The sequence below is a fragment of the Bacillus rossius genome, chromosome 1 (assembly GCF_032445375.1).
Source record: "Bacillus rossius redtenbacheri isolate Brsri chromosome 1, Brsri_v3, whole genome shotgun sequence".
NCBI lineage: Eukaryota > Metazoa > Arthropoda > Insecta > Phasmatodea > Bacillidae > Bacillus > Bacillus rossius.
Window position 1 is genome coordinate 182,547,175 of NC_086330.1, and position 72,089 is coordinate 182,619,263.

The following is a 72,089-nucleotide window of genomic DNA, read 5'->3' on the forward strand; positions in this document are numbered from 1 at the left end:
CAGGAGCGAGGTTTCCAGCACGGCGTTTGTAAAGCTTAACACATTGGCCGAGAGCCAGTTACTACACAATGTTTGTAAAAATATTCTTATTATTATTAATTTTAAATATGATTACACAATATTTTGAATTTTATAATTGCTTAACACATTGTTTATACATTATTATAATAACTTAACTTTGCTTAATATTATGATTTTTAAAAATGCTTAACACATTTCTATGCTTATTACTTGGCGTGTTGCAAACACACAATGCTGTTTTTAAAGATATTATTATTATGCTTATAATATGATGTGGGCATATAATTGCGCAGTTTACGAGTGACGCTCCAGCGGACAACATCTCGCTCTCTCTGCGCGGGATTTTTGAGGTTATGTTTCTTTAGTCATAGCTAATATGGCGGTTTTTTTAAGCATACTGAAACATGGCTGTTGGAAATTTAAATATAGCGGTTTGCTTTTCGTACGTTAACTGTTTAGGCATAGCTAGTATGGCAGCATTATTTAAGCATAGTGATATTTTATTTCTTTTCGAAAGTTAACTGTTTAGGCATAGCTAGTATGACGGGGCCTTTACGCATATATATTTTTTTTAAATTTAAATATAGCAATATTTTATTTCTTTTCGAAATTTAAATATGGCGATTAAGCATACTCGGAGTGGGGGGTTGTAGACGTTTCTTTTCGACTATAATATGGTGGGTTAAGCATATTTAAATATGGCGGTTGTGGAGTGGTGGGGGGTCTATAGGCATATTTATCTAAATTTAAACATGGCGGCGATTGTGGATGGTGGGGTCTATAGGCATAGCGAGTATGGTTGCATTTTTTTAAGACATGGCGGTTAGGCATACTTGGGGTGGGGGGTTTGCTTTTCGAAATTTTAAAGACATAGCTTCTTTTAGGCATAGCTTCTTTAAAGCATATGTTTATTATTCAATTCCCCATACTTCATCTGGTCCCCGTGGTCTAGTGGTCAAGGCGCCTGCCTCCTAACCACGACGTTGGTGTGTCCCCGGGATCGAATCCACCCAGTGCCCAGGTTTTTTTGTATACAATTCCCGCCTTAGGAGCGACGGTGGCGCGCTCCGGTATCTAAAGGCTGAACTAAGATGGCGGCCTCCAGCAGACGGTGGCGCGCCCTGGTAACCAATGTCAACAACAATGGCGGCGCCCACGTGACAAGATGGCGGTGCCCATGGGGGGTACTGGCGCTGTGTTTACATTTCTATGTTTACATTGAGCCAGTACTCCTTCGTTGCCCCTACTGACAATAATAATCAGTAGCACACGGAGAGAACCACCATAACATTGGAGTAATCGGAAGCACACGGAGAAAACCGCCTCAAGTTTTCTTTAATGACATGAAATTACAGAAAAAATAATTTAAAAAAACGAAAAATTACAAAGGATTCTGCTAGCTTGTGAACTTCTCATTGTTGTGCAAAGTTAGAGTTCTAGTACAAGCCAGAATCCTTTGTATTTTTTCGTTTTTATTTTTATTTATTTTTTTAATTTTTTTCTGTAATTTCATGTCATTAAAGAAAACTTGAGGCGGTTTTCTCTGTGTGCTTCCGATTACTCCAATGTTATGGTGGTTTTCTCCATGTGCTACTGATTATTATTGACAATATTATGGTGGTTTTCTCGGTGTGCTACTGATTATTCTTGTCAATATTATGGTGGTTTTCTCCGTGTGCTCCTGATTATTCTTGACAATATTTTGATGGTTCTCCTTTAAGTGATTCTCATTATTCCTGACTAGACCTCTGATGGTTTTCTCAGAGTGCTTCTGGTTACAGATGAGAAATTGATCCCCGCATGAAGGACTTTTTACCTAATGAGTTATGTCATTTTATCCTGTGATTCAAATAAATTGTTAATTTCTGGTACTAAAACAGAACTGACAACATTTTTCAAAAGGTGAATTTCAAAAAATAAAATACATTACTCAGTCCAAAAATATCTGTTAAGACGGAAGAGAAACACTATCACGAAGGAAGAACTTCCTTCTCCTTGATGTCTAGCGAAGCCTTCCTTCTTTTGCGATCATTAGTGAGCATCCCGCATACCACATAAAATAAATAATATTGTCGCGGTTTGAAATTTTGCAGGGTTGTTGAAATCAAATTTAGGGACTTTACTGACGGGACTCTGGGCTGGCTGCTCTGTTCACTCGTCAGCGCAAGTGGCGTGACCATGTAATTGGGGCACGGGGCCGGCGCGGCGCGCTGCGGGCTTGCAGATTTTTGTTTGTTTGTTAGGCCACGCGCTGGCGCAGCCATGGGCCGCAGTTACTGGGGCGCGCTGTCGTAACAAGCCGCGCGGTGTGGCCTGCACGTCGGGGTAGAGGGGGGTAGCCTTTCCAGATGTTCTAGTTAGTTTAGTAAATTTGGCTTCAATAACGAGCGTTTGTTATTGCTAGTCGCGGCAGGGCGCGTGAATTTAAGCGCAAGTGAATGGTAGCTCGGGGCTCACTCTGGCGGAAGCTATGGCCGTCGCCAGTGGTAACGAGTTGCTAGGTCGTAAGGTTGTTACCTAGTCGTTGGAAATTAGAATGGCAACAAGAGCTTAAGGAAACACAGAGCAATGTATAACACATATTTAGTACGGCATGTACAGAGATTTATTCACACATTATACAAACACATATAATCCTCATACATTAATATAAATTTTCTTATTATGTTGGCTGTTACACATTACTGCTACAATTCATGTTCCAGCGATTACCAACAAAACACCTGAAATAAATTCATACAAAATTACGTATCATTCACTACTTTTTAAACATTTTCTCATAACGACACGAATTATTCCTCAATAAATAATTCTAACTGGACCCTTTTCTTTTAGTTATAATTACAAATTCTTTTTAATACAAAATACTTAAACCTTCACATACAGATCAAAATTAGACATTGTTTTAACAGTACCAGAGACTTAGGAACGAGATATTTCTAACACAATTTAAATTTCAACACTTCTCCCCAAATAAAATTGGCTAAAATCTTCAGTGTCGTTTAAGTGATAGCGGCGAGTGTTTTTTTTTTATTTCCGTTGAACCTTGACCTGATCACCCCAGTCGGACCGGAAACATCGACGGAGCGAATGTCTTTATTCTACCTCTGCCGCCGTGCTGATTCCCTGATACTTGCACATTTTCGCCGGCTCTTAATTCACACTATTTGGTAATAAAACGAACACTATACTAGTGCAGAAATTGGAGACAAATCACCTAACATGCTGTTGCTTGAAATTATTTTAAAACAGTTTTTCATTAAAAATTTACCTCCTTGTTTATGTTCTTTAGTAGTCTTAAACGCCACGACTGGTAGTCCCGCTAATGCCACTGCACTACGCCCTTAATGTTTTAATCAAGTAGTAGCACCTTTTATTTTCACCGTATTAATAGAACGAGAAAATATATTATTTTTTTTAAAGTATTGCTGAGCAGAACTCTGTTATGCTCCTAGTCGCAAACCACTTCATGACCCTCGGCGGAATTTTCTATGTTCCCCTTGGTCATTTTACTGCAAAGTCCGACACCTACTTTTTACTTCCGAAGTCCCGTGCCAACTTGCAAATTGTTACTGGGCTACCACTGAATTATTACCAAGTCCGTAACTGACTTGTATAATTTGCGGCCTCTCTTACCGCCTTTTTCGGCATCCATGCGCAGCTTGAAGACCTCAGCGGGCAGCCTTTCGGCGTCGATGATCGAAGGTGCGGGTCGTGTTCACCGCATTATTCACGCAGCCGGTTGAGAGAAGACTCTTGTGGAACTCGTGCTAGCAGCCTGCTTATATACTCGCTGCGCTCCATACTAAAACAGCGAGGAATATTCTGGACATCCTGAATCGGAAACGCGGCTCGGAAAATTCCGACCACGTCCACGTGCTCCGATCAATGGCGATTCGGCACGAGTGGACCCGAGGATCTGCTATCCAACGCGCATCAATTGAAATTCGCGCGCCGAGTCCGTGCAGTGTATGGCGGGTGGTATCCCACTAGCCCGCAGGGGCGAGTTTCCTCGTTACGCAGTACCAACCTGCGTAACAAAGTAATTTAAGTTAGTTCATAATATAGTCGACTTCAAGCACTCGGGTGGAGGCTATGGCCCTCGTCAGTAGTCGTTATAGTCAGAGTTTTTAAAAATGTAATGTTCGTTCGGGTTTTCAAGGGCAGGAGAGGCCCCTACGTTAGTTTTTAAAGTAATCAATCAAGAGGTGCTTATTGGAACATGTGAGTATTGCTTGATCTTTGTCTTGATTTTAATTATAAGTTAAGATGTACTCGTAAGGATTAGGGAAGTGTTTAGTGAAGTTCTCTCTTTCTCTCTTGTAAGGTCGTTCAGTAGTTAAGGAAGTAATGAAGAGATTGTTGTGGTAAATTTTAATCCCGCTGTGTAAATGTTCGTCAAGACTGATTTTACTTTATTTGACTTTAAGAATAAAATAATTTTAATTTAGTATTATGTTATTTTGCAAAATCTCCTTAGTTAATCTCTCACCAGACATCCTGTACGGGATGGCGAACCTATGATCCTAGGTACAGTAAAGTATTTTATGAAGTTAAGAGTAGTTGAAGCCAGCAAGCGAGTTGTTTTTATGTAAAGAGCTACGATTCTTTTCCCCCCAACATTTGGATATTTACGATTAATTCTTACTTACGATCTACGATCCTCCTTTTCTTTTTTTTCCCCTTTGACAATATTTACCAGCAAGCAAAAATGTGTCGCCATCTGTTGTGGACAAGTAGAACTACTTGCATCAATTTTCTTTGCATTAGATAACTTAACTCTCGCTGATAAAATATTTAAAAAATACTATTTAAAAAATTGTTCCAATTGGAAAACAGTCAGTTTGTATCTATCATTAGTCACAGAAGCTACCAGGGATCATGGTTTGTTATCTGCAGCTGAATCGGAAGGAATCCGCTGTAGATACTGTGGCAAGGAGTTTGTCATGAGAAGGAATGCTAGACGTCATGAGAGGAATGATTGTGGTAAAAACCCACTACGCAAAATTTTAAGCTGTAATCGGTGTAGCAGGTTGTTAAAACGAATTGACAGCTTAAACAGACATGATAGAAAATGTAAAGCCAAGCCTACTTAAGGCATAGAGGACATCGATGGATCCACTAGACTAAAGAAGAGTGATCTGCATTACGACAATAATTTTCCTTGTCCTGAGCGTGATGGTATTAGCTCACCCGATCGTGACGAAGAACATAAATTGCAGGATGCTGATGGCTTCGGGAAGACTGAAAATAATGAAAGTATCAACATCGTGAAAAGTGAGAATACATTCAAGCCTATATTCAGTAAATCCTCCATTCTTTGTAAAAATGATGTACTCCTAAAAAGGAAGCAAGAAGACGATGAAGACACTTTAACATCATCGATATCGAATTCATACGGTAATCTGGGTGAAGAGGATGTCTTCTACAGTGATTGTTACAGTGACTCTGAGGCTGTTGACAAAGGCATAGACTGTGATGAAGCACCTAAAGCTGACAATATCGATGAATGTGGCGGTGTCCTGAGACCGAAACGATGGAAACGACGTGTTATAATAAATAAATCTGATAATGCTTGTTATGATCACGGGGACGATTGTGATATTAAAATTATGTATAATAAACGAGCAAGTAAGATGGTGGTAGAAGAGATCATGGAAAGACATCATGGACATCATGGAAAGGTCCAAACATATTGGTTGATCGGCTAAGACTTCTACATGGCTCGCTTTGTGCAGGAAACTATTCGTGCACCAAAGAAATATCCTTCATACTCAAAGAACTGAGGAAAACTGGCTACATAGAATCATAGCTTCTTTTACTTGTATTTGTGCAATGTTGAGAAATAAATTAAAAATTGAAAGTAAAAATTTAATGTTTTTATTTCTTTTATTCTGATTCCCAACTAAGCCTGTATTTCCGCTACTGTATGTGTGATCATTCCGTTTCCTGTGTGTTCGTTTCGTTTCCTGTGTGTACTGTGTGTACGTTCCGTTTTCTGTGTGTACGTTCCGTTTTCTGTGTGTACTGTGTGTACGTTCCGTTTCCTGTGTGTACTGTGTGTACGTTCTGTTTCTTGTATGTACTGTGTGAACATTCCGTTTTTCCTGTGTGTGTACTATTTCTTCAATTCGTTTCCTGTGTGTACTGTGTCGTCATTACATTTATTGCGCTTAAATTGCATGTATTGCGCGTACATTGCGTACATTGCGTGTTGGAGCTGTTGGAGCTTTTGGAGCCGAGTAATATGTATCCTTGTAGCTTCATAGACATGTAGTTTCGTAGCCATGCGGTCTTTTAGTCATGCAGTCTCACAGCCATGTATAACTCGTAACCAGCTAGATACTTTTAGACTCGTAGCCTTGTAGCCTTTTAGTCTCTTAGACTCGTAGCATTTTAGCCCAATATAATTGGAGCTGTTGAAAGAAAAGGCAGTTGGAACATTTGGAGCTGTTGGAGCTGTTGGAGCTTTTGGAGCTGTGGAGCATTTGGAGCTAAATGTTTATAAGATTGCTGGCTTTCGCAAGTGATCCTGTAGTAGGTTAGAAACTGTGTAATAAATATAATATTTGTAGAAGAACTTGTCGTATTTTATTTCAGGAACCTTACAATTTTCTGGTATTTTAATTAAATTTATTTTAGCTTCTTCCAGGATTGTGCCAAGGACCTAAGTAGACTTTATTAATCAGTATATTGTTTGCAAATTTATTTAATGAATTTTGAACTTTTTCTTGAATTTTTTATTATAATTATTACGAAATTTCCAAGATGTTGGTCTTGGTGGTTTATAGGATAATAGCAGTAGATGATTTAAAGTCTCTTTAAGAATTTTGAACATGGTTTATTCAAATAATTTTTTTCACATTATATTTAACGTTATTACATCGATCGAGTATCGAACCAAGGACAGGAGCGGATCGAATTAATCTGTAGAATAATTGCCAAATTTTTAATTAATTTTGGAATTTTCCCGCATTTATAGCTAAATAATGACATGATTTCCGGATGGCGTCCAAGTTTCAAGATGGCGGGTGTCACAGGAATAATAAATTTTTACTGCACCCTAGCGGGTTAGGATAAAACTAGCATGATGGTAAGACGAGTACACGCACAAGATGGTGTCCTCCAGCAGACGAAAACAAGATGGTGGCAATGACCACTAGCATGTGGCAGCTCCTGATAGCATGTACTGAATGCAAAATGTTGGATCCATGATGGTCGTCAAGGTCAAAGTCGTAGACAAAGTCAATGTATAATTTCAAGGTCAAGGTTAAAGATAAATGTAAAGGTCAAAGATAAGGTCAAGGTCAAAGTTCAATTTTTTTTATTGATTTTTAAAATTTTTCCTGATTTTCTAACATAAAAATTACGGATTTTAATGATTGCGGGCGTAACGGAAATTGCAACGTTGACTTTATAATCCAAGATGGTGGTTCTGTCTCGAACAGGTAGTGCTATTATTACTTACAATTAAAAAAAATTTCATGTCCGAATATGCATGTTATTTTCTATATACTTTATTTAATTCTCAGTCTGGTAATGTCTCGATAGCCGAGCGGTTAAAGGCGTATGTTTTCCAACCTAGAGATCAGAGCTGCGCTGGTTCGACTCACAGCGCTTCCTATGTATTTTGCATAAAAAAATAAATTTAATATGTCGATGAGGACCATAATAGCTCTGGTAGGTAATGGAACCTAGACCTTATGTGATGAGACAAACGACGCTGGCGCTATCTAGGAACAAACAACATAAACCAAGTCGACGGTATCCAAGATGGCGGCCTCCAGTGGAACAGAAAAAATCAAGAACGCCGGTGGTGCTATCTAGGAACAAACAACAGAAACAAAGTCCACGGTATCCAAGATGGCGGCCTCCAGTGGAACAGAAAAAAATCAAGAGCGACGCTGGCGCTACTTAGGAACAAACAGCAGAAACAAGGTCGACGGTATCCATGATGGCGGCCTCCATCGGAACAGAAAATATCAATATGTCGACAGAGACGATAAAATTTCATCAAAATGAGTGGGGCACTCGATTTAAAGATGGCGGATCCAAGATGACCGCCGTGATCTACTTGTACCGTTACGTAGTGTCCCGTTACGCGGTGTCCCGTCACGCTCATCCAAAATGGTGGACCGATACCACAACCACTACCTGCATCCTGTTTCAGTATGCCCTATTACATACTATTCACCATACACCACAAAGGAAAAAGTAATTTTAAAGATGTTTAAACTATAACGGTAATACAAACTATTAGTGGAGTTCTACAAATAGTTAATATCGTGCAGTACCTTAAGAAAACATCTCAATTTTTAGTACAGATAATAATATATGTAGTCAAATAACCTGTATAAATTTGAAAATCAAACTTCGTATTAACATCTAACAAAATTTAATCCAACATTTTAATCTTAACATGAAACTATGGAACAACAACGGAATAGCTTCAAGACTTTACATGCTTTGCTTGGCTGGCATAGAGAATGGCTATGCCCTGTTTTTATGTTTATAATTCGTAACATATGTACAACTATACATAATCTTATTTTGCACCATTTTTTACTAATGGAGATGGAATTTTTAAATGACTTATAGCCACTATATAAATCAGCTGACGAGAAAATTGTATTCCAAAATGGTTATCTAAATAAGATAGATAGAAAGTAGATATTGAGTAGCAAACATCCAAACACCCAATTTTTCACATATAGTAAGTAGGCTTTTTTAACATGAATTTTCACTTTGTAGCAGAGAATCTATCGTGCATTGTATTGATCCAGTTTAACAGAGAGCTTTGGGAGTTGCCATTAAAAAATAGATTTATCATCTGGTGTTAAAGAAACAATGAAAGTAAAGATATTTCTGAAAAGAAAACAAGTATTCATAAATTAGAGGAACTTATATGTTTTATTTTTTTATATACCCAGAACATTAAGAAATAAAATTATTGTTTTTATTGTATATAAAAAGGGAACAACTTGGTTTTAAGTATCTACTGAGGTGAAATTACATGTACCAGAGTATTTTTTGAATCACTTTTAGCCGCCAAAATTCAAATGATTATTTTTTTTTCCACAGCAATTATTGACAACAAACTGCTGTAACAATTTTTTTTAGAAAAAGAGGGTAGCTTCTGCATATGCATTGAAAAAGTAAAACATTGAATTTATAAACCTAAGCACAAACTTTAGATAAATTATATAAAGCTGATAGGAGAAAAACTATACGTTCTCTAAATAATGGGCTGCAGTACATGTAGATACCAATGTAATATATTTTTTGTAGTTAATGTATTTTGTTATAATTATTTTCGCAAATGCGCTCGTCCAAAAGAGTGTCCAAGAAAATGAGATTGGGTTACCATGTAATCACTACACAAAGCTTCGAAGCCCCACAGTTTTACGAATTCCGAAAATAGCTTCTAACAAAATCCTCGGACCCCCGTATCTCGTCCCGAGATGGTCGACTTTTACTTCGCTCGATTTAAAGATGGCGGATCCAAGATGACCGCCGTGATCTACTTGTCTCGTTACGCTGTGTCCCGTTACGCTGTGTCCCGTTACACTGTGTCCCGTTACGCTCATCCAAGATGGCCGCCGTGACGTCACAATCCAAGATGGTGGACCGATACCACAACCATTACCTTCATCCTGTTTAAGTATGCCCTATTACATACTACTATGGTGTAGTGAGTAGATATTGGATTAAATCTGAATCAACACTTCTTACCAAAATGAGAATGTTTGGATATCTGGAAGTTTCTTACTTGATTACGTCATTATTATTGAACGGATTTTGATGACTTTTAGAAACGAGGTAGCACATACTTTGTTTTAAATCCCTTCAAATATGTTTGTTATGGAACACCCATTTAATTTATTTTTCCAAGATTACGCATTTTGGCACGGGCCTCAATAGCGAATGCCATAGCGAGAATCACACATATGTATAACCCATTTTAAAAGTTTCTTTAATCATACTTTTGCATTATAAAGTTAAAAATTTATAGTAAAATAGTCAAACTAAAATATTTTATTTTCCTACCTATATAATATGTTGATGAGACTGTGATTAGAAGATATTTATAGTGCGATATAAAATAATGAGAAAATTTATTTAGAACGATTTCCAGCGAAACGGAAGTCGAACCTGACTACGACAGGTACCTACCATAGCTAGTATTAAGTACGAATATTTTTCCACTTTCTATAGAATATGGTTTGGGTAATAATTCCCTAAGTGTGATACACAAAAAATCCTTTACACAGTTACAAATCAAACTGAGTTATAAATATTATGATTTGACATGAATTTAAAAAAATGGGTGCGTGTACTTAGGTACACGCGTGAGAAGTTATACTTCTTTGGCATCATTAAAAAAATTTTTTAATTGCATGCAAAAATAGTGCGTGGAGTCCCTCCACGTGGAAGAATTGAAACTTCGTAATGTGGAAATGAAAATAGGAATGGGTAGAAATTGATTTTTAGTGAAATCATATTGTATCAAATAAAACTAACAAAATAAAGGAAATAAATTTTTAACGTTTAAATGGATTGATTTTCAGAGAGAGAGAAACCTATTAAATGTCTATAAAACTAACTTTTTTATGAGAGCTGATTTTCATGAAATAAAATCATGAAATCATTCAATGATAAAAGCTGTTTTTATTAAATTAAGCGGACGGGTTCGCCCAAGGAGAAAATTGACGCGGCGAGACCCCGTGGACATAGAGATATGACACACACTCACTATTTATGTGTCTATGAAACATGATTTTTTTCTGCAATTTAAATTGTAATATACAAAGAGGGTATTGAAAATCAAAACAAATATGGAAACACTACAAACTGTCAGGATCTTTATTTTTTTCTTACTCTCTACTTAGTTCCTTACAATAGCATAACTTAATGGCTTCTTAAGATGATTATATTGTATGTCATAAAATTGAGATTTCTTTTTTTTTCCTTGAGCCAATTTTGATTAAATAAAGCTTATATTTCTTTCTCTGCTACGCTCAAGTTAACTTGAAAACCCCATTAAAATTCGTATAGTAGTTTTGTAGAACACCGCGTACAAACAGACAGTGCTTTCATACCCCCTCCATGGTTGCGTTAAACGTTTAACGCAACCTTGTTGGAAGTCGCATTAGAAGTATAACTTCAATAATCAAATAATTATTTTAACAAAAAATTGGTTATTAATTTAAAACTCGCATAGTTTAAAGAATATAATAATTTGCGCATAGTTTGTATCCATGTTAAAATAATTTAAAATGAATTAAAAGTTATAATTAATAACCTTAATAATATTTAAATATGAAAGTGTGTTTGTCTGTTTGTCCTTTCACGCAGAAACGGATCAACATATATACATGATTTTTTTGCATAGATAGTTCATGGGCTTGGAGTGTCATAGACTACATATAATTATGAAATTACATTTATAAGGGAGTGAAAAGTATTAGATTCAGTTAAATAATAGAAAATCAAAGGAGGTATGTCATAGACATACAATAAGTTTGTGTCATTTCTTTATGTCAACCACACGGTCATATGGTAAGTTTTGGCAACTTCCTATTATTATCCTTGCCGAAACCCATCCGCTTAGTGCTTAGCTGCTATTTAGTGTTGAACTGCGTCAATATATGGCGTCACCTTGAATTTGTATCTGTCTACCATTTAATGCGTTTGCCACGTCTTACTAAGGGGTTACCTGCCTTTCCACAAAATGAAGCTGAAAATAGGCTTCCCAGTTTTTCTTATGCGTAGCCTTCATGCACCGAGATTGTACAATCGAAGGGAATTTTAAATCAAAATTTCCCGTTTTTCAAGTGTAAATCTTACATACTTGAAACACTGTAGTTGAGTTCTTTATATTACGATATGTTTAGCCCGGGCAACGCTGGGTACTTCAGCTAGTATAAATTTAAATCGTAAACTTTCGTTTAAAGACTTACTTGGCTTCTGGGTTGAGGCCACGTCAAAGTTAATCGGGTCCACCATCATTGCCTCAGCCGCAACCCAAACGCTAACAAGTAGTCAACAAATAAACAATTTCATGTTTGAACCCACTTTAGCTGTCGGAGTCTTTAATTTTTCCGCTTTCCAGCCTGATTTAACAAAAAGAGTACTTAAATACTTTGTTTTGTTCAAACCAGAGTAAGGAAAAAATAAACTTTAAAATGATTAATTTTTTCCTGCCATTTATGTATCAAGTAAACACTAGTATATTATCAAGCACATGTCCCTTTCCCAAGGTTGGTCTCATTTGTTCGCACTTGACGGAATACTTAGCAATATGTATATAAAATGCGCACGAGTGCACACAAGTAAGTGGAGCAAATACTAGACACACCACGAAAGTCATAAAGCTTTATGATACACCTCGAGACATGGAACTTCTTTTGTGCAGTACACTTTATTCCACCTTCCTGCAACTACACACTAATAATGTCTGTGTCGTGTTCCTTGTTTTATATTTTAAAGATCTAAAAAGGCGTATCAAAAGTCTACGTATCCTGTTCTTCTGTCCAAAGTGTAGGTATAAAACTTAATATCATTGTTTGAATTCGTAAACCGATATTAATTAATACTTTGCAAGTTATACTTAGGAAATGGTGCTTCTATTGAGTTATGTCTAGTTTGAGACAAGATACATAACAATGACTTTATCTTTCCTGGCAGAAAATCAGTGTCAAATCAATTCTTTTAGTAATCTTTCAGGGCACAAACGGCCATAAAATTCTGTTCACTTGTAAATAAAAAGGGGGAAAATATTTGCAAAAATTGTGGTTTTTTAATGCGAATAAATAAAAACCATCATACTACCTGCTGCATCCCTATATAAAGTAGGCAGCTGGATAACAAGGAAAAGTAGTAACTGGTTATCGCATTGTTTTCAGTGTAAATATTTTTTTTTATCTTAGTTGCCACTATAACTTGTTTTTATTGCTTGGGACGGATAAGAACCAAGTATTGTTCGAAAAGTTCATTTTTTATATGTCTATAATTTTCTATAGTTTAAATGAGATCTACGCGTAACGCTGCAAGTCACTAGGCACGTGCGTGGCAATGGTAGATTTGAAGTTTGATGAATCGCTAAACCATTACCTGGATAAATATCTTGAACAAGGCAACCTAAGATTGTTCATTTACAGGAGAATCAAACATGGCACAAGGGACAGGTATTCCAAGACACAAAAATATGGGTTTAGGTGTTAAATATTCTACACCTTTATTCGTAGTTCATTTTACCACTCCCAAACCCCAAGAAAGGTCATGGCCAGACTCTTGTTTTAGGGAACGGATTATGGTGTCCTATACGTGACCTATCTGTTGCCCAAACAATTGGGTATGCACAGAGCTCACCTTTTTCGGTGATTTCGTCCAATTGGCGGACCCGCGTCTGGTGCCATGAACTCGCAGGTATATAAGTAGTATATAATAGCCGGTACGAGATCTGGCGCCGGCGCGTGGAGCCGGAGCCGGTGTCCGCCATCTTGGATTGTGACGTCACGGCGGTCATCTTGGATGGTCGTGACCTTGACCTTTGACCTTGACCTTGTCATTTGACCTTCAAAATGTGTCAAAATTCTCCAAAATTGGGCAAAATTTACCCAAAATTCCTCAAAAATCTTCAAAATTTCCATTTATGTGGAAAAAAATTCCGCCAAAAAATCTCAAATAATTCCACAATTCAAAAATTAGGATTTCGAAAATCCTCAAAAGTCGCTTTGCCCTAGAAAAAACGAAAACTCCTGAAAGTGGCTTAAGCATCCTTAGAGCTAGCCGCTTTAAGCCGCCAAGGTCATGACCTTGAAAATTAGGATGCCATGGTAGCCATATTGGATGATGACGTCACCGTTGCAATTTTCGTTACGGTCGCCATCTTTAAAATCTTCATTTATTATCCGATTTTAATGAAAAAAATTTTAAAATTTATTAAAAAATTCATTTAATAAAATTTTAATAAAAAATATTTAAAAATCATACATTAACGACACGGAGCTCGGAGTCCGCGGTTCGAACCCGACGAGTGCAAAAAAAAAATTAAAAATGGCGACAGGTCCTTCCCCCTAGGTGGCTGCAGGCAGACTGACCCCCACCACTTTTACCAATGCACATATACCATCAGGTAGTATGACGTCATGTCCGCCATCTTGTCTTCGATGCTGGAAGCCATCATCATTGTATCGTCGGCTAGAGTGCGCTGACCCCATGCTAGTTTAATTCTTACCTGCTAGAGTGCAGTAATCATCTATTACTAAGGTGTCCGCCATCTTTAAATTTGGACGCCATCTTGAAAATCCGTATTTATCTAGATAGAAATTCGGGAAAAATTCCAAAATTTATTAAATAAATTTGCAATCAATATACTGATTGGCACGGTCAGTTCCTATCCTTGGTTCGATACTCGATCGAGGCAATATATTTTTTATTTCATGTAAAAAATAATAATTTCAATAAATCATGTTCAAAATTCTTAAAGAGACTTTAAATCCTCTGCTACCATCATCCTATCAGACATCATGTCCGCCATCTTGGAAAATTCATAATTGACTTATTAATTCGGAAAAAGTTCAAAATTCATTAAATAAATTTGCAACCAATAAAATGATTAGTTAGATCGACTAAGGTCCTTGGTACGATTCGGAATGAAGATAAAAAAAAATAATCATAATATAATAGTGGCAGGTCCGAGAAATAAAACAACACAAGTTCTTTCACAAAATAAACTTTATTACATAATTTCTACTTTACTACACGAACACTTGCGAAAGCCAGCAATCTTATAATCATTTAGGTCCGCAGCGGCGTGAAATGACTAATTCTTAGCTCCAATCGGCTTATACTAGAAAGAGTCCAGCCAGAACCTTTACAGACATAGTCCTCCTCTTCCTGACAGAGTTTCTGGATACCGTATTTAACAGTATGCTTCACATCGTTAGAACTGTAAATTACTGCAGCCGATGTCTTGAATGCACACTTCTTCACTTCGTCTTCGAATGGATACGGCTTTCCATATATACAGTCCAACCACAAGTTGTATTTTAATGGACCGTTTGTTGCTACATCATCAGTAAGCTGATTGATTATGTTCTCTTTGATATCATCAAGAAAATTACAAATGTCTTTCGACTCACCTATCATATTTAGATAATAGTAGTCTTTCAATGTTCCACGAAATGCAGACTGCGCCAAGTAGAACCCATTATCATTCACTTGTAATGCGCCGAACACAGTCTTAGGTTTATTTTCATGTTCAGACGTCATACCATTCGGTTGCTGCACATCGGTTTTCTTGCTTGTTCTCTTACGAGTCTCCAATCTAAAGCGAGGAGTCGAAGTTTCTACAGGTAGTTCTTCAGTAGACACACGGACTTTACCGTTGCATTTTTTCACATGTCGGCGCAAACTGTCAATACGTGTAAACCATTCATGACACCCATCACAGCGAAACTTTATACGAGATGGATTCTTCTTGCATTTACTCCGCTCATGTCTTCGTGCATCATGAGAAAATGCGAACGACATATCACAGTAGCTGCAAGGATACCGTGGTGATGAAGACGATCCTTTCAGACCCGAACCAGATGATGTTGTTGCAGCAAATACACCATCTCCAGGCATACTCTTATGAACATCAATACATCGTTGTTGCACCGAAACCTCTCCTTTCTGTCGCACAGCAGGACCTTTGCATGTCTTCATGTGTGTTTTCATATTATCTTGTCTTGCAAATTGCTTGTGACATTTCTCACAAACAAACATTTTACGATAAGGGTACTTAGCACATTCTCTCCTCTCGTGTCGTCGAGTATTGCTGCTGTTTGTGAAAATCTTGTCACAGTAACAGCACCGATGTTCGTTAGTCGTTGTTGAATCACCAGTCATTGAAGTTTCCATCGAGGGCGAAACGAAGTTCGACGAGTTTTCCTGCGTAGTCAGCACCACCGGCATTAAAGTCTCTCCTGCTGACGGTATCGCGACTGTTGAAATCTCCTCTTTTGATGACGTCGTCTTTGCCGACGGGATCTGCACCTTCTCCACCGTAGCTGACGTCAGGGTTCCCGTAGACGATGGTGCGTTGTCCATCAAGCTCAGCGTTTTAGATGGTAAAGATGCCATCGAAGTCTCAAGAACAGCTAATTGACACGACTTATGCACCAGAAGAAACAAACTAGGTGATCCTTACACCGCCGACGTCAGTAACAAACTGAGCGACCTGCTGTCCAGGACTCGCTTATATACACGCACCGGTTGGAATAATACTCTAGTCAAATCAAGAACCAATTACTATAATACTCGTGTCAAAACACCATTGAAAGAAGAAGCGTACCAAAATAAGGTAACGCATTTGGAAACAAATTCATCAAATGAAATGAACACGCAATGTACACACAGTTCACACAGGAAAACGAAAAGTACACACAGGAAAACGAAATGTACACACAGGAAATCGGTACGTACACACAGTACACACAGGAAACGGAACGTACACACAGTGCACACAGGAAAACGAAATGTACAAACAGGAAAACGAAATGTACACACAGGAAAACGAAATGTACACACAGGAAAACGAAATGTACAAACAGGAAAACTAAATGTACAAATAGGAAAAGGAAATGTACAAACAGGAAAACGAAATGTACAAACAGGAAAACGAAATGTACAAACAGGAAAACGAAATGTACAAACAGGAAAACGAAATGTACACACATGAAAACGAAATGTACAAACAGGAAAACGAAATGTACACACAGGAAAACGAAATGTACACACAGGAAAACGAAATGTACAAACAGGAAAACTAAATGTACAAATAGGAAAACGAAATGTACAAACAGGAAAACGAAATGAACAAACAGGAAAACGAAATGTACAAACAGGAAAACGAAATGTACAAACAGGAAAACGAAATGTACACACATGAAAACGAAATGTACACACAGGAAAACGAAATGAACAAACAGGAAAACGAAATGTACACACAGGAAATCGGAACGTACACACAGTACACACAGGAAACGGAACGATCACACATACAGTAGCGGAAACACAGACTTATTTGGAAATCAGGATACAAGAAATAAATCATACTTTTTTTAAATATATTGGAAATCAGGATACAAGAAATAAATCATACTTTTTTTTAAAATATAAATAATTCATTTCATTTTTCATTAGTACACACATGAAGGTTAATCAAATGATTATTGTAAGTAGCCAGCGTTCCCAAGCTCTTTAAGTATGGTCGATACTTCCACGATATGCGAGTAGTTTCCTCTACGAACAGATACCACCATCTGTCTTAGCCGGTCAACTAATATGTTTGGATCTTTCCATGATGTGGAATCAATCTCTTCTGCCACCATCTTCCTTGCACGTTTATTATAAATATTATGATCTCTGCTGTCCTCCGTTTTAACACCAACCTCAGGGTTACTTTCATCATCGAGCCAGTGATCATCACAAGCTTGATCAGATTTATTTATTACATCACGACGTTTCCATCGCTTCGGTCTCAGGACACCACCACATTCATCGGTCTTGTCAGCTTTAGGTTCTGCATCACAGTCTTAGATCACGTCGCCAGCTTCAGAGTCACTGTAGCAATCACCGTAGAAGGCATCGTCTTCACCCAGATTACCGTATAAGAACTCGTTATCGTCGATGTCGAAGTGTCTGCATCGCCTTCATGCTTCCTTTTTAAGAGTCCATTATTTTTACAAAGTATGGAGTATCTGCTAAATATAGGCTTGAGTGTATTTTCACTTTTCAAGGTGTTGATACTTCCATTAGTTTCAGTCTTCCCGAAACCATCAGCATCCTTCAATATTTGTTTCTCGTCACGATCGGCGTGCTACGGCTTCCATCATTTCTATATTAATAATATTATTTGTCTTAAAATCTCCGCGTCCGTGTCACTATCACAGACGTAAAGACATCATCTTCGTAGCTGTCATCAATATTACCATGAGCTGTATCAATATCACTCATTTTATGATATCGTTTCAACATTTCAGTTGTCAGTGATTTACCCGCAATCTATGATCTTGTGAGCTCCATTCTCATTTTCTGTAAAAGCTAGTGTGTACAGTTATATTATTTAATCCTTCAACCCATCATCCCAAACCCAATTAAATCATCTTAGTATATAGAAAAAAATCATCAAAGTTCCTTTCATTTAATCTTAGGAACCGCATCATCCCTTCCACCTATATTTTAGTTTCTTGAGCCCAAGAGTCTTTCATTATATATACCATGCAGTGTTCTTTAAGAGATGTGGTATACAACCATTTCTACATAAAAATCCATCCTATCGATGATTTGTTTACACATAAAAAAACCTTCACGTTAGTATTACATGTTTTATTAAATTATCTTTTCAACTAAAATAATTACCACACATAGTAATTTCTACAAAGGACACTTTGTCCAAGACATTTTAACCATCATCTCTCTGAAAACATCCATGTTCCATCTATATCACAAAGTAAACGAGGGTTAGAGGAGATGGGACAAACAAGTGCTAGTCACTCATAGGGTAAGAACCATGTGTTCGATACCTATCTCAGTCAATGTAGCATCTATGTATTTCTCTTAGCTCATGTAGAAAAATATGTTCCAATGCATACGAATTTAAACATATTCACGTACGACTAGTCAAAAGTACATAAATTCAAGCACGTTAACCTAAAAAAAAATTCTCAAGGATAGAGGCAGAGACTTCTCGATCGAGACATGCCTACCATCACCTGCAAATGAACATTGACCCCTCGCACGGGAGTTGCAAGCTTGCAGAATGCATACATCACGCCGCTAGCCTTCCAACTCAGTGCACGTAAAACTCCAGTGAAATCGTAATCAAGCTCATGTAAAGTACTTGACGGAACCACTTCAAAGTATACATCACTGAACCAGAGCAGAAAATCAGCCTACGAATGTATATCTTGCTACCTACAAAAATAAATGTGTAGCACATATACGAGAGGAGTCGATTCCTACATAGCATACTCCTTACGCTGATAATTATAAGCGGCAAAATACTTCAAATCATGACCCCGGCTAGTATACATTTTTTTTTTCGTGAACCCTAAATTCATGTTAGTAATCGGTACAAATGTGTGAGTAATTCGGACGAATAATCGCTTACCAAGTATCCAGAATCTTACTGTTACAGCCCAGCCAGTGCACCAGAGTACCCCGAAGTGTGGTCAATTGATAAACATTCTTTAATTTTTTAATATCACCTCCATAGTGTACACCGATATATGACAGGTTACGATTTAAGACCATAAATTTCCCACAAGTCTGTTAGTTTTATTTCGGGAAGTAATAAATTATTTCTCAAAAATAATAAATCAAGTTCTTAGTCAGATTTGCTCTAATGCTACGGTATTACCTGTACCAGCACTTTACCAAAACATCTCCCATAAAAATCTTAAGAATGCAGATGGCATACTCAGACAAAAATAATTTTAGCAAAAAAAAAAACAGTCTTCATCATTATTGGTAAAAAAAATAATACACACAAACAAGACATAGCGCGCATTACAAATTCGACCAAAATTAGGTGTCACATGTAGTTTATTGCATTAAGATAAACGATGTAGGTTAGGGAAAAATAAATAAAAAATTCTTTAATTCTATAATTTATTTAAAATTGTACATTTATAAACATTAAAATCTGACACTATATATATCGTATACATTTCTCAGTCCGTGCAACATTCATTTTTATTAAAATAAATTATTATAGTTCGAATTAAGAATGACAAAATACAAATAATTCATACAGATCTCGATACATCAGTTCAGGAGTGTAACACCTTAGAGGACCAGAAATTATGCTAGAGACCTTCCTTTACAAAATTTATAATGTTTTTTCAAGTAAAATTTTCGTGTAACCTGTATACCGCACTTCTCACACAGAAATTTTACACGATCAAGATTTCTTCTGCAGCCATGCTTTTCATGGATGCGTGTACTTCGTAGTCGTTCAAAACGTTTACCACAGTAGCGGCACTGATACAGATATTCATCGCAATTATCATCGCTTCCCCGCTGTACAACATGCAAATGAACTTTGCTTTTACAATGCCTAATCAAATTACTTTTGTTTGTGAAATGTACACCACACGAGTCACACGGAAATGTCACACGATTAGCGTTTCTTCTACAGACATGATTTTCATGTCTTCTTGCATGTTGACGGTATTTAAAACTTTTGTCACAGTAACAGCACCGATGTTCGTTAGTCGTTCTTGAATCACCAGTCATTGAAGTTTCCATCGAGGACGAAACGAAGTTCGTAGAGTTTTCCTGTGTAGCCAGCACCACCGGCATTAAAGTCTCTCCTGCTGACGGTATCACGACTGTTGAAGTCTCCTCTTGTGATGACGTCGTCGTCGTTGCCGACGGGATCTGCACATTCTCCGCCATAGCTGACGTCAGGGTTCCCGTAGTCGATGGTACAACATCCATCAAGTTCGTCGTTTTAGATGGTAAAGATGCCATCGAGTTCACAAGAACAGGTAATTACGCGTCTTATGCACCAGAAGAATCAAACTAGGTGATCCTTACACCGTCGTCGTCGTAACAAACTGAGCGACCTGCTGTCTAGGACTCGCTTATATACATGCACCGGTTTGAATAATACGCTAGTCAAATCAAGAACCAATTACTATAATACTCGAGTCAATACATCATCCATTGTTATTACTAAAAAAAAATAAGGAATTTCAAGGAATAAAAGTTTAAATTATATATGGAAACAACTAATCTCTCATCCTACATACACGGTTTATTTAGACTTACTAGAAGGATTAAGAGTCTCTGAACAATGGAACTTTCAGAAACCAAACATAGTTTCAACTACTCAAATTTAAATTTTATTATGTACAGCTACACATAACCTCCAACTGACTCCAAATGTCTACAACACATTTCTAAAATAATTTATACGATACCGGGCTAGGTCCAAAGTCAATTATTTTTGTACCTCTCATCTACAGTTCAGAGGACCTTCAGTGTTGATATAGCTACAGACAAGACATGTCCAGTACCATACATCTTCAAAGCCTTCAGAGTCGATCCTTGTTAAGCCTTATGACAAAAGTCTCCGAAACAAGAGACCTACTCTATAAGTTTACTATACACTTTTATGCTTTATATAGCACACATCGATAAATATCTTCGTAAATAACCCAAAATATTATCAGACCACTAGCATTCGATTTATGCACATACAGTAGGACACCAACATATCCATCAACACAAGTCCATTCTACATTAAGCTCCTCACTTATTTTCATCAGTCTACACTCAGCACACAAAAACTAAATGAAGTCAATTAACAACCTAGTATTTATATACATCCAGTCATTTAACAGCTTACCGATGGCTAGTTAAATAAGATTGACAGTGAACATGTTAGCAAAGTTTAAATTTATATAGGACCAGGGACCCATTGAACCTTCAGAACCGAGCTACACATACTCAGTGCTGGATGCAAGTTAATTCTACACTCATTTGCCATCACTCATATTACATCATCGTCACTCAATTTGACACTCATTTCCCATCAACTACACTCAATTCGACACTCATTTTCCGTCATAGACACTCAATTCGACACTCATTTTCCATAAGACACTCAATTCCTCACTCATTTTCCATCATCGACACTCAATTCGACACTCAATTTCCATCATCGACACTCAATTCGCCACTCATTTTCCATCGATGACACTCAATTCAACACTCATTTTCCGTCATCGATACTTAATTCTACATACTCTTTCCTTCTTCGACACTCATTTTCCATCATCTACATACAGTAAAATGGAAACTTTCCATCATCCACACACACACACACACACACAGATACATATATAAATATATTCATACACAACTCAATTCTTTAAAGTAGCAAACACATGAACTTTATTAGGGCATGAATAACGACACATTTTAATAACAATTTTTAAAATTATATTTATATCAAAAATACAAAAGTATAAAATTTCATCAGTCAATACACATTACTATTTTATTATATATTCCCTGAAATTCTAAGTTCATCAAGAATAGCCCACGTTTCTTTGATAACTGATAAAATTTCGTCATCTTGCGAAACAAGTAAAAGTCGCAACCTGTTCACCAACACGTTCGGGTCTTTCCACGATATATAATCAATTTCACTTGATGACACCATATTCTTCGATTGTTTGCTGAACATATTCTGAAAATCGTTGTAATAATGATTATGATAATTTTTATCATCATCGCTGCTGTCCACATCTTTATCAAACACACTGACATCTTCATCTTGCATATCCCAGTATTTTGAATTTTTTGACATTGGAGTACCGTCATTGGCATCAAGCTTTCTTGCTAATTTTCCAAAAAAATATTCCAAAGTCCGTAGAAGTCTACTATAAGACGTCTTGTCACTTTTTCTGGAGATGTTACTTTCATTATCTTCTACCTTACTTATATCTCCAACACCATTTAAGCTATATCCTTTATCAAGACCTGGAGAGATTTTAACACATTCGCTTTTAAGGCTAGGTCGATCAATTTCATTGTAAGACATACTGTCCCCGAGCATATCGTCTCCATCTATGTACTTTATCTCCTGAACGAGCTTGGCTTTACAAGTTTTATAGTATCTTTTTAAATTCTCTCTTCGTGTCATCCGCCTACCACACTTGCCACAAATTAGTATTTGACGGTATGGACTTTTAACACAATCGTTCTTTTCATGTCTACGAGCATTATAGATGTTATCAAAGTATTTGCTACAGTATGTACAATGTCCTTCAGATCGAGATCGATATTTGTGTATCGTACCTTCACTAGACTGTACGTACTCCATAATGGTTGAATAGCAACTAAAGGTATTTTTTAGGTACTTCGTATTTTCATGTATGAACATTCATCAATTATTTACGAAAAAAGATTTTTTTCTCATTTTGACTAAAAAACTCATGTTCCACGTAGTTTTACTACCCACCTTCATATTTCCTCATATGTTATGTTGTAAAAGCAACCAAAGTTGGTTGTAGGTTACGGAATGCTCACTCACGATCTGTTGAAAAAGGTGTGCTTCCCTAGATCTCAAGAGGAAGAACATTAACCTTATTTAAAAATTTGCGAATAATATCATGGCCTAGCAAGAATCACAAGATAATCTATTCTCATATTAGCAACAATCATGTATCAGTTGTCTGTATATGCAGTATCTGTTGTCTGTATAAGTAGACAATGTTTTGTGTGGGATGCGGGATGCTCCCTAACGATCGCAACAGAAGGAGGGCTTCGCTAGAACTCAAGGGGAAGGGAAATCTTCGTGTGTGATAGCGTTTCTCAGTTGTTTCATGACGTAGTAATCGTCTGATTAATGAACTTTTGTTTTTGCCTGATTTCCACCTGTTAAAATTCTTTTTTAAGTGTTGATTTGATAATATGACTTCGGAAATTTATACGAAACTCTGAATAAAATTACCTGTCTTAGACACCAAGGACAGTACAGTTTGTCTTTCATGTTAATGCTTTTTAGCTGTCTCAAAGCATATTATTTGTCTGAGTAAGGTTATTATTTTTTAAATCCACCTGATAACAATATTGTAAGTGCTGATTTATTGACAGAATTTCACTAATTAAATGTAACTCTGAATAGAAATGACACGACTCAGTAAGTAAATATCCTTCATGCAGAGATAGATCTCTCACAAATAATCAGGAGCACTCGGAGAAAACCATCAGATATCTAGCCAGAAATAATCAGAAACACTTGGAGAAAGCCATCAATATAATAACAAGAATAATCAGAAGCACTCGGAGAAATCCATCAGATGTCTAGCCAGGAATAATCAGAAACACTTGGAGAAAGCCATCAATAAATAATATCAAGAATAATCAGAAGCACTCTGAGAAAACCATAAGATGTCTAGTCAGGTATAATCAGGAGCAAACGGAGAAAACCACCACAATATTGTCAAGAATAATCGGAAGCACACGGAGAAAACCACCATAATATTGTCAAGAATAATCGGAAGCACGCGGAGAAAACCGTCACAAGTTTTCTTTGATATCATAAAAATACAGAAAAAAAAATATTTAAAAATAAAAAAAAACTTATTAAAAATTTAAAAAATACAAAAAATACATAAAATTCTGGCTTGTACTAGAACTATATCTTTGCTCAACAATGAGAAGTTCACAAGCTAGCAGAATCTGTTTATGTATTTTTGTATTTTATTTTTAATTTTTTATTAATTTATTTTTATTTTTATTATTATTTTTTCCTGAAATTTTATGATATCAAAGAAAACTTGTGACGGTTTTCTCCGCGTGCTTCCGATTATTCTTGACAATATTATGGTGGTTTTCTCCGTGTGCTTCCGATTATTCTTGACAATATTGTGGTGGTTTTCTCCGTTTGCTCCTGATTATACCTGACTAGACATCTTATGGTTTTCTCAGAGTGCTTCTGATTATTCTTGATATTATTTATTGATGGCTTTCTCCAAGTGTTTCTGATTATTCCTGGCTAGACATCTGATGGATTTCTCCGAGTGCTTCTGATTATTCTTGTTATTATATTGATGGCTTTCTCCAAGTGTTTCTGATTATTTCTGGCTAGATATCTGATGGTTTTCTCCGAGTGCTCCTGATTATTTGTGAGAGATCTATCTCTGCATGAAGGATATTTACTTACTGAGTCGTGTCATTTCTATTCAGAGTTACATTTAATTAGTGAAATTCTGTCAATAAATCAGCACTTACAATATTGTTATCAGGTGGATTTAAAAAATAATAACCTTACTCAGACAAATAATATGCTTTGAGACAGCTAAAAAGCATTAACATGAAAGACAAACTGTACTGTCCTTGGTGTCTAAGACAGGTAATTTTATTCAGAGTTTCGTATAAATTTCCGAAGTCATATTATCAAATCAACACTTAAAAAAGAATTTTAACAGGTGGAAATCAGGCAAAAACAAAAGTTCATTAATCAGACGATTACTACGTCATGAAACAACTGAGAAACGCTATCACACACGAAGATTTCCCTTCCCCTTGAGTTCTAGCGAAGCCCTCCTTCTGTTGCGATCGTTAGGGAGCATCCCGCATCCCACACAAAACATTGTCTACTTATACAGACAACAGACACTGCATATACAGACAACTGATACATGATTGTTGCTAATATGAGAATAGATTATCTTGTGATTCTTGCTAGGCCATGATATTATTCGCAAATTTTTAAATAAGGTTAATGTTCTTCCTCTTGAGATCTAGGGAAGCACACCTTTTTCAACAGATCGTGAGTGAGCATTCCGTAACCTACAACCAACTTTGGTTGCTTTTACAACATAACATATGAGGAAATATGAAGGTGGGTAGTAAAACTACGTGGAACATGAGTTTTTTAGTCAAAATGAGAAAAAAATCTTTTTTCGTAAATAATTGATGAATGTTCATACATGAAAATACGAAGTACCTAAAAAATACCTTTAGTTGCTATTCAACCATTATGGAGTACGTACAGTCTAGTGAAGGTACGATACACAAATATCGATCTCGATCTGAAGGACATTGTACATACTGTAGCAAATACTTTGATAACATCTATAATGCTCGTAGACATGAAAAGAACGATTGTGTTAAAAGTCCATACCGTCAAATACTAATTTGTGGCAAGTGTGGTAGGCGGATGACACGAAGAGAGAATTTAAAAAGATACTATAAAACTTGTAAAGCCAAGCTCGTTCAGGAGATAAAGTACATAGATGGAGACGATATGCTCGGGGACAGTATGTCTTACAATGAAATTGATCGACCTAGCCTTAAAAGCGAATGTGTTAAAATCTCTCCAGGTCTTGAGAAAGGATATAGCTTAAATGGTGTTGGAGATATAAGTAAGGTAGAAGATAATGAAAGTAACATCTCCAGAAAAAGTGACAAGACGTCTTATAGTAGACTTCTACGGACTTTGGAATATTTTTTTGGAAAATAAGCAAGAAAGCTTGATGCCAATGACGGTACTCCAATGTCAAAAAATTCAAAATACTGGGATATGCAAGATGAAGATGTCAGTGTGTTTAATAAAGATGTGAACAGCAACGATGATGATGATAAAAATTATCATAATAATTATTACAACGAATTTCAGAATATGTTCAGCAAACAATCGAAGAATATGGTGTCATCAAGTGAAATTGATTATATATCGTGGAAAGACCCGAACGTGTTGGTGAACAGGTTGCGACTTTTACTTGTTTCGCAAGATGACGAAATTTTATCAGTTATCAAAGAAACGTGGGCTATTCTTGATGAACTTAGAATTTCAGGGAATATATAATAAAATAGTAATGTGTATTGACTGATGAAATTTTATACTTTTGTATTTTTGATATAAATATAATTTTAAAAATTGTTATTAAAATGTGTCGTTATTCATGCCCTAATAAAGTTCATGTGTTTGCTACTTTAAAGAATTGAGTTGTGTATGAATATATTTATATATGTATCTGTGTGTGTGTGTGTGTGTGTGTGGATGATGTAAAGTTTCCATTTTACTGTATGTAGATGATGGAAAATGAGTGTCGAAGAAGGAAAGAGTATGTAGAATTAAGTATCGATGACGGAAAATGAGTGTTGAATTGAGTGTCATCGATGGAAAATGAGTGCCGAATTGAGTGTCGATGATGGAAATTGAGTGTCGAATTGAGTGTCGATGATGGAAAATGAGTGAGGAATTGAGTGTCTTATGGAAAATGAGTGTCGAATTGAGTGTCTATGATGGAAAATGAGTGTCGAATTGAGTGTAGTTGATGGGAAATGAGTGTCAAATTGAGTGACGATGATGTAATATGAGTGATGGCAAATGAGTGTAGAATTAACTTGCATCCAGCACTGAGTATGTGTAGCTCGGTTCTGAAGGTTCAATGGGTCCCTGGTCCTATATAAATTTAAACTTTGCTAACATGTTCACTGTCAATCTTATTTAACTAGCCATCGGTAAGCTGTTAAATGACTGGATGTATATAAATACTAGGTTGTTAATTGACTTCATTTAGTTTTTGTGTGCTGAGTGTAGACTGATGAAAATAAGTGAGGAGCTTAATGTAGAATGGACTTGTGTTGATGGATATGTTGGTGTCCTACTGTATGTGCATAAATCGAATGCTAGTGGTCTGATAATATTTTGGGTTATTTACGAAGATATTTATCGATGTGTGCTATATAAAGCATAAAAGTGTATAGTAAACTTATAGAGTAGGTCTCTTGTTTCGGAGACTTTTGTCATAAGGCTTAACAAGGATCGACTCTGAAGGCTTTGAAGATGTATGGTACTGGACATGTCTTGTCTGTAGCTATATCAACACTGAAGGTCCTCTGAACTGTAGATGAGAGGTACAAAAATAATTGACTTTGGACCTAGCCCGGTATCGTATAAATTATTTTAGAAATGTGTTGTAGACATTTGGAGTCAGTTGGAGGTTATGTGTAGCTGTACATAATAAAATTTAAATTTGAGCAGTTGAAACTATGTTTGGTTTCTGAAAGTTCCATTGTTCAGAGACTCTTAATCGTTCTAGTAAGTCTAAATAAACCGTGTATGTAGGATGAGAGATAAGTTGTTTCCATATATAATTTAAACTTTTATTCCTTGAAATTCCTAATTTTTTTTTTAGTAATAACAATGGATGATGTATTGACTCGAGTATTATAGTAATTGGTTCTTGATTTGACTAGCGTATTATTCAAACCGGTGCATGTATATAAGCGAGTCCTAGACAGCAGGTCGCTCAGTTTGTTACGACGACGACGGTGTAAGGATCACCTAGTTTGATTCTTCTGGTGCATAAGACGCGTAATTACCTGTTCTTGTGAACTCGATGGCATATTTACCATCTAAAACGACGAACTTGATGGATGTTGTACCATCGACTACGGGAACCCTGACGTCAGCTATGGCGGAGAATGTGCAGATCCCGTCGGCAACGACGACGACGTCATCACAAGAGGAGACTTCAACAGTCGTGATACCGTCAGCAGGAGAGACTTTAATGCCGGTGGTGCTGGCTACACAGGAAAACTCTACGAACTTCGTTTCGTCCTCGATGGAAACTTCAATGACTGGTGATTCAAGAACGACTAACGAACATCGGTGCTGTTACTGTGACAAAAGTTTTAAATACCGTCAACATGCAAGAAGACATGAAAATCATGTCTGTAGAAGAAACGCTAATCGTGTGACATTTCCGTGTGACTCGTGTGGTGTACATTTCACAAACAAAAGTAATTTGATTAGGCATTGTAAAAGCAAAGTTCATTTGCATGTTGTACAGCGGGGAAGCGATGATAATTGCGATGAATATCTGTATCAGTGCCGCTACTGTGGTAAACGTTTTGAACGACTACGAAGTACACGCATCCATGAAAAGCATGGCTGCAGAAGAAATCTTGATCGTGTAAAATTTCTGTGTGAGAAGTGCGGTATACAGGTTACACGAAAATTTTACTTGAAAAAACATTATAAATTTTGTAAAGGAAGGTCTCTAGCATAATTTCTGGTCCTCTAAGGTGTTACACTCCTGAACTGATGTATCGAGATCTGTATGAATTATTTGTATTTTGTCATTCTTAATTCGAACTATAATAATTTATTTTAATAAAAATGAATGTCGCACGGACTGAGAAATGTATACGATATATATAGTGTCAGATTTTAATGTTTATAAATGTACAATTTTAAATAAATTATAGAATTAAAGAATTTTTTATTTATTTTTCCCTAACCTACATCGTTTATCTTAATGCAATAAACTACATGTGACACCTAATTTTGGTCGAATTTGTAATGCGCGCTATGTCTTGTTTGTGTGTATTATTTTTTTTACCAATAATGATGAAGACTGTTTTTTTTTTTGCTAAAATTATTTTTGTCTGAGTATGCCATCTGCATTCTTAAGATTTTTATGGGAGATGTTTTGGTAAAGTGCTGGTACAGGTAATACCGTAGCATTAGAGCAAATATGACTAAGAACTTGATGTATTATTTTTGAGAAATAATTTATTACTTCCCGAAATAAAACTAACAGACTTGTGGGAAATTTATGGTCTTAAATCGTAACCTGTCATATATCGGTGTACACTATGGAGGTGATATTAAAAAATTAAAGAATGTTTATCAATTGACCACACTTCGGGGTACTCTGGTGCACTGGCTGGGCTGTAACAGTAAGATTCTGGATACTTGGTAAGCGATTATTCGTCCGAATTACTCACACATTTGTACCGATTACTAACATGAATTTAGGGTTCACGAAAAAAAAAAAATGTATACTAGCCGGGGTCATGATTTGAAGTATTTTGCCGCTTATAATTATCAGCGTAAGGAGTATGCTATGTAGGAATCGACTCCTCTCGTATATGTTCTACACATTTATTTTTGTAGGTAGCAAGATATACATTCGTAGGCTGATTTTCTGCTCTGGTTCAGTGATGTATACTTTGAAGTGGTTCCGTCAAGTACTTTACATGAGCTTGATTACGATTTCACTGGAGTTTTACGTGCACTGAGTTGGAAGGCTAGCGGCGTGATGTATGCATTCTGCAAGCTTGCAACTCCCGTGCGAGGGGTCAATGTTCATTTGCAGGTGATGGTAGGCATGTCTCGATCGAGAAGTCTCTGCCTCTATCCTTGAGAATTTTTTTTTAGGTTAACGTGCTTGAATTTATGTACTTTTGACTAGTCGTACGTGAATATGTTTAAATTCGTATGCATTGGAACATATTTTTCTACATGAGCTAAGAGAAATACATAGATGCTACATTGACTGAGATAGGTATCGAACACATGGTTCTTACCCTATGAGTGACTAGCACTTGTTTGTCCCATCTCCTCTAACCCTCGTTTACTTTGTGATATAGATGGAACATGGATGTTTTCAGAGAGATGATGGTTAAAATGTCTTGGACAAAGTGTCCTTTGTAGAAATTACTATGTGTGGTAATTATTTTAGTTGAAAAGATAATTTAATAAAACATGTAATACTAACGTGAAGGTTTTTTTATGTGTAAACAAATCATCGATAGGATGGATTTTTATGTAGAAATGGTTGTATACCACATCTCTTAAAGAACACTGCATGGTATATATAATGAAAGACTCTTGGGCTCAAGAAACTAAAATATAGGTGGAAGGGATGATGCGGTTCCTAAGATTAAATGAAAGGAACTTTGATGATTTTTTTCTATATACTAAGATGATTTAATTGGGTTTGGGATGATGGGTTGAAGGATTAAATAATATAACTGTACACACTAGCTTTTACAGAAAATGAGAATGGAGCTCACAAGATCATAGATTGCGGGTAAATCACTGACAACTGAAATGTTGAAACGATATCATAAAATGAGTGATATTGATACAGCTCATGGTAATATTGATGACAGCTACGAAGATGATGTCTTTACGTCTGTGATAGTGACACGGACGCGGAGATTTTAAGACAAATAATATTATTAATATAGAAATGATGGAAGCCGTAGCACGCCGATCGTGACGAGAAACAAATATTGAAGGATGCTGATGGTTTCGGGAAGACTGAAACTAATGGAAGTATCAACACCTTGAAAAGTGAAAATACACTCAAGCCTATATTTAGCAGATACTCCATACTTTGTAAAAATAATGGACTCCTAAAAAGGAAGCATGAAGGCGATGCAGACACTTCGACATCGACGATAACGAGTTCTTATACGGTAATCTGGGTGAAGACGATGCCTTCTACGGTGATTGCTACAGTGACTCTGAAGCTGGCGACGTGATCTAAGACTGTGATGCAGAACCTAAAGCTGACAAGACCGATGAATGTGGTGGTGTCCTGAGACCGAAGCGATGGAAACGTCGTGATGTAATAAATAAATCTGATCAAGCTTGTGATGATCACTGGCTCGATGATGAAAGTAACCCTGAGGTTGGTGTTAAAACGGAGGACAGCAGAGATCATAATATTTATAATAAACGTGCAAGGAAGATGGTGGCAGAAGAGATTGATTCCACATCATGGAAAGATCCAAACATATTAGTTGACCGGCTAAGACTGATGGTGGTATCTGTTCGTAGAGGAAACTACTCGCATATCGTGGAAGTATCGACCATACTTAAAGAGCTTGGGAACGCTGGCTACTTACAATAATCATTTGATTAACTGTCATGTGTGTACTAATGAAAAATAAAATGAATTATTTATATTTTAAAAAAGTATGATTTATTTCTTGTATCCTGATTTCCAATATATTTTTAAAAAGTATGATTTATTTCTTGTATCCTGATTTCCAAATAAGTCTGTGTTTCCGCTACTGTATGTGTGATCGTTCCGTTTCCTGTGTGTACTGTGTGTACGTTCCGATTTCCTGTGTGTACATTTCGTTTTCCTGTTTGTTCATTTCGTTTTCCTGTGTGTACATTTCGTTTTCATGTGTGTACATTTCGTTTTCCTGTTTGTACATTTCGTTTTCCTGTTTGTACATTTCGTTTTCCTGTTTGTACATTTCGTTTTCCTGTTTGTACATTTCGTTTTCCTATTTGTACATTTAGTTTTCCTGTTTGTACATTTCGTTTTCCTGTGTGTACATTTCGTTTTCCTGTGTGTACATTTCGTTTTCCTGTTTGTACATTTCGTTTTCATGTGTGTACATTTCGTTTTCCTGTTTGTACATTTCGTTTTCCTGTTTGTACATTTCGTTTTCCTGTTTGTACATTTCGTTTTCCTGTTTGTACATTTCCTTTTCCTATTTGTACATTTAGTTTTCCTGTTTGTACATTTCGTTTTCCTGTGTGTACATTTCGTTTTCCTGTGTGTACATTTCGTTTTCCTGTTTGTACATTTCGTTTTCCTGTGTGCACTGTGTGTACGTTCCGTTTCCTGTGTGTACTGTGTGTACGTACCGATTTCCTGTGTGTACATTTCGTTTTCCTGTGTGTACTTTTCGTTTTCCTGTGTGTACTGTGTGTACATTGCGTGTTCATTTCATTTGATGAATTTGTTTCCAAATGCGTTACCTTATTTTGGTACGCTTCTTCTTTCAATGGTGTTTTGACACGAGTATTATAGTAATTGGTTCTTGATTTGACTAGAGTATTATTCCAACCGGTGCGTGTATATAAGCGAGTCCTGGACAGCAGGTCGCTCAGTTTGTTACTGACGTCGGCGGTGTAAGGATCACCTAGTTTGTTTCTTCTGGTGCATAAGTCGTGTCAATTAGCTGTTCTTGAGACTTCGATGGCATCTTTACCATCTAAAACGCTGAGCTTGATGGACAACGCACCATCGTCTACGGGAACCCTGACGTCAGCTACGGTGGAGAAGGTGCAGATCCCGTCGGCAAAGACGACGTCATCAAAAGAGGAGATTTCAACAGTCGCGATACCGTCAGCAGGAGAGACTTTAATGCCGGTGGTGCTGACTACGCAGGAAAACTCGTCGAACTTCGTTTCGCCCTCGATGGAAACTTCAATGACTGGTGATTCAACAACGACTAACGAACATCGGTGCTGTAACTGTGACAAGATTTTCACAAACAGCAGCAATACTCGACGACACGAGAGGAGAGAATGTGCTAAGAACCCTTATCGTAAAATGTTTGTTTGTGAGAAATGTCACAAGCAATTTGCAAGACAAGATAATATGAAAACACACATGAAGACATGCAAAGGTCCTTCTGTGCGACAGAAAGGAGAGGTTTCGGTGCAACAACGATGTATTGATGTTCATAAGAGTATGCCTGGAGATGGTGTATTTGCTGCAACAACATCATCTGGTTCGGGTCTGAAAGAATCGTCTTCATCACCACGGTATCCTTGCAGCTATGCTGGAAGCCATCATCATTGTATCGTCGGCTAGAGTGCGCTGACGCCATGTTAGTTTAACTCTCCCGCTAGAGTGCAGTAATCATTTATTACTAAGGTGCCCGCCATCTTGAAATTTGGCCGCCATCTTGAAAATCCGTAATTATTTAGCTAGAAATTCGGGAAAAGTTCCAAAATTCATTAAATAAATCACTCATTAACTTACATATCGATTCGACCCGCTCCTGTTCTTGGTTCGATACCCGATCGATGCAATAATGTTTAATTTTATGAAAAAATAATAATTTCAATAATCCATGTTAAACTTTCGTAAAGAGACTCTAAATCCTCTACTACCATCATCCTATCAGACGTCAAGACTACCATATTGGAAATTCGTAATTTTAATGCTAGAGATTCGGGAAAAAGTTCAAAATTCATTAAATAATTTTTTAAATTTATATACTGATTGATTAGATCGAATAAGGTCCTTGGTTCGATCCCTGGCCGATACAAAACAACTTTAATTTTAAAAAATACCACAAAAGCGACAGGTTTGAGAAAATAAAAAACACCACAAGTTCTTTTAAAAAAATTTATTACATAAATTCAATACACTACTACAAGTACAAAAAGAACACTGACAAATTACCAAAGCCTTTTGGATTCCACGTTTCAAACAGTCTTCTTATTGTACGGACTAAGCCTTTTACATGACTTTAAATGTCTATCCGATCCGTTCATTACCTCAGCCAGAGACGGACTGAAGTCCATATCACCAGGGTCTCACTTATATAGACTCATCAGTCGGTACAACACATGAGTCAAAACAAGAACCATGTTCATTATACTCACACTTAACTTTCTCGGAGCATTTTACATAATGAAGATGTAAGCTATCAAGACGTGAAATTAGTTTTTTGCACTTATTGCACTGAAATTGTATTCTTTTAACATTATTAGAACAACTGCTTCTTTCATGTCTGCGAGCATTTGAGGTGATAGTAAATGATGCGTCACAGTATTTGCACTGACGCAATGTACGCTCTTCATTAGTTGAAAAATCCATTGCTGACGATGAAACTTCGGATGATGGTGGTATCACGTCTGTTGAAATCTCCTCCAATGTTGACATCGTCGGTGCACACGGGATCTGCTCCTTCTCCGTCGTAGCTGTCGTCAAGGTTCCCGTAGTCGATGGTACAACCTCCGAGTTCAACGTTAAAGACGGTAAAGATGCCATCGAGGTCTCAAGAACAGCTAATTGACACGACTTATGCACCAGAAGAAACAAACTAGGTGATCCTTACACCGCTGTCGTCAGAAACAAACTGAGCGTCCTGCTGTCTAGGACTCGCTTATATACATGCACCGTATGGAATAATACGATAGTCAAATCAATAACCAATTACTAAAATACTAGAGTCAAATCTACAAATTAAAAAAGAGGATCATTTGATCGAAAAAAAACTCTATCTCTCCAATATACGCCAGGCTCCAAGAGCTACAATTCACGTCATCAGATCCATCTACATTTTGCTCCTATGCTTCAATTGACCATTAGCTGCAAGTGCTCCAACAGCTCCATCAGCTCCAACACGTAATGTACGCAATGTACGCGCAATACATGCAATTTACAAGCAATAAATGTAATGATTACACAGTACACACAGGAAACTGAACGTACACACAATACACACACACAGGAAACTGAACGTACACACAGTACACACAGGAAACTAAACGGACACACAGTACACACAGGAAACTGAACGTACACACAGTACACACAGGAAACTGAACGTACACACAGTACACACAGGAAACGGAACGTACACACAGTACACACAGGAAACGGAACGTACACACAGTACACACAGGAAACGGAACGTACACACAGTACACACAGGAAACGGAACGTACACACAGTACACACAGGAAACGGAACGTACACACAGTACACACAGGAAACGGAACGTACACACAGTACACACAGGAAACGAAACGTACACACAGTACACACAGAGAACGGACGTACACACAGTACACACAGGAAACTGAACGTACACACAGGAAACGGAACGTACACACAGTACACACAGGAAACGGAATGTACACACAGTACACACAGGAAACGGAACGCACACACAGTACACACAGAAAACGGAACGTACACACAGTTCACACAGGAAACGTAATGATCACACATACAGTAGCGGAAACACACACAGGCTTAGTTGGAAATCAGAATACAAGAAATAAAAACATTAAATTTTTACTTTCAATATTTTATTACTTCTCAACATTACACAAATACAAGTAAAAGAAGCCATTATTGTATGTAGCCAGCTTTCCTCAGTTCTTTGAGTATGAAGGATATTTCTTTGATGCACGGATAGTTTCCTGCACAAAGCGAGCCATGTAGAAGTCTTAGCCGGTCAACCAATATGTTTGGATCTTTCCATGATGTGTAATCAATCTCTTCTACCACCATCTTACTTGCTTGTTTATTATAAATACTTTTAATATCACAATCGTCCCAGTGATCATAATAAGCATTATCAGATTTATTTAATATATCACGTCGTTTCCATCGTTTCGGTCTCAGGACACCGTCACATTCTTCGATCTTGTCAGCTTTAGGTGCTTCATCATAGTCTATGTCTTTGTCAACAGCCTCAGAGTCACTGTAACAATCACCGTAGAAGGAATCGTCTTCACCCAATTTACCGTAATAATTCGTTGTTGATGATTTCGAAGTGTCTTCATCGTCTTCATGCTTCCTTTTTAGGAGTCCATCATTTTTACAAAGTAGGAAAGATCTACTTGAATTCGGCTGGAATATATTCTCACTTTTCACGTTAAGGATTCTTCCATTGTCTTCATTCTTCCGTAAATCATCAACCTCCTTCAATTTATGTTCTTCCTCACGATCGGGTGAGCTAATACCATCACGCTCAGGACAGGGAAAATTATTGTCATAATGCAGATCACTCTTCTTTAGTCTAGTGGATCCATCGGTGTCCTCTATGCCGTAAGTAGTCTTGACTTTACATGTTCTACCATGTCTTTTTAAGCTGTCAATTCGTGTTAACAACCTGCTACAACGATTACAGCTTAACATGTTGCGTAGTGGGTTTCTAGCACAATCATTCTTCTCATGACGTCTAGCATTCCTTCTCATGACAAAATCCTTGCCACAGTATCTACAGCGGCTTCCTTCCGATTCAGCTATAGATAACAAACCACGATCCATGGTAGCTTCTGTGACTAATGTTAGATACAAACTGTCAGTTTTCTCCAATTGGAACCATTTCTTAAATATAGTTTTTGAAATATTACATCAGCGAGAGTTAAGTTATCTAATGCAAAGCAAATTGATACAAGTAGTTCCGGCTATCGTCAACAGATGGCGCCACGTGTTGCTTGCAGGTAAATAATATTTAGTTCTTTTATGCGGGATGCGGGATGCTCACTAACGATCGCAAAAGAAGGATGGCTTCGCTAGACTCCAAGGAGAAGGAAGTCCGTCCTTCCTGTTAGTGCTTCTTAGATATCTCAGAGATTATTTGACTAAAAAATGATTTTTTTTTTATTTTCCACCTGATAAAAATATTACAAGTGTTGATTAAGTAGCAGAAATTCACTAATTAAATATAACCTTAAATAAATTAACATGATTCATTACATAGAAAAAATCCTTCATGAAGAGATCAATTGCTCATCTGTAACCAGAAGCACTTGCAGAAAACCATCAAAATATTGCCAAGAATAAACGGGAGCACACGGAGAAATCCACCATAATATTGACAAGAATAATCAGGAGCACACGGAGAAATCTACCATAATATTGTCAAGAATAAACAGTAGCACACGGAGAAAACCATCAAAATATTGACAAGAATATTCAGGAGCACACGGAGAAAACCGCCGCAAGTTTTCTTTGATATCATAAAATTTCAGGAAAAAAATAATACTAAAAAATAAAAATAAATTAATAAAAAATAAAATAAAATAAAAAAAATACATAAAATTCTGGCTTGTACTAGAACTCTATCTTTGTTCAACAATGAGAAGTTCACAAGCTAGCAGAATATATTTATGTATTTTTTTATTTTATTTTATTTTTTATTAATTTATTTTTATTTTTTAGTATTATTTTTTTCCTGAAATTTTATGATATCAAAGAAATCTTGCGGCGGTTTTCTCCGTGTGCTCCTGAATATTCTTGTCAATATTTTGATGGTTTTCTCCGTGTGCTACCGTTTATTCTTGACAATATTATGGTAGATTTCTCCGTGTGCTCCTGATTATTCTTGTCAATATTATGGTGGATTTCTCCGTGTGCTCCCGTTTATTCTTGGCAATATTTTGATGGTTTTCTGCAAGTGCTTCTGGTTACAGATGAGCAATTGATCTCTTCATGAAGGATTTTTTCTATGTAATGAGTCATGTTAATTTATTTAAGGTTATATTTAATTAGTGAATTTCTGCTACTTAATCAACACTTGTAATATTTTTATCAGGTGGAAAATAAAAAAAAATCATTTTTTAGTCAAATAATCTCTGAGATATCTAAGAAGCACTAACAGGAAGGACGGACTTCCTTCTCCTTGGAGTCTAGCGAAGCCATCCTTCTTTTGCGATCGTTAGTGAGCATCCCGCATCCCGCATAAAAGAACTAAATATTATTTACCTGCAAGCAACACGTGGCGCCATCTGTTGACGATAGCCGGAACTACTTGTATCAATTTGCTTTGCATTAGATAACTTAACTCTCGCTGATGTAATATTTCAAAAACTATATTTAAGAAATGGTTCCAATTGGAGAAAACTGACAGTTTGTATCTAACATTAGTCACAGAAGCTACCATGGATCGTGGTTTGTTATCTATAGCTGAATCGGAAGGAAGCCGCTGTAGATACTGTGGCAAGGATTTTGTCATGAGAAGGAATGCTAGACGTCATTAGAAGAATGATTGTGCTAGAAACCCACTACGCAACATGATAAGCTGTAATCGTTGTAGCAGGTTGTTAACACGAATTGACAGCTTAAAAAGACATGGTAGAACATGTAAAGTCAAGACTACTTACGGCATAGAGGACACCGATGGATCCACTAGACTAAGGAAGAGTGATCTGCATTATGACAATAATTTTCCTTGTCCTGAGCGTGATGGTATTAGCTCACCCGATCGTGAGGAAGAACATAAATTGAAGGAGGTTGATGATTTACGGAAGAATGAAGACAATGGAAGAATCCTTAACGTGAAAAGTGAGAATATATTCCAGCCGAATTCAAGTAGATCTTTCCTACTTTGTAAAAATGATGGACTCCTAAAAAGGAAGCATGAAGACGATGAAGACACTTCGAAATCATCAACAACGAATTATTACGGTAAATTGGGTGAAGACGATTCCTTCTACGGTGATTGTTACAGTGACTCTGAGGCTGTTGACAAAGACATAGACTATGATGAAGCACCTAAAGCTGACAAGATCGAAGAAAGTGACGGTGTCCTGAGACCGAAACGATGGAAACGACGTGATATATTAAATAAATCTGATAATGCTTATTATGATCACTGGGACGATTGTGATATTAAAAGTATTTATAATAAACAAGCAAGTAAGATGGTGGTAGAAGAGATTGATTACACATCATGGAAAGATCCAAACATATTGGTTGACCGGCTAAGACTTCTACATGGCTCGCTTTGTGCAGGAAACTATCCGTGCATCAAAGAAATATCCTTCATACTCAAAGAACTGAGGAAAGCTGGCTACATACAATAATGGCTTCTTTTACTTGTATTTGTGTAATGTTGAGAAGTAATAAAATATTAAAAGTAAAAATTTAATGTTTTTATTTCTTGTATTCTGATTTCCAACTAAGCCTGTGTGTGTTTCCGCTACTGTATGTGTGATCATTACGTTTCCTGTGTGTACTGTGTGTACGTTCCGTTTTCTGTGTGTACTGTGTGTGCGTTCCGTTTCCTGTGTGTACTGTGTGTACGTTCCGTTTCCTGTGTGTACTGTGTGTACGTTCCGTTTCCTGTGTGTACTGTGTGTACGTTCCGTTTCCTGTGTGTACGTTCAGTTTCCTGTGTGTACTGTGTGTACGTCCGTTCTCTGTGTGTACTGTGTGTACGTTTCGTTTCCTGTGTGTACTGTGTGTACGTTCCGTTTCCTGTGTGTACTGTGTGTACGTTCCGTTTCCTGTGTGTACTGTGTGTACGTTCCGTTTCCTGTGTGTACTGTGTGTACGTTCCGTTTCCTGTGTGTACTGTGTGTACGTTCCGTTTCCTGTGTGTACTGTGTGTACGTTCCGTTTCCTGTGTGTACTGTGTGTACGTTCCGTTTCCTGTGTGTACTGTGTGTACGTTCCGTTTCCTGTGTGTACTGTGTGTACGTTCCGTTTCCTGTGTGTACTGTGTGTACGTTCAGTTTCCTGTGTGTACTGTGTGTACGTTCAGTTTCCTGTGTGTACTGTGTGTCCGTTTAGTTTCCTGTGTGTACTGTGTGTACGTTCAGTTTCCTGTGTGTGTGTACTGTGTGTACGTTCAGTTTCCTGTGTGTACTGTGTAATCATTACATTTATTGCTTGTAAATTGCATGTATTGCGCGTACATTGCGTACATTACGTGTTGGAGCTGATGGAGCTGTTGGAGCACTTGCAGCTAATGGTCAATTGAAGCATAGGAGCAAAATGTAGATGGATCTGATGACGTGAATTGTAGCTCTTGGAGCCTGGCGTATATTGGAGAGATAGAGTTTTTTTTCGATCAAATGATCCTCTTTTTTAATTTGTAGATTTGACTCTAGTATTTTAGTAATTGGTTATTGATTTGACTATCGTATTATTCCATACGGTGCATGTATATAAGCGAGTCCTAGACAGCAGGACGCTCAGTTTGTTTCTGACGACAGCGGTGTATGGATCACCTAGTTTGTTTCTTCTGGTGCATAAGTCGTGTCAATTAGCTGTTCTTGAGACCTCGATGGCATCTTTACCGTCTTTAACGTTGAACTCGGAGGTTGTACCATCGACTACGGGAACCTTGACGACAGCTACGACGGAGAAGGAGCAGATCCCGTGTGCACCGACGATGTTAACAGTGGAGGAGATTTCAACAGACGTGATACCACCATCATCCGAAGTTTCATCGTCAGCAATGGATTCTTCAACTAATGAAGAGCGTACATTGCGTCAGTGCAAATACTGTGACGCATCATTTACTATCACCTCAAATGCTCGCAGACATGAAAGAAGCAGTTGTTCTAATAATGTTAAAAGAATACAATTTCAGTGCGATAAGTGCAAAAAACTAATTTCACGTCTTGATAGCTTACATCTTCATTATGTAAAATGCTCCGAGAAAGTTAATTGTGAGTATAATGAACATGGTTCTTGTTTTGACTCATGTGTTGTACCGACTGATGAGTCTATATAAGTGAGACCCTGGTGATATGGACTTCAGTCCGTCTCTGGCTGAGGTAATGAACGGATCGGATAGACATTTAAAGTCATGTAAAAGGCTTAGTCCGTACAATAAGAAGACTGTTTGAAACGTGGAATCCAAAAGGCTTTGGTAATTTGTCAGTGTTCTTTTTGTACTTGTAGTAGTGTATTGAATTTATGTAATAAATTTTTTTAAAAGAACTTGTGGTGTTTTTTATTTTCTCAAACCTGTCGCTTTTGTGGTATTTTTTAAAATTAAAGTTGTTTTGTATCGGCCAGGGATCGAACCAAGGACCTTATTCGATCTAATCAATCAGTATATAAATTTAAAAAATTATTTAATGAATTTTGAACTTTTCCCGAATCTCTAGCATTAAAATTACGAATTTCCAATATGGTAGTCTTGACGTCTGATAGGATGATGGTAGTAGAGGATTTAGAGTCTCTTTACGAAAGTTTAACATGGATTATTGAAATTATTATTTTTTCATAAAATTAAACATTATTGCATTGATCGGGTATCGAACCAAGAACAGGAGCGGGTCGAATCGATATGTAAGTTAATGAGTGATTTATTTAATGAATTTTGGAACTTTTCCCGAATTTCTAGCTAAATAATTACGGATTTTCAAGATGGCGGCCAAATTTCAAGATGGCGGGCACCTTAGTAATAAATGATTACTGCACTCTAGCGGGTAAGAGTTAAACTAACATGGCGTCAGCGCACTCTAGCCGACGATACAATGTTGATGGCTTCCAGCATCGAAGACAAGATGGCGGACATGACGTCATACTAGGTGAATATATATATGCTTTGAAAAAAGTGGTGGGAGTCGGTATGCCAGCGCCCTCCACGAGGGAAGGATCGGATGTCATTTTTAGTTTTTTTTTTGCCCTCACCGGGTTCGAACCGAGGACTCTGAGCTCCGTGTCGTAAAGTAAATTTTTTATAAATAATTTATTAAATTTTTATTAAATGGATTTTTTATAATTTTTAAATTTTTTTTCATTAAAATCGGATAATAAATAAAAAAGTTAAAGATGGCGGCCGTAACAAAATTTGCAACGGTGACATCATCATCCAATATGACTGCCATGACATCCTTTTTTTCAAGGTCGGCGGCTTATAAGCGGCTAGCTCTTAGGAGTTTTAAGCCGCTTTTAGGAGTTTTCGTTTTTTCTAGGGCAAAGCGACTTTTGAGGATTTTCGAAATCCTAATTTTTGAACTGTGGAATTATTTGAGATTTTTTGGCGGAAATTTTTTTCAAAAAAATTGAAATTTTGGCGATTTTTGAGGAATTTTGGGCAATTTTTGCCCAATTTTGGTCATTTTTGGCGATTTTTGAGGATCAAATTCCAGGTCAAGGTCATCCAAGATGGCCGCCGTGACGTCACAATCCAAGATGGCGGAAAGGACACACAGCTCCACCGCCTGTCGCCTGTGCCAGAACATACTAACCTATACTACTCGTATCCATTCGAAGACGAAGTGAAGAAGTGTGCATTCAAGACGATGTGAAGCATACTTTTAAATACGGTATCCAGAAACTCTGTCAGGAAGAGGAGGACTATGTCTGTAAAGGTTCTGGCTGGACTCTTTCTAGTATAAGCCGATTGGAGCTAAGAATTAGTCATTTCACGCCGCTGCGGACCTAAATGATTATAAGATTGCTGGCTTTCGCAAGTGTTCGTGTAGTAAAGTAGAAATTATGTAATAAAGTTTATTTTGTGAAAGAACTTGTGTTGTTTTATTTCTCGGACCTGCCACTATTATATTATGATTATTTTTTTTTTATCTTCATTCCGAATTGTACCAAGGACCTTAGTCGATCTAACTAATCATTTTATTGGTTGCAAATTTATTTAATGAATTTTGAACTTTTTCCGAATTAATAAGTCAATTATGAATTTTCCAAGATGGCGGACATGATGTCTGATAGGATGATGGTAGCAGAGGATTTAAAGTCTCTTTAAGAATTTTGAACATGATTTATTGAAATTATTATTTTTTACATGAAATAAAAAATATATTGCCTCGATCGAGTATCGAACCAAGGATAGGAACTGACCGTGCCAATCAGTATATTGATTGCAAATTTATTTAATAAATTTTGGAATTTTTCCCGAATTTCTAGTTAAATAAATACGGATTTTCAAGATGGCGTCCAAATTTAAAGATGGCGGACACCTTAGTAATAGATGATTACTGCACTCTAGCAGGTAAGAATTAAACTAGCATGGGGTCAGCGCACTCTAGCCGACGATACAATGATGATGGCTTCCAGCATCGAAGACAAGATGGCGGACATGACGTCATACTACCTGATGGTATATGTGCATTGGTAAAAGTGGTGGGGGTCAGTCTGCCAGCAGCCACCTAGGGGGAAGGAACTGTCGCCATTTTTAATATTTTTTTTTGCACTCGTCGGGTTCGAACCGCGGACTCCGAGCTCCGTGTCGTTAATGTATGATTTTTAAATATTTTTTATTAAAATTTTATTAAATGAATTTTTTAATAAATTTTAAAATTTTTTTCATTAAAATCGGATAATAAATGAAGATTTTAAAGATGGCGACCGTAACGAAAATTGAAACGGTGACGTCATCATCCAATATGGCTACCATGGCATCCTAATTTTCAAGGTCATGACCTTGGCGGCTTAAAGCGGCTAGCTCTAAGGATGCTTAAGCCACTTTCAGGAGTTTTCGTTTTTTCTAGGGCAAAGCAACTTTTGAGGATTTTCTAAATCCTAATTTTTGAATTGTGGAATTATTTGAGATTTTTTGGCGGAATTTTTTTCCACATAAATGGAAATTTTGAAGATTTTTGAGGAATTTTGGGTAAATTTTGCCCAATTTTGGAGAATTTTGACACATTTTGAAGGTCAAATGTCAAGGTCAAGGTCAAAGGTCAAGGTCACGACCATCCAAGATGACCGCCGTGACGTCACAATCCAAGATGGCGGACACCGGCTCCGGCTCCACGCGCCGGCGCCAGATATCGGACCAGCTATTATATACTTCTTATATAGTTGTTTTTGTGAACATCGGGAGACGTACCAAGCGTATAACTGTACCAAGTTGTGGCTCCTCCCTTTTCAAAAGGGGTGGTGACACACGCCCCCACAAACCAAAACAGCGTCTTTTCATCAAAATGGTGGTACCTAAATGTTTTGCAAAAAAAAATACCATCATGAAAATTAATTTTTACTTTATACTTCAGTGCAAGAGCAACATACATTAACTATTCAGCTAATCTTAAAGCAGAAACGTCAAAGGAAAATTGCAGGCATTCAAAATAAAATAATTTCACTTTCAGCAAAAATAATTTCTTTAACCTTAATATGGTTAAGGTTCCATTGACCAAAAACTTGCAAAAGGCAGGATACAAAGAATTGACAGCGAAATAGTGAGTTAGTTATGTATTCTTTGGTTCTTTATATAAACAAAGAAAAAATATAAGCAGAACATGCCAAACAATATATAAGTATATTAAATTAAACTATTAACAACAGGGTATAGCAGGCTTCGCCCCTCTTCACTATAAGTACATAACGCAATAAAATAACAAGTACACCTATACAACCCCGGTGCAACACGGGTGTCGCACATGAACTAGATGCTGTTCCCTTACTGACTTGGTTAACATCAAAACCACCACAATAAATATAAAATACAAGAAAAACTTAAATGACAATATCACTTGAAATATATATAAATATATAGAAATATAAAATATTTATCACCTTTCACACAATAAATTAGGTGCTCGGTTCAGTTTATCTACTAATTCAATGTTTTTGGCAAATTAATTACTTGTTGCCTCAAACTCTTCCAGTCCAATTCGAAAGTTCATGATCATCAGGCAGTAAAGAGAAAATATATTTACAATAAATTATTATAATAGTTCACAGCCAATTTTCTGCCTCACAAAGTACCCTATCGAGCACCTGACTAGACATCTTTCTAAATTGACATGATAAACATAGCTACCTAAAAATTTATAATGTTATAAAAATTGCAAAAAAAAAATTACAATAAAATCTCATTAGAAAAATACCCAGTGCGCATAACTCGCACGAAGGGTATAAAATATTAACAATTTCCCTCCCAAAAAGGTAACGACTCATTTCCAGACTTGACGACGTAGTTACTTGCTGCTGTGTAATCCAAAACAAAAAAAAAACCTTCCTTCAAAAATATTTCAGTTAAATCCAAACGTTATCACGAAGGTGAAAATACCGGCGTAGCGTAGCCCACAAGGTCTACCCAGCGAAGGTCCACAGTAGGTCCATCTGACGTAATCTAGACGAAAACTAAATTTCAACACTTACAGTTTGTCTGTTGCCATCTGCTTCCGGAGATATCAAATAAAGCGGCCTCAAAACCAAGCATTTACACTCCCTCGCAGACAAGCCTTAACCGGGGCTGAAGGAGGATCAGCAGCACGCACGGCACCATTTGACATCCACGACATTAGTGACTAGGCTCACTCGACAAAAATTTAAAATTCTCAATTAACTAAAAATAAAATTTTTCTCCTCATTGGTAATAACTGCGTAGAACACTGCTGCACTCGAACATTGTGTAACCGACGGAGAAAAACCTCCCGTAACTTAAGTTCTTATATTCCACCAAGGTTTACCAAACTTCCACTCAAAGTTACAACCATAGATTTTAATACGCAGCCACTCCATCGGTAGGAAAAATGTAACCCACTCAGGCCATGGCTCGTAGCAGACAGACCCTCCCCAGAGAAAACTCGTCAACAACCCAGCGCGCCACAGGTACCAACCTCAACCCACCAAAAGGAAAACAAATGACAAACGCAAACACCACGTACCAAAAATTGCCGATCAGAGCCTCACAAGTGCACGAGTGGCTCTAGATCCTGACAATCTGAAACGAGCCCGCGCTCCTAGATCCACACCGGCCAAAACACCAAATCTGAGGTTACGGCTTGCGCCGCCACACGGCTAACGGTAAATAACACCGTGCCAGTACACAAAAACAAACGCCACCAAATGTGATGTGACACACACGTCACATCCACCCCTCCTAAAAACACACCCCCCGGGAAAGAAAAACCAAAGGAAACAAAAGCTTCGAATTTGTCAACTACCTCCAATGATAAATCACCACGCCAATATAAACAAGGATACATGGACAAAAAACAGAAGAGATCAACAAATTTCCATCAAGGAGCCAAAAGAAGGATCTCAAGAGGACAGAGGATGCTAGTGCCTAAAGCAACAACCAAATCCACACAACCTCCTAGGATGGAATATACTTTTTCACCGCAGACAGATGAGCTTTCTTCACAACTCTGCCATCTTCAAGGTCCACAAGATTTACAGTGACCGGAGTCAGGAAACATTGGACTCTAAAAGGTCCTTCATATGTCAAACTAAGCTTGCTTGAGACAAAATATACCTTTTTGCTCAATGTAACCTTGCGACAAACCACAAAATCACCAACATTGATATTGCACTCAATGCGATCTTTGTTGTAGCGTTTACTCATGGTTTGATGAGCCTTCACCAAAGATTTGTCCACCTCGGACCAGATTTCCTCCAACTCTTTTCCGATGGCTTCAAAACATGAGGGAGAAATTCCCCATATACTCAATAAGGGATGAGGTAATTCTCTACCTAATAGAACCATGCTGGGTGACTTTCCCGTAGCTCCATGTGGAACTGAATTCAAGGCAACATTTAATAGCGGCAACTCTGTGTCCCAAAACCTTTGGTTTTGATGATGAAAAATGGTCAAAGCTACTTTGACAGTCTTGTTCACCCGTTCGACCAGATTTGGGCAAGGGTAATACGGGCTTGTGTGTACTTGCTTAACACCCCATTTAAAGCACATATCCTACATAGTTTTAGAAGTAAAGTAGGAAGTATTGTCTGAGATTAAGGGTTCTGGACTACCAAATATTTTCCAGACCTCACGTTATAGCTTTCCACTAACGGTACTAGCTTTCATATCCCTAAGAGGGAACAGATGTATGAACCTAGAGAACCCATCAACCAACAGTAAGATGCAGTTATTTCCGCTACTGGATCACGGAAGAGGTCTGAAGATGTCGATAAAGACTCTTTGCCATAACCACTCTGGGATTTGTACAGAATAAGGGCCCATTCTGGAGTTCTGGGGCTGCTTAGCCAACTGACAGTGGGAACACTTTGCCACATACATTTTAATGTCTTCATGCATGCCAGCCCAATAGAATTCCCGACGAATCTTGGCCTCTGTTTTACTAACCCCCATATGGCCTCCCACCGGGGTGTCATGAAAATAGCGCAGTACCATTGCTCTCGCAGCTTTAGGAACCCAAGCAAACCTTCTACCTTTCTTGTTGACAAAATAAAGAATCTGTTTATACATGACAAAATTGTTACAAGTGCCCGCCTCACATTTCTGATGAAGCAAAACTCCTTCAGGATCATCTCTCTGCCACTCACCCAAATTAGTGAAAAACTCTGGAATAGATTGAAGAACTAAACAGGCCTCTTTTGTTACATTTCCTTGTACCTCAGATTCACCCTGACCATGCAATAATAAGACATTCTCAGTAGACTCATTTTCCCACACCTCAAACTCACTTTGGTCATACATGCGCGACAGGGCATCTGCCACGTAATTATCTGCTCCTTTGACATGGACAATCTTCAAACGGAAACAGGTCAATCGCATGATCCACCTTCCTATTTTTCCTAACTGCCTAGGATGGGAGAAAACCCAGGTCAACGCTTGATTGTCAGTAAGAAGGTCGAACTCATCATGTTCAATATAAAAGGCATAACGTTCAACTCCAAAAATACAAGCCAAAGCTTCCTTTTCATATGCGCTGTAGGCTTGTTCGTGGTCATTCAGGGTTCTACTCGCGTAGGCAATCGGAAGCCGATTTCCCTCATTTCCCTGCAGAAGCACTGCACCTACCGCTAGACTACTGGCATCAACTTACACAGTGAATCTCTCATTGAAATTGGGCAAAGCTAAAACAGGGGGATGGGAGATGGCCCATTTCAAGTCTGCAAAGGCAACTCGTTGTTCCTCACCCCAGTGGAAAATGCAGTTTTTCTTCTTAAGAGCGTTTAAGGGAGCACAGCGCTCAGCATAATTTAGCACAAATTTTGAGAAGTAACCCATCATTCCCAAAAAATGCATCACCCCTTTCACGTTTCTGGGTTCAGGAAAATTCACTATTGGGGAGATCTTCTCGGGATCCATAATCAACTTCCCTTCACACACCAGAAACCCTAAGAATTTGATTTGGACACTGGCCCACACAATATTTCCAGGGTTCACTGTGAGACCTGCCCAACGAAGTTTCTCCAAAACTAATTTGATGTGTTCCAAGTGTCCCTCAAAGGACTCAGAATAAATGAGGATATCATCCAGGAAGGATACCACAAATTCGAATTGAAAATCCTTCAACAGGGAACTTAGAATACGCGACAAACATTGTCCTCCAAAATTCACCCCGAAAGGCACGCGCTCCCACTGGTAGTGTCCCCAAGGAGTCACGCAACCTGTGTACTTCTTGCTGGATTCATCTAGTACACACTGATGAAAGGCGGAATTTAAATCCAGCATAGTAAAGAATTTAGCTTGACTCAGATACTGAAACAGAGTTTCGATATTAGGCATCGGAAATGGGTCTACTTTTACCTTCTGGTTCAGTTGGCGATAATCTAATACAAGTCTAAATTTTCCGGGCTCCTTTTTCACCAAGAAAGCTGGCGAAGCATACGGGGAAAGAGTGTGCTTTATCACTCCTTGCTGTTCCAGCTCCTTTATAATTCCCCTAAAGGCATGAAGTTTGGGAGGAGAACACTGATATGGGTGGCATTTTATTGGTTCATCACTTACTTTTATTTTATAGGGCAATAGTTCACATTTACCCAAACGTTTGGTAACAACATCTCCAAACTCATCAATGAGTTCCTGTAATACATTTTCCTGTTCCACATTTAATCCTTTCTTTCTTGCCTGAATACCAGAGTATGCTTTCACCCCATGCTTTAATTTCTTAGCTAGAGGAATTGAAACCTTTTTGTCGAAACCAAAAATTAACTAATGCTCTGAGCAATCCACAAGAGCTCGCGTTTCCTCAAGAAAGTTTAGCCCCAACAACATATCACACAGAAGCCCAGGCAGAATCCAGAACTTTCTGCTCCATGAAAACTTTCCTATTTTAAAATGTATTAACACATTAACCCTCATCCGGAGACGTGGGGTCTCTGTGACCCCAGCAAAACTTTAACTTGCTGCCATCTATGTGCAGTTCAAGGCACTTGCTTGTGGTACCATCTACCTTTCGCTTGGATATCACATAGTCTCCTCCTGCAGTGTCAGATTTTTTACGCTGTCTGGCGCTAGATATCAGGCCGCAATAATAACTTGGGGTCGTAGTGGCACCACATCACTTGTTATGTTCCTATCTCAGAAGTGATAAAATGGCTTCTAAACGAACATGTGTAGGTGTTGGCGATCCAGATTATGACGAAGCTATTTCTAAGTGGTTGAAAGATATTTTTAGTGACTTAAGTGATCAAAGTGTGTGTGGAAAAGCAATGTGTGATGATTGCAGAGCAAACATGTGCAAATACTGTACTACAGAGTGACTTTTCGTACAAATTTAATTTTTTCAAACAATGTTCGACTAATATATTTTATGTAAAAATGCCATTTTCAAAATATATATGTATGCATGTGCTTTCTAGTTAGCTAGATTATATATTTTGTTGTGGTTTAAGCATTGGTTATGCAAGGAAAATATTTGGGTGGTGGGGGGGGGGGGGGAAGTAATTTCTTTTTATGGGAAAATTTATCTGTTGTAGATTTTATGAAAAAGTCTTATTATTCGTAGAAGTTTTTTAGATTTTGTTTTGTCACTTTATCTATATTGAATAGCAAATAAAACTTTTAGGCTACCATCTGCTTATTTAAAAAAAAAAAAAAAACAATTATTACAAATAGGCATTTTTAGATTTTTTTGAGCATGCACCAATGGAAAAAAATTGTATTTTATAATTGGTAAATAATTATTGACTAATTTATTTTTTAATTTAATTAATAAGAATAAAAAATGAATTAAATAATTTTACATGGAACAAAAATAATTTCTAATCAGTTTATTTCTACAAACTATTTTGGGGTCTGAGGGGCACCACGTCACCAGATATGTCAAGTATTTTCACGTCTCCGGTTAAGGGTTAACCTTCACCTGAACACAACCACCATTTGCTACCTGTAAGCGGAAACCTTCTTCAACCATGATTTTATTTTTCAACTCTGGCATATCCTTGACAACCTGGCTCACGAATTTCTGACTAACAAAACTGTTGGTTTCCCCCGTATCAATCATGGCTTGTATAGTGATGTCACCAATATTCACATCAACCCAAAGGCTGCTTGTTTTCTTCCCTCCAAACCCATGGTTTATAATCGCAACATGCTGCTCAACCACCACACTAAAATTGGCTGCCTCCGAACTGCTCCTTTTATCCCTATTATTTTTGCACTCCCTAGCAAAATGTCCATTATTCCCACAATTATAACATTTACGCCCTATCGCACTATCACCCCTACATTTAGGAGCTATATGCCCCACTTTGCCACACTTGAAACAGACCACTGTTTTCCCACTATTTCCTGCCGGTTCTGAAACTTCCTTGACACCCAAACCAACTTCAATTGATTTTCCATCAGACACTTGCACAAAATACTTTTGACAAACATACATAAGATTGTCAACCTGCATAGCCCAGAAATTTAACTCAACCTTAATAGTCGGCAAGGTCAAAAAGGCACATTGCTGTCACATGGGGGGGGGGGGGGGCATGTTTTCCAAGACCAACGAGATAAATTCATTATCGGAAAATTCCATCCCCGACCCATAAGCCGCCTCTCCAATATCTTGCACAAACTCTACCATCCTTTCCTTGGGCCTTTCAAAATGTTTAACAACATTGTTTACTAAATCCTCCTTTTCACATGTAGGACAAAGCACCACCCAGAGCTGCTTCTTCACAGTAACCCAACTATCACCATTTTCTAGACCGGCCAGGAAAACCTCCAATGCTACCCCTGAGACTAGACATAACAACCCTTGAATGAGGTCCATATCTGACCGTAACAGTAGACTTATTTTAACCCTGTCTACAGCAACGATAAAGCTCAACAATTCGCAAGGTTCAAAAGATTTCAACATTGGCACATTATGCAGCGTAGACAATGCTAATCGACTTTTGAAATCAGCACTTTCCACAGTGCTCCCCACACTGCATGCCCTCTCCTGCACCTCTCCTTTATTTCCTTTATATACGCAACAAACTGTTTCATTAAGGTATCAATATCTTCAGTCTCTTCAACTGTGAGACCAGCAGCAATTAAGTTTGTTTTCAAGTCTGGTTTAGATAGTTTCTGAACCCACGCCATAAGCATTATAAATGGTAATGATTTGTCACAACGATACTACCACCCAAGATCAACCGCAACTAACACCACTGCTCTCCCTGGAGCAGAGTGGCGCAGACTGTACCCCACTTTGACCAAAAACATTCAGAAGGCAGGATACAAAGAATTGACAGCGAAATAGTGAGTTAGTTATGTATTCTTTGGTTCTTTATATGAACATAGAAAAAATATAAGCAGAACATGCCAAACAATATATAAGTATATTTAATTAAACTATTAACAACAGGGTATAGCAGGCTTCGCCCCTCTTCACTATAAGAACATAACGCAATAAAATAACAAGTACACCTATACCACCCCGGTGCAACACGGGTGTCGCACATGAACTAGATGATGTTCCCTTACTGACTTGGTTAACATCAAAACCACTACAATAAATATAAAATACAAGAAAAACTTAAATGACAATATCACTTAAAATATATATATAGAAATATAAAATATTTACCACCTTTCACACAATAAATTAGGTGCTCGGTTCAGTTAATCTACTAATTCAATGTTTTTGGCAAATTAATTACTTGTTGCCTCAAACTCTTCCAGTCCAATTCGAAAGTTCATGATCATCAGGCAGTAAAGAGAAAATATATTTACAATAAATTATTGTAATAGTTCACAACCAAATTTCTGCCTCACAAAGTACACTATCGAGCACCTGACTAGACATCTTTCTAAATTGACATGATAAACATAGCTACCTAAAAATTTGTAATGTTATAAAAATTGCAAAAAAAAATTACAATAAAATCTCATCAGAAAAATACCCAGTGCGCATAACTTGCATGAAGGGTACAAAATATTAACAATTTCCCTCCCAAAAAGGTAACGACTCATTTCCAGACTTGACGACGTAGTTACTTGCTGCTGTGTAATCTAAAACAAAAAAAAAAAAAAAAAATTCCTTCAAAAATATTACAGTTATATCCAAACGTTATCTCGAAGGTGAAAATACTGGCGTAGCATAGACCACAAGGTCTACCCAGCGAAGGTCCACAGTAGGTCCATCTGACGTAATCTAGACGAAAACTAAATTTCAACACTTACAGTTTTTCTGTTGCCATCTGCTTCCGGAGATATCAAATAAAGCGGCCTCAAAACCAAGCATTTACACTTCCTCGCAGACAAGCCTTAACCGGGGCTGAAGGAGGATCAGCAGCACGCACGGCACCATTTGACATCCACGACATTAGTGACTAGGCTCACTCGACAAAAATTTAAAATTATCAATTAACTAAAAATAAAATTTTTCTCCTCATTGGTAATAACTGCGTAGAACACTGCTGCACTCGAACATTGTGTAACCGACGGAGAAAACCTCCCGTAACTTAAGTTCTTATATTCCACCAAGGTTTACCTAACTTCCACACAAAGTTACTGCCATAGATTTTATTACGCAGCCACTCCATCGGCAGGAAAAATGTAACCCACTCAGGCCATGGCTCGTAGCAGACAGAGAAAACTCGTCAACAACCCAGCGCGCCACAGGTACCAACCTAAACCCACCAAAAGGAAAACAAATGACAAACGCAAACACCGCGTACCAAAAATTGCCTATCAGAGCCTCACAAGTGCACGAGTGGCTCTAGATCCTGACAATCTGAAACGAGCCCGCGCTCCTAGATCCACACCGGCCAAAACACCAAATCTGAGGTTACGGCTTGCGCCGCCACACGGCTAACGGTTAATAACACCGCGCCAGTACACAAAAACAAACGCCACCAAATGTGATGTGACACACACGTCACACCATCAAACTTACACTTTTTTCAGAAAAGGGGCTGTGATGGTGTAATGTTTTCTCCATATACTCAACAAATCGATTTACCAATATAATAATATACTACCCTTAAAATAAATTATTTTTTTAAAACCAAAATCAATCACACGCACCAAAGAAATTGCTTCTATTATATTCCTTAATTACTATACGACTTTCTTTTAAAAATGTAACCAAATATTTTATTCACTAGTCTAATTATTATACATAATGAAAATCCTTTTAAAAGCCCTGGGAAAATTCTCTCCGGCATAGTTTTTTAAATTAAAAGTTTACGGTCATTTGTCATAACTTGCGCAAAAAATCAGCCTCGCGGAGGCGGGCTAAATTTCGTAAAGTGGTTAACAGCCAGTTTAGGTACATTTTATTTAAGTTTAAGTGTGTGCACGCACTGAAATTAATAGCACAAAATCACTCGTATATTTATTCCGACGTATCTGGGCGAAACGTGACGTCACTAGGTTTGAATAATTTAGCCATTGAATCGGGAGAGGGCGGTGAGTAGTATATATTGGGGGCTCCTGCGGCAGGCTTCAGGCTGTGTTTGTGGTGGTGGTGTCAGCCATCTTTGATTGTGACGTCACGGCGGCCATCTTGGATAAGCATAACGGGACACAACGTAACGGGATAAAACGTAACGGGACACAGCGTAACGGGGCAAAATGTAACGGGACAAGTAGATCACGGTGGCCATTTTGGATACGACATCTTGGATCCGCCATTTTAGATGACGTCATTGTGTTCTCGAAAATTCCGGCATTGTGTTGTCCGCAATATTGGATGATGACGTCACCGTTGCAATTTCCGTTACGGCCGCCATCTTTAACTTTTTTATTTACTATCCGAATTTAATGAATTTTTTTTTAAAAATTATAAAAAAAATTAAATAATAAAATTTAAATATATTTTTTAAAAAAAACCATACATTTACGACACGGATCTCGGAGTCCTCGGTTCGAACCTGATGAGTGCAAATAAATAAAAATGGCGACAGATCCTTCCCTCACAGTGGATGCTGGCATACTGACTCCCACCACTTTTTTCAAAGCATATATATCGTCACCTAGTATGACATCATGTACACCATCTTGAAAATCTTTATTTATTATCCGATTTTAATGAAAAAAATTCCAAAATGTATCAAAAAATTAAGGTATTTAAATTCTGTTTGATTATATCGATGTACGTCCTTGGTTCGATTCCCGGCGAAGGTAAACGGTCGATCATTCCTCCATGAAAGCTACCTAGACTGATCTACCACCAACAATACCAAGGTATATATCGTCAACTGGTATGACATCATGTCCGCCATCTTGTCTTCATCCGCTGGAGACCACCATCTGGATTTCGTCGGCTAGAGTGTGCCGATAACATTTAGTATAATTATCTGGTCACAATACTTTTGTCCTCAACTGTTGACATTGAACATTTACCTTGGCCTTTGACCTTGATCTTGAACTTTGACCTTGAAATTTGACCTTGACCTTGAAATTTGACCTAGACCTTGAAATTTGACCTTGACCTTGAAATTTGACCTTGACCTTGAAATTTGACCTTGACCTTGAAATTTGACTTTGTCCTTGTCGACCATCACGGACCCGACATTTTATGTTCAGTAGATGCTACCAGGAGCTACCACCTGCTGGAGTATGCCATCTTGTGTGTGTACTCGTATTATAGAGTACATTTCCATCTAGATAATTTTATTCTAACCCGCTACAGTGCAGTAATAATTTATTACTGTGACAACCGCCATCTTGAAATTCGACCGCCATCTTGAAAATCCGTAATTTTAATGCTAGAGATTCAGGAAAAAGTTCAAAATTCATTAAATAATTCACTCATTAACGTAATGATTGATTAGATCGATTCCCGTCCTTGGTTCGACCCCTGACCGATACCAAACAACTTTAATTTTAAAAAATACCACAAAAGTGACAGGTTTGAGATAATAAAAACACGGCAAGTTCTTTTAAAAAATACTTTTATTACATACATACTACACTACTACAAGTACATAATAAACACAGACAAAGTACTAAAGTCTTGTGGATTCCTCGATTCAAACAGTCTTCTTTTTGTACGGACTAAGCCTTTTACATGACTTTAAATGTCTATCCGATCCGTTCATCACCGCAGCCAGAGACGAACTGAAGTTCATATCACCAGGGTCCCACTTATATATTCTCATTTGTTGGTACAACACACGAGTCAAAACAATAACCATGTTCATTATACTTCTCGGAGCATTTTTTATAATGAAGATGTAAGCTATCAAGACGTGAAATTAGTTTTTTGCACTTATTGCACTGAATTTGTATTCTTTTAAAATTATTAGAACAACTGCTTCTTTCATGTCTGCGAGCATTTAAGGTAATAGTAAATGATGCATCACAGTATTTGCACCGACGCAATGTACGCTTTTCATTAGTGGAAGAATCCATTGCTGAAGATGAAACTTCGGATGATGGTGGTATCACATCAGTGGAAATCTCCTCCAATGTTTACGTCGTCGTTGCCAACGGGATCTGCACCTTCTCCATCGTAGCTGTCATCAAGGTTCCCGTAGTCGACGGTACAACCTCCATCGAGTTCGACGTTAAAGACGGTAAAGATGCCATCGAGGTCTCAAGACGGTAAAGATGCCATCGAGGTCTCAAGAACAGCTAATTGACACGACTTATGCACCAGAAGAAACAAACTAGGTGATCTTTACAGCGCCGACGTCAGTAACAAACTAAGCGTCCTGCTGTCTAGGACTCGATTATATACATGCACCGTTTGGAATAATACGCTAGTCAAATCAAGAACCATTTATAATAATACTAGAGTCAAATCTACAAATTAAAAAAGAGAATCATTTGATCGAAAAAAAAATTCCATCTCTCCAATATACGCCAGGCTCCAAGAGCTACTATTCACGTCATCAGATCCATCTACATTTTGCTCCTATGCTTCAATTACCCATTAGCTGCAAGTGCTCCAACAGCTCCATCAGCTCCAACACGTAATGTACGCAATGAACGCACGATACATGCAATTTACATGCAATAAATGTAATGATCACTCAATACACACAGGAAACGGAACATACACACAGTACACACAGGAAACGGAACGTACACACAGTACACACAGGAAACGGAACGTACACACAGTACACACAGGAAACGAAACGTACACACAGTACACACAGGAAACGAAACGTACACACAGTACACACAGGAAACGAAACATACACACAGTACACACAGGAAAAGGAACGTATACACACAGTACACACAGGAAACGGAACGTACACAAAGTACACAAAGGAAAAGGTACGTACACACAGTACATAAAGGAAACGGAATGTACACACAGTACACACACAGGAAACGGAACGTATACACACAGTACACACAGGAAACGGAACGTACACACAGTACACACAGGAAACGGAACGTACACACAGTACACACAGGAAACAGAACGTACACACAGGAAAGGAAACGTATACACACAGGAAACGGAATGATCACACATACATTAGCGGAAACACACAGGCTTAGTTGGAAATCAGAATACAAGAAATAAAAACATTAAATTTTTACTTTCAATATTTAATTACTTCTCAACATTACACAAATACAAGTAAAAGAAGCCATTATTGTATGTAGCCAGCTTTCCTCAGTTCTTTGAGTATGAAGGATATTTCTTTGATGCACGAATAGTTTCCTGCACAAAGCGAGTCATGTAGAAGTCTTAGCCAGTCAACCAATATGTTTGGATCTTTCCATGATGTGTAATCAAACTCTTCTACCACCATCTTACTTGCTTGTTTATTATAAATACTGTTAATATCACAATCGTCCCAGTGATCATAATAAGCATTATCAGATTTATTTATTATAACACGACGTTTCCATCGTTTCGGTCTCAGGACATCGCCACATTCTTCGATCTTTTCAGCTCTAGGTGCTTCATCACAGTCTATGCCTTTGTCAACAGCCTCAGAGTCACTGTAATAATCACTGTAGAAGACATCCTCTTCACCCAGATTACCGTATGAATTCGCTATCGATGATGTCGAAGTGTCTTCATCGTCTTCATGCTTCCTTTTTAGGAGTCCATCATTTTGACAAAGAATGGAGGATCTACTGAATATAGGCTTGAATGTATTCTCACTTTTCACGGTGTTGATACTTCCATTAGTTTCAGTCTTCCCGAAGCCATTAGCATCTTTCAATTTATGTTCTTCCTTACGATCGGGTGAGCTAATACCATCACGATCAGGACAAGGAAAATTATTGTCGTAATGCAGTTCACTCTTCTTTAGTCTAGTGGATCCATCGGTGCCCTCTATGCCGTAAGTAGTCTTGACTTTACATGTTCTACCATGTCTTTTTAAGATGTCAATTCGTGTTAACAACCTGCTACATCGATTACAGCTTAACATGTTGCGTAGTTGGTTTCTAGCACAATCATTCTTCTCATGACGTCTAGCATTCCTTCTCATGGCAAAATCCTTGCCACAGTATCTACAGCGGCTTCCTTCCGATTCAGCTGCAGATAACAAACCACGATCCATGGTAGCTTCTGTGACTAATGTTAGATACAAACTGTCAGTTTTCTCCAATTGGAACCATTTCTTAAATAGCGTTTTTGAAATATTTCATCAGCGAGAGTTAAGTTATCTAGTGCAAAGCAAATTGATGCAAGTAGTTCTGGCTGTCGTCAACAGATGTCGCCACGTGTTGCTTGCAGGTAAAAAATATCTATTTCATTAATGTGGGATGCGGAACGCTCACTATCGATCGCAAAGGGATGTTGGCTTCGATAGTATCCAAGGAGAAAAAAAGTTCGTCCTTCCTGCTAGTGCTTCTCAGATTTCTCACGGTCCGCCATCTTGGATTGTGACGTCACGGCGGCCATCTTGGATGGGTGTGACCTTGACCTTTGACCCAAACCGCAGGAATGATCGCAAGCACATGGATTAACCATCAAAATATTGATAAGAATAATCAGGAGCACACGGAGAAAACCGCTACAAGATTTCTTTGATATCATAAAAATACAAAAAAAAAATTAAAAATTAAAAATAAAAACAAAAAAAAATATTCAAATATTCTGCTAGCTTGTGAACTTCTCATTGTTGAGCAAAGATAGAGTTCTAGTACAAGCCAGAATGTTTGAATTTTTTTTTCTTTTTTCTTTTTAATTTTTAATTTTTTTTTAGTTTTTTTTTGTATTTTTATGATATCAATTAATCTTGTAGCGGTTTTCTCCGTGTGCTCCTGATTAATCTTGCCAATATTATGATGGTGTTCTCCGTGTGATCCTGATTATTCTTATCAATATTTTGATTGTTAATCCGTGTGCTTGCGATCATTCCTGCGGTTTTGGTCAAAGGTCAAGGTCACACCCATCCAAGATGGCCACCGTGACGTCACAATCCAAGATGGCGGACCGTGAGAAATCTGAGAAGCACTAGCAGGAAGGACGAACTTTTTTTCTCCTTGGATACTATCGAAGCCAACCTCCATTTGCGATCGATAGTGAGCGTTCCGCATCCCACATTAATGAAATAGATATTATTTACCTGCAAGCAACACGTGGCGACATCTGTTGACAGCCAGAACTACTTGCATCAATTTGCTTTGCACTAGATAACTTAACTCTCGCTGATGAAATATTTCAAAAACTCTATTTAAGAAATGGTTCCAATTGGAGAAAACTGACAGTTTGTATCTAACATTAGTCACAGAAGCTACCATGGATCGTGGTTTGTTATCTGCAGCTGAATCGGAAGGAAGCCGCTGTAGATACTGTGGCAAGGATTTTGCCATGAGAAGGAATGCTAGACGTCATGAGAAGAATGATTGTGCTAGAAACCCACTACGCAACATGTTAAGCTGTAATCGATGTATCAGGTTGTTAACACGAATTGACAGCTTAAAAAGACATGGTAGAACATGTAAAGTCAAGACTACTTACGGCATAGAGGACACCGATGTATCCACTAGACTAAAGAAAAGTGATCTGCATTACTACAATAATTTTCCTTGTCCTGAGCGTGATGGCATTAGCTCACCCGATCGTGACGAAGAACATGAATTGAAGGATGCTTATGGCTTCGGGAAGACTGAAACTAATGGAAGTATCAACACCGTGAAAAGTGAGAATACATTCAAGCCTATATTCAGTAGATCCTCCATTCTTTGTCAAAATGATGGACTCCTAAAATGGAAGCATGAAGACGATGAAGACACTTAGACATCATCGATAGCGAATTCATACGGTAATCTGGGTTAAGAGGATGTCTTCTACAGTGATTGTTACAGTGACTCTGAAGCTGTTGACAAAGGCATAGACTGTGATGAAGCACCTAGAGCTGACAAGATCGAAGAATGTGGCGATGTCCTGAGACCGAAACGATGGAAACGTCGTGTTATAATAAATAAATCTGATAATGCTTATTATGATCACTGGGACGATTGTGATATTAACAGTATTTATAATAAACAAGCAAGTAAGATGTTGGTAGAAGAGATTGATTACACATCATGGAAAGATCCAAACATATTGGTTGACCGGCTAGGACTTCTACATGACTCGCTTTGTGCAGGAAACTATTCGTGCATCAAAGAAATATCCTTCATACTCAAAGAACTGAGGAAAGCTGGCTACATACAATAATGGCTTCTTTTACTTGTATTTGTGTAATGTTGAGAAGTAATTAAATATTGAAAGTAAAAATTTAATGTTTTTATTTCTTGTATTCTGATTTCCAACTAAGCCTGTGTGTTTCCGCTAATGTATGTGTGATCATTCCGTTACCTGTGTGTATACGTTTCCTTTCCTGTGTGTACGTTCTGTTTCCTGTGTGTACTGTGTGTACGTTCCTTTTTCTGTGTGTACTGTGTGTATACGTTTTGTTTCCTGTGTGTACTGTGTGTACGTTTCGTTTCTTGTATGTACTGTGTGTACGTTCCGTTTCCTGTGTGTACTGTGTGTACGTTTCGTTTCCTGTGTGAACGTTCCGTTTCCTGTGTGTACTGTGTGTACGTTCCGTTTCCTGTGTGTACTGTGTGTACGTTCCGTTTCCTGTGTGTACTGTGTGTATACGTTCCGTTTCCTGTGTGTGTACTGTGTGTACGTTCCGTTTCCTGTGTGTACTGTGTGTACGTTCCTTTTCCTGTGTGTACTTTGTGTACGTTCCGTTTCCTGTGTGTTTTGTGTGTATTTGTTCCTTTTCCTGTGTGTACTGTGTGTACGTTTCGTTTCCTGTGTGTACTGTGTGTACGTTTCGTTTCCTGTGTGTACTGTGTGTACGTTCCGTTTCCTGTGTGTACTGTGTGTACGTTCCGTTTCCTGTGTGTACTGTGTGTACGTTCCGTTTCCTGTGTGTATTGTGTGTACGTTCCGTTTCCTGTGTGTAGTGAGTGATCTTTACATTTATTGCATGTAAATTGCATGTATTGTGCGTACATTACGTACATTACGTGTTGGAGCTGATGGAGCTGTTGGAGCACTTGCAGCTAATGGTCAATTGAAGCATAGGAGCAAAATGTAGATGGATCTGAGGACGTGAATTGTAGCTCTTGGAGCCTGGCGTATATTGGAGAGATCGAATTTTTTTTTCGATCAAATGATCCTCTTTTTTAATTTGTAGATTTGACTCTAGTATTATTGTAAATGGTTCTTGATTTGACTAGCGTATTATTCCATACGGTGCATGTATATAAGCGAGTCCTAGACAGCAGGATGCTCAGTTTGTTACTGACGTCGGCTGTGTAAGGATCACCTAGTTTGTTTCTTCTGGTGCATAAGTCGTGTCAATTAGCTGTTCTTGAGACCTCGATGGCATCTTTACCGTCTTTAACGTCGAACTCGATGGAGGTTGTACCGTCGACTTCGGGAACCTTGACGACAGCTACGATGGAGAAGGTGCAGATCCCGTTGGCAACGACGACGTCAACATTGGAGGAGATTTCAACAGATGTGATACCACCATCATCCGAAGTTTCATCGTCAGCAATGGATTCTTCCACTAATGAAAAGCGTACATTGCGTCGGTGCAAATACTGTGACGCATCATTTACTATTACCTCAAATGCTCGCAGACATGGAAGAAGCAGTTGTTCTAATAATTTTAAAAGAATACAATTTCAGTGCAATAAGTGCAAAAAACTAATTTCACTTCTTGATAGCTTACATCTTCATTATAAAAATGCTCCGAGAAGTATAATGAACATGGTTATTGTTTTGACTCGTGTGTTGTACCAACAAATGAGAATATATAAGTGGGACCCTGGTGATATGAACTTCAGTTCGTCTCTGGCTGCGGTGATGAACGGATCGGATAGACATTTAAAGTCATGTAAAAGGCTTAGTCCGTACAAAAAGAAGACTGTTTGAATCGAGGAATCCACAAGACTTTAGTACTTTGTCTGTGTTTATTATGTACTTGTAGTAGTGTAGTATGTATGTAATAAAAGTATTTTTTAAAAGAACTTTTCGTGTTTTTATTATCTCAAACCTGTCACTTTTGTGGTATTTTTTTTAAATTAAAGTTGTTTGGTATCGGTCAGGGGTCGAACCAAGGACGGGATTCGATCTAATCAATCATTACTTTAATGAGTGAATTATTTAATGAATTTTGAACTTTTTCCTGAATCTCTAGCATTAAAATTACGGATTTTCAAGATGGCGGTCAAATTTCAAGATGGCGGGTGTCACAGTAATAAATTATTACTGCACTGTATTGGGTTAGAATAAAATTATCCAGATGGAAATGTACTCTATAATACGAGTACACACACAAGATGGCATACTCCAGCAGGTGGTAGCTCCTGGTAGCATCTACTGAACATTAAATGTCGGGTCCGTGATGATCGACAAGGACAAAGTCAAATTTCAAGGTAAAGGGCAAATTTCAAGGTCAAGGTCAAATTTTAAGGCCAAGGTCAAATTTCAAGGTCAAGGTCAAATTCCAAGGTCAAGGTCAAATTTCAAGGTCAAGGTCAAATTTCAAGGTCAAGGTCACATTTCAAGGTCAAGGTCAAAGTTCAAGGTCAAGGTCAAAGGCCAAGGTAAATGTTCAATGTCAACAGTTGAGGACAAAAGTATTGTGACCAGATAATTATACAACATGTTATCGGCACACTCTAGCAGACGAAAACCAGATGGTGGTCTCCAGCGGATGAAGACAAGATGGCGGACATGATGTCATACCAGTTGACGATATATACCTTGGTATTGTTGGTGGTAGATCAGTCTATGTAGCTTTCATGGAGGAAGGATCGACCGTTTACTCTTGCCGGGAATCGAACCAAGGACGTTCATCGATATAATCAAACAGAGTTCAAATACCTTAATTTTTTGATGAATTTTGGAATTTTTTTCATTAAAATCGGATAATAAATAAAGATTTTCAAGATGGTGTACATGATGTCATACTAGGTGACGATATATACGCTTTGAAAAAAGTGGTGGGAGTCAGTATGCCAGCGTCCACTGTGAGGGAAGGATCGGTCGCCATTTTTATTTATTTGCACTCGTCGGGTTCGAACCGAGGACTCCGAGCTCCGTGTCGTAAATGTATGTTTTTTTAAAAAAAAATATATTAAAATTTTATTATTTAATTTTTTTATAATTTTTTAAAAAAATTTCATTAAAATCGGATAGTAAATAAAAAAGTTAAAGATGGCGGCCGTAACGGAAATTGCAACGGTGACGTCATCATCCAATATGGCGGACAACACAATGCCGGAATTTTCGAGAGCACAATGACGTCATCCAAAATGGCGGATCCAAAATGGCCGCCGTTATCTACTTGTCTCGTTACAGTTTGTCCCGTTACGCTGTGTCCCGTTACGTTGTGTCCCGTTCCGCTCATTCAAGATGGCAGCCGTGACGTCACAATCCAAGATGGCTGACACCGCCACCACAACCACAGCCTGAAGCCTGCCGCAGGAGCCCCCAATATATACTACTGCGGTGGCAATACTGTAACTTACTTGAACATTCTGCTTGTCGGTGATTACCACAGGCACTGGACAAGATTGCCAAAACCACGGTCTCTACTCACTACTTGAAATCCACTCGTAACGAAGCGCCGAAACGGTTTTTCACAGAAATCTTGCGGGTCATTTACACTCCCGAACCACGTTACAGCCAGGTGCGGTAGCATAGTTAGTGTTACGCCAAACAGAATCGCTTAGTTAGCATGTTACTTTAAAAGCCACAGTCTTTAATTTATTACGCCACATTCAGCGCAATCGGACGCCCGGTGAGTGAAATCATCTTTTTTCCGTGCCCATTACTTAGCTCGCACACAATACGTCTCCACAAGGCACGGCTGCCCGGCTGCTAGTTCCTCTTCCATCCGCCTCCGCCTTCACCACCAAGCGCTGCGGATTGACACGTTATACTCACCACGGTGATCAAATGCAAGTTCAGCTTACTACCTGACTAATACATTTAAATATAAACACGTATTTATAAGCACACCAACATAATAATGTATTTACAAAAATACATACAAAGTCTAAGAGTTCATTAATAAAAATATATAAATTACTACCTATACTTTCATATAAACATTACTAGAACGTTCCATAAATCCCCTTAACAGTATAACCAACGTACACAAACAATATCAATGGAAAAAAAACCTGCTAAAATGTAAAGTAAACATATATTAAATTTACGTGAAATACAGAAAAAATATATTAATTGCAGCAAAGATTAAAAAAAAACTTTTTAAAAAAAATAAAGGGTTAACTAGCGGACACAAAATAGACCTTTTGATATCAAAATTATTCTGGAATACAATTTGCGCATATAGATGGTCATAACAAGAAATAATCGCAAATTTAAAAAATGCCTAAGAAAATTAAATGAACAGTCCTATTTTGTCTCTGTAGAAGAATGGTAAAGTGCAAGATCCAAGAGTAATAATAAATTAATACTGCACTCTAGCGGGTTAGATTAAAACTAGCATCATGGTAATAAGACGAGTACACACAAAAGATATTGTCCTCCAGAAGACGAAAATAAGATGGTGGCAACGTCCTCTAGCAGGTGATAGCTCCTGGTAGCATGTACTGAACATAAAATTTCGGATCCATGATGGTCGTCAAGGTCAAAGTCAAATTTCAAGCTTGAGGTCAAATTTAAAGGTCAAATTTCAAGGGCAATGTCAAAGTTCAAGGTCAAGGTCAAAATTAAAGGTCAAGGTCAAAGTTAAAGGCCAAAGTTCAAGTTCAAGGTCAAAGTTCAAATTCAACAGTCGAGGTCAAAGGTATGGTGAACAGAAAATTATACTAACATGTCGCCAGCATACTCTAGCAGACGAAAACAAGATGGTGACTTCCAGCAGACGAAGACAAGTTGTCAGAAATGACGTGTACCAGATGACGATATATACCTTGTTATTTGTGGTGGTAGGTCAGTCTAAAGGTGGCTTCTGTGGAGGAATGATCTGTCGTTTATTTTTTGCTGTTACTGTTTTCGAACCAAGGACGGGAATCGATCTAATCAATCATTATTCTAATAAGTTAATTTTTTGCTGAATTTTTAACTTTTTTTCATTAAAATCGGAAAATAAATAAAGATTTTCAATATGGCCCTTTAACGATAATTTATACAAGTGGTGACATATTTCAAAATTTTGCGTGTGGTGTAAAACATTTATATTACTTTTTGTTTAGAATTTATTAAATATATTAATAAATTACTGGTTTATTCTCGCCGGAAATCGAACCGAGGACCGAAAACAATTAAGTAAATAATCTTTTGAAGTAGGCAATTTTTAAAATATTTATTGGAATTTTTTCAGTATTACTAGCATTAAAATTACTGATTTTCAAGATGACTGCCATAACGAAACATGTAACATTAATACGATCCAATATGGCGGTCGTAACGTAAAGTGTAACGATGACATCGTACTCAGCCAAGATGGCGGGCGTAACGAAACATGCTACATTTGTATAATACAAAATGGCGACCATAACGATAAGTGCAAAAGTGTTTTTTAAGTAATATTTTATTACATTTTTATTATTCAATTAGATTGCTTAATTTTTAAAAAGATTTAAAATTTTTTTTTTCCCGATTTTCTAAAATAAACGGATTTTAAGATAGCGAACATGATGTCATACTAGATGACGATATATATATATATATATATATATATATATATATATATGTGTATATATATCTTGACATAAGGGGTGGGGGCACCATGAGGGAAGGATCGGTCAACATTTTTATTTTTTTGCCCTCACTGGGTTCGAACCGAGAACTCCGTGCTCCGTGTCGTAAATGTATGTTTTTTAAATATTTTTTTATTAAAATTTTATAAATTTTAATGTTATTTTTCATTAAATTCGGATAATAAATAAAGATTTAAAAGATGTATTCCGTAACGAAAATTGCAACGGTGACGTCATAATTCAAAATGGCGGAAAACAAAATGCCGAAATGTTCGAGAAAACAAATTACGTAATCCAAAATGTTGGATCCGAGATGGCGGTTCCAAAATGGCCGCCGGGGTCAAGGTAAATCTCAAAGGTCAGTGTCAAAGATCAAGGTCAAGGTAAAGGTCACGGTCATCCAAGATGGCCGCCGTGACGTCACAATCCAAGATGGCGGTCAGCTCTTCTGGCTCCTCCTGCGAGCGCTTGCGCCAGGAGGAACCAAAACAAACTACTGTTTTTTTTTATTTTATGAACATCTCTGTATAGCTCTATATTTATAGTGAAATTATCTTACACGGGGAAAGTACAATTGGGCAATTGTCTGTGGGATGAGACTCGGTATATTATTAGTACACCTTGAGGGTTTTCACCCCTTAAAATAATTAAGCGCAGCCAATTCCGAAAAAAATGATTTTTAAAAAATTTACGTAACTATTATATACTAGTTAAATGTTACTCTGGCCAAAGGTGCAGTAATGGCCTGGGTGGTACGTACTTGCTTGCCGCCCAGTCACTCGGTATTTTTATTTTCGCTGACCGTCACTTTTTTAATATTTATATTATTTTAAGAAATAAACAATTTACAAATATTTTTTATTTAAATACAAATATAAATGTATTATTTATTATTTCATATTAAATTACAGTAATAAATTAACATTTCAAATACCTATAAAATAATTATGGTTATAATAATAGTTACAAATATTGGTTAAAGTAATTAGAAAGTTAGATTTTTATATATAAATTTTAATCACATATTTGTACAAAGAAAAACATGGATGATACAATTGAAGACTGGAAATAAAAAGGCTGTAGTGCCTTTTTTGTCAAATATTATAGTTTAAGAAAAAATGGATGTACGTTTCAAGGCCAATAACATGAAATAAAACTGGAAGTGCCCTGAGGAGATGTTAATTAGTTGCACGAACCACCAGGTTGTGCTTGCTTTATCTTCTGGCAATATTTCCTTAAAACATTGGTGTAAGTGCCATTCCTGTTATAGCATGATCAGAGGTTATGCCTTCAGTTTTGTTTACTTAAACTGTTGGGCATCAGGGCGAGTCCATACTGTTTTGTTATTATGTATTTTAATCGGAAACTTGAGGAAGGTAGTGTGTGGAAAGGAGAATGAAAATGAGAACAAATGCCCCAGAATATGTAACGGCAAAAATGAAGAAAATAATAACCAAGCCGCCTGCTTGGCAATCAGTAAGTTTGTTTCTATAGCTGTTTTGTATGTTGTTTTAAGAGTTTAATCGGTATTTCTTTACTGATGTTAAAATCTATGTAATAAATGAAATTAACATACTATGGTATTTATGTTTAATTCATTGCTAAAATTAATTGCATATAGATAAGTTATCGTTTTAATTTTGTCTCTGTCACTTTCAGATTGATTGCAAGTGTCATTACTAGTGTGAGGATGTTGTTATTTACTGAATATTACAAAATGAAAGACTAGGCTTCACAAACAACTAACCATTTGGGACTATTTCACGTAACAAAAATCGCTGGCATACTTGTTTCCATACACATTACCTACTGTCTGCCAAAAACATTCCGCAATGTGTTCGCGCTAAGGGCAAAGAGGATACAGGTTCTGAATAACAAAATAATAAGGGTGAAGTTTTGCTAATGAATCTAGAGGTAATAAAACTGTTTGAATAAAATATTCAAAAGAATGTAAAACAAGTATTGTTCATCGCATTCACCTGATTCCTAAGGATATCAGTCAGTACTCTCGTAATAAGAATTTTGAGGAATACCTGAGCTCTTATTATTTGAACTACCACAGGTTATGTCTGGCGTATAAGTAACTGCAGCCTAACATTAATGTTTCATACAAATACTATACAAAGTTAATTATTAAGCATTTCCCCAATCATTGTTTTCGTGCACCACGATTAGACACTTGCCCTACCTGTGAACTACTTAGTGCAAACTAAATGCGGATCCGTCGAGCACAGTTCTGAAAAAGGAAGCTGGAACTGCACCATCGAAGAAGTGAGAAGGCACTAAAATGTATGAAAATGTCGGTTTCATCTAACAGCAATGTTACAACGTGTTCAACGGACTTGCACCAATTTATTTCTGAAACATTCCAAAATATTTTATTTAAGACAGCTGTAAAACTTCAATTTTGCATTCACGTTGGGGATAATATTATTATGCGGGTTTCATAAACCTTTAGTATAAGGGGATCGCTGGCCGTAGAGGAAATGAAATCACCTCGTGTGTCTTAAAAACACTAAGTTCAGAAATTTCGCAAGAAAAATCTGATTATGTGGAGGGATAACTGCTGTGCACAAAACAAACACAAAATGATAGTGTTTCTTTTTATTATCTAGTGACAAAGGGCTATTTTAAGAACATTAATCATAAGTTCCTCGTGTCCGGTCGCACATCCTTAAGCTGCGACCGTTAATTTGGGTTGAGTTGAAATCGTAAAAAAAAGTCAGTAAATGTATGGTGCAAAGAGATTTGGTTGAGATGATTAGTCATTCCAGGCCAGCACACCCGTATCAAGTTGTTACCTCCAGTCCGGAAGGGCGGGAGGACAAGAGGAGAAATCTCAGAAAGTGATTATAAAGTTCGTGAAACACAAGTGCTTTTATTAACAAAACTTGTAATAACAACATGACATCCTTCAATACACGCATGCTCAGATATGACAACCTTGTAATTTCTTATTTTGACGATTACAGCAAGTGCCCACGATGTCTGTGAATATAAAAATATAATTAACAATATTGGATCACATATATATTTCACACACATTAAATTAACGCCTTATTATAAAGCAAACAGCAAAGTATATTAGCAGAAAATATGAACATCAAATCATTTGGTTTATGGCACATTCAATATTACGTTAACTAACTGTACTAACATGACTTTAACATTTGCCAAACATATCAAATTACAATTAGAGAATAAGAAAAATGAAAGAAAATAATTAAGGAGAACTGACATGAAATCGCTTATAGTTCAGTTAAATATTATCTGTAACTAGTTTACCCAGATAATAAAGAAATATCGATTAAACTTGAAATACATTCTCTCTCATCGTGGTCTGATTCTTTAAAGTTATTAAACAGTGTTTCTGGTGTAAGTCTCAATACCAAATTTATGACACTTAAAATGTTTACGTTCTTACACACACTTGTAGTCAGCGAGTCGTATTCAAAAGTCTCCTGATTACTGACAGCGGTATGCCACTATTGCGGCGAGCTGTCTTTATCTTTACTCGCCTCGTCAGTCGTTCAGCGAAGTAGCTGCGTTTTGAAGTTCTCTCAGGAGTGCTCGTTACATTGATCGTGTAGTCCGGGAACTTATAACAGTTCAGTCGAATCCGTTTGGTAAAACTACGTTGGTTACGTTACGGTAAGCCTCAACGTATTGCAAGTTGGTACACTTTACGTTATGCGGTACTTGACCTCTCCTCCGTCTCTTGCCACACTGCCCCACTGCCGTTTTACTTTCAACACCAGTCAAACATTTACTTTACTTATCCCGTTACCTTCACGAGACAGTTCCCTTCATTCTACAGACGAGGCAAATTTTCTGTTTCCTCACTCTGCGAAAATTCTAAGTCCCTCGTGGACTTGTAATATTTCTACTGGGTTGAAAATTTTTCAGAGTCCCTTACGGATTTAGATTCTGACGGCGTCTCTTACCGTTTTCTTCCTGAAGCTGTCGGCACGTCGTCGGGCAGCGTGACGAAGGAGGCCGGTGGTGTAGATCGTAGTCACTGCAGGTTCATGCTGCTGGGCCAGTCGGAGACTGCGTTGGCTGGGCCGGTTTATATAGTCCGCCGGGGCCCGACAGAGGAACAGTCTGGATACCCGCCGGCGGAAGTACGTCATCGTTGGTTGTTCCGGACGAAGCCCGCGAAGCCGGGCGGAGTCGAAGCGGCCCGAGCGGCCCCGATGCATTGACATCCGGCGCGCAGGACTCGAACATTGCGCGTCCCTGTGCTGTGGGTGGTATCCATCAGAAAGCCAGGGGCGCTGCCTGGTATTCGTATAGTTACGAAGTGCGAAACTGCGTAACAAAGTCGCAGTTATGAACAGCTAGGATTTCTATGACTTTAAAAAGGCAGCTGAAAACTGCATTAATACTACCAAACTTAAGACATCTACACTGCAATAGATTCGGGTGTCTGCTGACAACCCTGGACTAATCAAAACAAAAACCACATTGTAGAGTTTGGAATCGTGGCAAAGTTTAGCGTCCTGAAGAAGGGAGTAAATGTCGACAATATAAAATATATGATGTTACCGCAGCTCGAACCAACTAATCATATTTCTGAAGAAAAGAAGAAAGATTTCGAGCAAATGCTTCCGTACTTATGTTCAGATGAGCAGCCCACTTTTTATTCCAACATCATCAGAGTATGAAAAGCTTAATAACTTCAGACATTATTTTGACAATGGCACATACAGCATTATTCAAGAAAACGACATGTGGACTTTCATCCTTTAATTTTTCTGATGTTTTAATATATTTTTCTCATTTTTAAAAATCTTATTTGTTTATTTTTATACCATACTTTGTTATATATGTAAATTAACTAACATGTTTGTAATTAAATTAATAATATTTGTAAATATATTTATTAAAAATATATATTTTATTATTTTCAAATTATTTTTTTCTCAGAATAAGCTGGCCAGTACTTTTTTAATATTTTAAAGGGTAAACACTTTAAATATATACAACTAATAATACACCCAGTCTCATCCCGAAGAGAATTTCCCAAGTCATTAGTTTAACAAGCAAATATTATACTTTATAAAAATATAAAAAATTAAAAAATTACAACTCTCAGACGTAAACGTCACATAATTCTAAGGTTAATTACGTAAAATATTTAATATGGTTTTATCTCTATGCATGCATATGTTGTAACGTACCACGTCTTTCAGGCTCAGCTATTATAAGGCAGTTACCTGAAACATAAAAGAAATATATTAAAAAGAAATACTCCAAATTATTTTTTACTTACTAATAAAAAAAGAAGAAACAGTAAAATTTTATTTTATGAAGAAAACGTCAATAAATAATCGTGGGTTTTATGAACATGCAAAAATAACAATTGAAAATAACCACATTGTAGGTACTAAAGAGTATATATAAAATATAATTAAAATTTTAATGTATGTACTTTTCCAGGATGGTTAAAAAGTTTGCCGTTTCTAGGTATGGCACTCGTGATTTTATGAGTAATTAATTTATTCACATTTTTTTAAATCTTTCATGTTAAATAAATTTTAAAATTTTTATGCGAAGATTGTATTTAATATTTATTTATATTTACATATTTTCATTACCTTAATGTTAAAGTTTTGTGTAGTTATTTAATTAATAATGTCTTAAATGTGTTTGTTTCTGTTATAATCAAATGTGTAAGGGAAACACTAAGTACTACAACACTGGTTCTATGAATATTTTGTTTTGTTTGTATACCCTCTACTTATTGTAAATTCTATGATTTTTTTGTGCCAAATTAAAAAGACTTAACTTGCCTTTTTTTCAATATCTTTTCGGCCATTTGGCCTTTCATTTTTTGGTGCGGATGTAAAAACCATCATAATATGTAACAACCTGTCTGTTACCGCCGTTTTGGGTGAGTAAATGTTTCGTCTGTGGGAAAAGTGTATCCCATGATAACTATTTTTTATGTATGCAGGTTAATATTTTTGTGGTTTCATTCCATAGCGGTTCGAGTCATGGGCCTCATCCTAGCTTTGGTGTTCCAGGAATCTAAATTTATTTTTGGAAATTGACATCAGTAGGTAAGTATAGTTCATATGGGGACAGGGGTGGGGGGTGGGGGATCCAGGGATCCGGTGGCTATCTTGGATTACTTTTCTTCCGGCGGCCATCTTGGATTACGTCACTTCCGACGGCCATCTTGGATTACGAAACTTCCGGCCGCCATTTTTATTACGTCACTTCCGGCGGCCATCTTGGATTACGAAACTTCCGGCCGCCATTTTTATTACGTCACTTCCGGCGGCCATCTTGTATTACGGCACTTCCGGCGGATATTTGGTTTTTCTATAATATTCCGCCATCTTGTAAATCATTATTTATTATACGATTTTAATGGAAATTTTTTTTAAATTTATAAAAAATTAAATAATCAAAATTTTAAAAATGAAATTTAAAAAATATATTATTTAATAAAATTTTAATTAAAAAACCTGCGCGTCGAACACCCCACTCACCCCTGTTACAATTTTCCGTTACACCGCATTCTTTAAAATAAATTTATTATCAAAATAAAAAATATATATACCATCGTTGTCTGCCGGAGGCAGCCATCTTATTTAGTGGAGACAACCATCTTGATTTCATCTGATGGTATCATCAAGTGTAGGTTTTTAAAGTACGCCTGTGTATGTAAGGTCGAGTTTCAATTCTCTACCAACATTATTATGACCCTTATAGACAAAAAAAATTCGCAAATTTTGTTAAAATAAATCACATAATCCACAAAATCCACAGTCATTTTGCTGTTGTAACCACCATTTTTTCTTAAAGACTTATCATTTATAGGTTTTGACTTAAATATATGTTATCAATACTATCGTTGCGGATGCGATAGTTAAAGTAATGATAATTTCAAAAAAAACTTTATTATCCCATTTTAGTGGGCCATACATTTTTCAGAGTCCTAACTCACAAGTAATATTCTCTTCTCATGTTTGCGTACTCGTGTTTTAAAAGCTGCATGGAAGCAGATATTTTAATGACTGCGTATAATTACATTCCTAAACAAGCCCGTGTTTGCGTACTCGTGTTTAAAAGCTGCATGGAAGCAGATATTTTAATGTTTGTCTATAATTACATTTCACCATTCTGTAAGACATTTATAAGTATCAGTACCTCGTGGGATATAGGTTCTATATTAAAAATAATAAACAATATGTAGGTAAAATTGTATTTATTAAATTAAGAAAATATTTTACACAACAAAAATGGAG